Source organism: Phyllobates terribilis, unplaced genomic scaffold (genome assembly GCF_046119375.1).
Source record: "Phyllobates terribilis strain yellow unplaced genomic scaffold, ASM4611937v1 Scaffold_8__6_contigs__length_399053987, whole genome shotgun sequence".
Classification (NCBI taxonomy): Eukaryota; Metazoa; Chordata; class Amphibia; order Anura; family Dendrobatidae; genus Phyllobates; species Phyllobates terribilis.
In genome coordinates this window covers 262,958,917-263,031,005 of record NW_027362768.1, presented here as the reverse complement: position 1 = coordinate 263,031,005, position 72,089 = coordinate 262,958,917, and positions in this window count along the sequence as shown.

Here is a 72,089-nt window from a genome sequence, read left to right as displayed (position 1 = left end):
AGATGCAGAAAAAAATTATATTGTATTTGCAACCTGGTGGAGGTTAGTATAGATGGTCTAATAGAACAAGTCCCACACACTGCTACAAGCCAAAATATTTTTTCAGAGCTAAATGCAGAAAAAAATTATATTGAATTTGCAACCTGGTGGAGGTTAGTATAGATGGACTAATAGAACAAGTCCCACACACTGCATCAAGCCAAAATATTTTTTCAGAGCTAGATGCAGAAAAAAAATTATAATGAATTTGCAACCTGGTGGAGGTAAGTATAGATGGACTAATAGAACAAGTCCCACACACTGCTACAAGCCGAAGCCGAAATATTTTTTCAGAGCTAGATGCAGAAATTTTTTTATTGAATTTGCAACCTGGTGGAGGTTAGTATAGATGGACTAATAGAACAAGTCCCACACACTGCTACAAGCCAAAATATTTTTTCAGAGCTAGATGCAGAAAAAAATTATATTGAATTTGCAACGTGGTGGAGGTTAGTATAGATGGACTAATAGAACAAGTCCCACACACTGCTACAAGCCGAAAGATTTTTTCAGAGCTAGATGCAGAAAAAAATTATATTGTATTTGCAACCTGGTGGAGGTTAGTATAGATGGACTAATAGAACAAGTCCCACACACTGCAACTAGCTGAAATATTTTTTCAGAGTTGGATTTAGAAAAAAATTATATTGAATTTGCAACCTGGCGGAAGTTAGTATAGATGGACTAATAGAACAAGTCCCACACACTGCTACAAGCCGAAGCCAAATTATTTTTCAGAGCTAGATGCAGATAAAAATTATATTGAATTTGCAACCTGGTGGAGGTTAGTATAGATGGACTAATAGAATAAGTCCCACACACTGCAACTAGCTGAAATATTTTTTCAGAGTTGGATGCAGAAAAAAATTATATTGAATTTGCAACCTGGTGGAAGTTAGTATAGATGGACTAATAGAACAGGTCCCACACACTGCTACAAGCCGAAGCCCAAATATTTTTTCAGAGCTAGATGCAAATAAAAATTATATTGAATTTGCAACCTGGTGGAGGTTAGTATAGATTGACTAATAGAACAAGTCCCACACACTGCTACAAGCCGAAATATTTTGTCAGAGCTAGATGCAGAAAAAAATTATATTGAATTTGCAACCTGGTGGAGGTTAGTATAGATGGACAAATAGAACAAGTCCCACACACTGCTACAAGCCGAAATATTTTTTCAGAGCTAGATGCAGAATAAAATTATATTGAATTTGCAACCTGGTGGAGGTTAGTATAGATGGACTAATAGAACAAGTCCCACACACTGCTACAAGCCGAAGCCCAAATATTTTTTCAGAGCTAAATGCAGAAAAAAATTATATTGAATTTGCAACCTGGTGGAGGTTAGTATAGATGGACTAATAGAACAAGTCCCACACACTGCATCAAGCCAAAATATTTTTTCAGAGCTAGATGCAGAAAAAAATTATATTGAATTTGCAACCTGGTGGAGGTTAGTATAGATGGACTAATAGAACAAGTCCCACACACTGCTACAAGCCGAAGCCCAAATATTTTTTCAGAGCTAGATGCAGAAAAAAATTATATTGAATTTGCAACCTGGTGGAGGTTAGTATAGATGGACTAATAGAACAAGTCCCACACACTGCTACAAGCCGAAATATTTTTTCAGAGCTAGATGCAGAAAAAAATTATATTGAATTTGCAACCTGGTGGAGGTTAGTATAGATGGACTAATAGAACAAGTCCCACACACTGCTACAAGCCGAAGCCCAAATATTTTTTCAGAGCTAGATGCAGAAAAAAATTATATTGAATTTGCAACCTGGTGGAGGTTATTATAGATGGACAAATAGAACAAGTCCCACACACTGCTACAAGCCGAAATAGTTTTTCAGAGCTAGATGCAGAAAAAAATTATATTGAATTTGCAACCTGGTGGAGGTTAGTATAGATGGACTAATAGAACAATTCCCACACACTGCTTCAAGCCGAAGCCAAAATATTTTTTCAGAGCTAGATGCAGAAAAAAATTATATTGAATTTGCAACCTGGTGGAGGTTAGTATAGATGGACTAATAGAACAAGTCCCACACACTGCTACATGCCGAAATATTTTTTCAGAGCTAGATGCAGGAAAAAATTATATTGTATTTGCAACCTGGTGGAGGTTAGTATAGATGGACTAATAGAACAAGTCCCACACACTGCTACAAGCCGAAATATTTTTTCAGAGCTAAATGCAGAAAAAAATTATATTGAATTTGCAACCTGGTGGAGGTTAGTATAGATGGACTAATAGAACAAGTCCCACACACTGCATCAAGCCAAAATATTTTTTCAGAGCTAGATGCAGAAAAAAATTATATTGAATTTGCAACCTGGTGGAGGTAAGTATAGATGGACTAATAGAACAAGTCCCACACACTGCTACAAGCCGAAGCCCAAATATTTTTTCAGAGCTAGATGCAAGTAAAAATTATATTGAATTTGCAACCTGGTGGAGGTTAGTATAGATTGACTAATAGAACAAGTCCCACACACTGCTACAAGCCGAAATATTTTGTCAGAGCTAGATGCAGAATAAAATTATATTGAATTTGCAACCTGGTGCAGGTTAGTATAGATGGACTAATAGAACAAGTCCCACACACTGCTACAAGCCGAAATATTTTTTCAGAGCTAGATGCAGAATAAAATTATATTGAATTTGCAACCTGGTGGAGGTTAATATAGATGGACTAATAGAACAAGTCCCACACACTGCTAAAGCCGAAGCCCAAATATTTTTTCAGAGCTAAATGCAGAAAAAAATTATATTGAATTTGCAACCTGGTGGAGGTTAGTATAGATGGACTAATAGAACAAGTCCCACACACTGCTACAAGCCGAAATATTTTTTCAGAACTAGATGCAGAATAAAATTATATTGAATTTGCAACCTGGTGGAGGTTAGTATAGATGGACTAATAGAACAAGTCCCACACACTGCTACAAGCCGAAGCCCAAATATTTTTTCAGAGCTAAATGCAGAAAAAAATTATATTGAATTTGCAACCTGGTGGAGGTTAGTATAGATGGACTAATAGATCAAGTCCCACACACTGCTACAAAGCGAAATATTTTTTCAGAGCTAGATGCAGAAAAAAATTATATTGAATTTGCAACCTGGTGGAGATTAGTATAGATGGACTAATAGAACAAGTCCCACACACTGCATCAAGCCAAAATATTTTTTCAGAGCTAGATGCAGAAAAAAATTATATTGAATTTGCAACCTGGTGGAGGTTAGTATAGATGGACTAATAGATCAAGTCCCACACACTGCTACAAAGCGAAATATTTTTTCAGAGCTAGATGCAGAAAAAAATTATATTGAATTTGCAACCTGGTGGAGGTTAGTATAGATGGACTAATAGAACAAGTCCCACACACTGCTACAAGCCGAAGCCCAAATATTTTTTCAGAGCTAGATGCCGAAAAAAATTATATTGAATTTGCAACCTGGTGAAGGTTAGTATAGATGGACTAATAGAACAAGTCCCACACACTGCTACATGCCAAAATATTTTTTCAGAGCTAGATGCAGAAAAAAATTATATTGAATTTGCAACCTGGTGGAGGTTAGTATAGATTGACTAATAGAACAAGTCCCACACACTGCTACAAGCCGAAATATTTTTTCAGAGCTAGATGCAGAAAAAAATTATATTGAATTTGCAGCCTGGTGGAGGTTAGTATAGATGGACTAATAGAAAAAGTCCCACACACTGCTACAAGCCGAAGCCCAAATATTTTTTCAGAGCTAGATGCAGAAAAAAATTATATTGAATTTGCAACCTGGTGGAGGTTAGTATAGATTGACTAATAGAACAAGTCCCACACACTGCTACAAGCCGAAATATTTTGTCAGAGCTAGATGCAGAATAAAATTATATTGAATTTGAAACCTGGTGCAGGTTAGTATAGATGGACTAATAGAACAAGTCCCACACACTGCTACAAGCCGAAATATTTTTTCAGAGCTAGATGCAGAATAAAATTATATTGAATTTGCAACCTGGTGGAGGTTAGTATAGATGGACTAATAGAACAAGTCCCACACACTGCTAAAGCCGAAGCCCAAATATTTTTTCAGAGCTAAATGCAGAAAAAAATTATATTGAATTTGCAACCTGGTGGAGGTTAGTATAGATGGACTAATAGAACAAGTCCCACACACTGCTACAAGCCGAAATATTTTTTCAGAACTAGATGCAGAATAAAATTATATTGAATTTGCAACCTGGTGGAGGTTAGTATAGATGGACTAATAGAACAAGTCCCACACACTGCTACAAGCCGAAGCCCAAATATTTTTTCAGAGCTAAATGCAGAAAAAAATTATATTGAATTTGCAACCTGGTGGAGGTTAGTATAGATGGACTAATAGAACAAGTCCCACACACTGCTACAAAGCGAAATATTTTTTCAGAGCTAGATGCAGAAAAAAATTATATTGAATTTGCAACCTGGTGGAGGTTAGTATAGATGGACTAATAGAACAAGTCCCACACACTGCATCAAGCCAAAATATTTTTTCAGAGCTAGATGCAGAAAAAAATTATATTGAATTTGCAACCTGGTGGAGGTTAGTATAGATGGACTAATAGAACAAGTCCCACACACTGCTACAAGCCGAAGCCCAAATATTTTTTCAGAGCTAGATGCCGAAAAAAATTATATTGAATTTGCAACCTGGTGAAGGTTAGTATAGATGGACTAATAGAACAAGTCCCACACACTGCTACATGCCAAAATATTTTTTCAGAGCTAGATGCAGAAAAAAATTATATTGAATTTGCAACCTGGTGGAGGTTAGTATAGATGGACTAATAGAACAAGTCCCACACACTGCTACAAGCCGAAATATTTTTTCAGAGCTAGATGCAGAAAAAAATTATATTGAATTTGCAGCCTGGTGGAGGTTAGTATAGATGGACTAATAGAACAAGTCCCACACACTGCTACAAGCCGAAGAACAAATATTTTTTCAGAGCTAGATGCAGAAAAAAATTATATTGAATTTGCAACCTGGTGGAGGTTAATATAGATGGACTAATAGAACAAGTCCCACACACTGCTACAAGCCGAAATAGTTTTTCAGAGCTAGATGCAGAAAAAAATTATATTGAATTTGCAACCTGGTGGAGGTTAGTATAGATGGACTAATAGAACAATTCCCACACACTGCTACAAGCCGAAGCCCAAATATTTTTTCAGAGCTAGATGCAGAAAAAAATTATATTGAATTTGCAACCTGGTGGAGGTTATGATAGATGGACAAATAGTACAAGTCCCACACACTGCTACAAGCCGAAATAGTTTTTCAGAGCTAGATGCAGAAAAAAATTATATTGAATTTGCAACCTGGTGGAGGTTAGTATAGATGGACTAATAGAACAATTCCCACACACTGCTACAAGCCGAAGCCAAAATATTTTTTCAGAGCTAGATGCAGAAAAAAATTATATTGAATTTGCAACCTGGTGGAGGTTAGTATAGATGGACTAATAGAACAAGTCCCACACACTGCTACATGCCGAAATATTTTTTCAGAGCTAGATGCAGGAAAAAATTATATTGTATTTGCAACCTGGTGGAGGTTAGTATAGATGGACTAATAGAACAAGTCCCACACACTGCTACAAGCCGAAATATTTTTTCAGAGCTAAATGCAGAAAAAAATTATATTGAATTTGCAACCTGGTGGAGGTTAGTATAGATGGACTAATAGAACAAGTCCCACACACTGCATCAAGCCAAAATATTTTTTCAGAGCTAGATGCAGAAAAAAATTATATTGAATTTGCAACCTGGTGGAGGTAAGTATAGATGGACTAATAGAACAAGTCCTACACACTGCTACAAGCCGAAGCCCAAATATTTTTTCAGAGCTAGATGCAAATAAATATTATATTGAATTTGCAACCTGGTGGAGGTTAGTATAGATTGACTAATAAAACAAGTCCCACACACTGCTACAAGCCGAAATATTTTGTCAGAGCTAGATGCAGAATAAAATTATATTGAATTTGCAACCTGGTGGAGGTTAGTATAGATGGACTAATAGAACAAGTCCCACACACTGCTACAAGCCGAAATATTTTTTCAGAGCTAGATGCAGAATAAAATTATATTGAATTTGCAACCTGGTGGAGGTTAGTATAGATGGACTAATAGAACAAGTCCCACACACTGCTAAAGCCGAAGCCCAAATATTTTTTCAGAGCTAAATGCAGAAAAAAATTATATTGAATTTGCAACCTGGTGGAGGTTAGTATAGATGGACTAATAGAACAAGTCCCACACACTGCTACAAGCCGAAATATTTTTTCAGAGCTAGATGCGGAAAAAAATTATATTGAATTTGCAACCTGGTGGAGGTTAGTATAGATGGACTAATAGAACAAGTCCCACACACTGCATCAAGCCAAAATATTTTTTCAGAGCTAGATGCAGAAAAAAATTATATTGAATTTGCAACCTGGTGGAGGTTAGTATAGATGGACTAATAGAACAAGTCCCACACACTGCTACAAGCCGAAATATTTTTTCAGAACTAGATGCAGAATAAAATTATATTGAATTTGCAACCTGGTGGAGGTTAGTATAGATGGACTAATAGAACAAGTCCCACACACTGCTACAAGCCGAAGCCCAAATATTTTTTCAGAGCTAAATGCAGAAAAAAATTATATTGAATTTGCAACCTGGTGGAGGTTAGTATAGATGGACTAATAGAACAAGTCCCACACACTGCTACAAAGCGAAATATTTTTTCAGAGCTAGATGCAGAAAAAAATTATATTGAATTTGCAACCTGGTGGAGGTTAGTATAGATGGACTAATAGAACAAGTCCCACACACTGCATCAAGCCAAAATATTTTTTCAGAGCTAGATGCAGAAAAAAATTATATTGAATTTGCAACCTGGTGGAGGTTAGTATAGATGGACTAATAGAACAAGTCCCACACACTGCTACAAGCCGAAGCCCAAATATTTTTTCAGAGCTAGATGCCGAAAAAAATTATATTGAATTTGCAACCTAGTGAAGGTTAGTATAGATGGACTAATAGAACAAGTCCCACACACTGCTACATGCCAAAATATTTTTTCAGAGCTAGATGCAGAAAAAAATTATATTGAATTTGCAACCTGGTGGAGGTTAGTATAGATGGACTAATAGAACAAGTCCCACACACTGCTACAAGCCGAAATATTTTTTCAGAGCTAGATGCAGAAAAAATTATATTGAATTTGCAGCCTGGTGGAGGTTAGTATAGATGGACTAATAGAACAAGTCCCACACACTGCTACAAGCCGAAGCCCAAATATTTTTTCAGAGCTAGATGCAGAAAAAAATTATATTGAATTTGCAACCTGGTGGAGGTTAATATAGATGGACTAATAGAACAAGTCCCACACACTGCTACAAGCCGAAATATTTTTTCAGAGCTAGATGCAGAAAAAAATTATATTGAATTTGCAACCTGGAGGAGGTTAGTATAGATGGACTAATAGAACAAGTCCCACACACTGCTACAAGCCGAAGCCCAAATATTTTTTCAGAGCTAGATGCAGAAAAAAATTATATTGAATTTGCAACCTGGTGGAGGTTATGATAGATGGACAAATAGTACAAGTCCCACACACTGCTACAAGCCGAAATAGTTTTTCAGAGCTAGATGCAGAAAAAAATTATATTGAATTTGCAACCTGGTGGAGGTTAGTATAGATGGACTAATAGAACAATTCCCACACACTGCTACAAGCCGAAGCCAAAATATTTTTTCAGAGCTAGATGCAGAAAAAAATTATATTGAATTTGCAACCTGGTGGAGGTTAGTATAGATGGACTAATAGAACAAGTCCCACACACTGCTACATGCCGAAATATTTTTTCAGAGCTAGATGCAGGAAAAAATTATATTGTATTTGCAACCTGGTGGAGGTTAGTATAGATGGACTAATAGAACAAGTCCCACACACTGCTACAAGCCGAAGCCCAAATATTTTTTCAGAGCTAGATGCAAATAAAAATTATATTGAATTTGCAACCTGGTGGAGGTTAGTATAGATTGACTAATAAAACAAGTCCCACACACTGCTACAAGCCGAAATATTTTGTCAGAGCTAGATGCAGAATAAAATTATATTGAATTTGCAACCTGGTGGAGGTTAGTATAGATGGACTAATAGAACAAGTCCCACACACTGCTACAAGCCGAAATATTTTTTCAGAGCTAGATGCAGAATAAAATTATATTGAATTTGCAACCTGGTGGAGGTTAGTATAGATGGACTAATAGAACAAGTCCCACACACTGCTAAAGCCGAAGCCCAAATATTTTTTCAGAGCTAAATGCAGAAAAAAATTATATTGAATTTGCAACCTGGAGGAGGTTAGTATTGATGGACTAATAGAACAAGTCCCACACACTGCTACAAGCCGAAATATTTTTTCAGAGCTAGATGCGGAAAAAAATTATATTGAATTTGCAACCTGGTGGAGGTTAGTATAGATGGACTAATAGAACAAGTCCCACACACTGCATCAAGCCAAAATATTTTTTCAGAGCTAGATGCAGAAAAAAATTATATTGAATTTGCAACCTGGTGGAGGTTAGTATAGATGGACTAATAGAACAAGTCCCACACACTGCTACAAGCCGAAATATTTTTTCAGAACTAGATGCAGAATAAAATTATATTGAATTTGCAACCTGGTGGAGGTTAGTATAGATGGACTAATAGAACAAGTCCCACACACTGCTACAAGCCGAAGCCCAAATATTTTTTCAGAGCTAAATGCAGAAAAAAATTATATTGAATTTGCAACCTGGTGGAGGTTAGTATAGATGGACTAATAGAACAAGTCCCACACACTGCTACAAAGCGAAATATTTTTTCAGAGCTAGATGCAGAAAAAAATTATATTGAATTTGCAACCTGGTGGAGGTTAGTATAGATGGACTAATAGAACAAGTCCCACACACTGCATCAAGCCAAAATATTTTTTCAGAGCTAGATGCAGAAAAAAATTATATTGAATTTGCAACCTGGTGGAGGTTAGTATAGATGGACTAATAGAACAAGTCCCACACACTGCTACAAGCCGAAGCCCAAATATTTTTTCAGAGCTAGATGCCGAAAAAAATTATATTGAATTTGCAACCTGGTGAAGGTTAGTATAGATGGACTAATAGAACAAGTCCCACACACTGCTACATGCCAAAATATTTTTTCAGAGCTAGATGCAGAAAAAAATTATATTGAATTTGCAACCTGGTGGAGGTTAGTATAGATGGACTAATAGAACAAGTCCCACACACTGCTACAAGCCGAAATAGTTTTTCAGAGCTAGATGCAGAAAAAAATTATATTGAATTTGCAGCCTGGTGGAGGTTAGTATAGATGGACTAATAGAACAAGTCCCACACACTGCTACAAGCCGAAGCCCAAATATTTTTTCAGAGCTAGATGCAGAAAAAAATTATATTGAATTTGCAACCTGGTGGAGGTTAATATAGATGGACTAATAGAACAAGTCCCACACACTGCTACAAGCCAAAATATTTTTTCAGAGCTAGATGCAGAAAAAAATTATATTGAATTTGCAACCTGGTGGAGGTTAGTATAGATGGACTAATAGAACAAGTCCCACACACTGCTACAAGCCGAAGCCCAAATATTTTTTCAGAGCTAGATGCAGAAAAAAATTATATTGAATTTGCAACCTGGTGGAGGTTATGATAGATGGACAAATAGTACAAGTCCCACACACTGCTACAAGCCGAAATAGTTTTTCAGAGCTAGATGCAGAAAAAAATTATATTGAATTTGCAACCTGGTGGAGGTTAGTATAGATGGACTAATAGAACAATTCCCACACACTGCTACAAGCCGAAGCCAAAATATTTTTTCAGAGCTAGATGCAGAAAAAAATTATATTGAATTTGCAACCTGGTGGAGGTTAGTATAGATGGACTAATAGAACAAGTCCCACACACTGCTACATGCCGAAATATTTTTTCAGAGCTAGATGCAGGAAAAAATTATATTGTATTTGCAACCTGGTGGAGGTTAGTATAGATGGACTAATAGAACAAGTCCCACACACTGCTACAAGCCGAAATATTTTTTCAGAGCTAAATGCAGAAAAAAATTATATTGAATTTGCAACCTGGTGGAGGTTAGTATAGATGGACTAATAGAACAAGTCCCACACACTGCATCAAGCCAAAATATTTTTTCAGAGCTAGATGCAGAAAAAAATTATATTGAATTTGCAACCTGGTGGAGGTAAGTATAGATGGACTAATAGAACAAGTCCTACACACTGCTACAAGCCGAAGCCCAAATATTTTTTCAGAGCTAGATGCAAATAAAAATTATATTGAATTTGCAACCTGGTGGAGGTTAGTATAGATTGACTAATAAAACAAGTCCCACACACTGCTACAAGCCGAAATATTTTGTCAGAGCTAGATGCAGAATAAAATTATATTGAATTTGCAACCTGGTGGAGGTTAGTATAGATGGACTAATAGAACAAGTCCCACACACTGCTACAAGCCGAAATATTTTTTCAGAGCTAGATGCAGAATAAAATTATATTGAATTTGCAACCTGGTGGAGGTTAGTATAGATGGACTAATAGAACAAGTCCCACACACTGCTAAAGCCGAAGCCCAAATATTTTTTCAGAGCTAGATGCAGAAAAAAATTATATTGAATTTGCAACCTGGTGGAGGTTATGATAGATGGACAAATAGTACAAGTCCCACACACTGCTACAAGCCGAAATAGTTTTTCAGAGCTAGATGCAGAAAAAAATTATATTGAATTTGCAACCTGGTGGAGGTTAGTATAGATGGACTAATAGAACAATTCCCACACACTGCTACAAGCCGAAGCCAAAATATTTTTTCAGAGCTAGATGCAGAAAAAAATTATATTGAATTTGCAACCTGGTGGAGGTTAGTATAGATGGACTAATAGAACAAGTCCCACACACTGCTACATGCCGAAATATTTTTTCAGAGCTAGATGCAGGAAAAAATTATATTGTATTTGCAACCTGGTGGAGGTTAGTATAGATGGACTAATAGAACAAGTCCCACACACTGCTACAAGCCGAAGCCCAAATATTTTTTCAGAGCTAGATGCAAATAAAAATTATATTGAATTTGCAACCTGGTGGAGGTTAGTATAGATGGACTAATAGAACAAGTCCCACACACTGCATCAAGCCAAAATATTTTTTCAGAGCTAGATGCAGAAAAAAATTATATTGAATTTGCAACCTGGTGGAGGTTAGTATAGATGGACTAATAGAACAAGTCCCACACACTGCTACAAGCCGAAGCCCAAATATTTTTTCAGAGCTAGATGCAGAAAAAAATTATATTGAATTTGCAACCTGGTGAAGGTTAGTATAGATGGACTAATAGAACAAGTCCCACAAACTGCTACATGCCGAAATGTTTTTCAGAGCTAGATGCAGAAAAAAATTATATTGAATTTGCAACCTGGTGGAGGTTAGTATAGATGGACTAATAGAACAAGTCCCACACACTGCTACAAGCCGAAATATTTTTTCAGAGCTAGATGCAGAAAAAAATTATATTGAATTTGCAACCTGGTGGAGGTTAGTATAGATGGACTAATAGAACAAGTCCCACACACTGCTACAAGCCGAAGCCCAAATATTATTTCAGAGCTAGATGCAGAAAAAAATTATATTGAATTTGCAACCTGGTGGAGGTTAGTATAGATGGACTAATAGAACAAGTCCCACACACTGCTACAAGCCGAAATATTTTTTCAGAGCTAGATGCAGAAAAAAATTATATTGAATTTGCAACCTGGTGGAGGTTAGTATAGATGGACTAATAGAACAAGTCCCACACACTGCTACAAGCCGAAGCCCAAATATTTTTTCAGAGCTAGATGCAGAAAAAAATTATATTGAATTTGCAGCCTGGTGGAGGTTAGTATAGATGGACTAATAGAACAAGTCCCACACACTGCTACAAGCCGAAATATTTTTTCAGAGCTAGATGCAGAAAAAAATTATATTGAATTTGCAACCTGGTGGAGGTTAGTATAGATGGACTAATAGAACAAGTCCCACACACTGCTACAAGCCGAAGCCCAAATATTTTTTCAGAGCTAGATGCAGAAAAAAATTATATTGAATTTGCAACCTGGTGGAGGTTATTATAGATGGACAAATAGAACAAGTCCCACACACTGCTACAAGCCGAAATAGTTTTTCAGAGCTAGATGCAGAAAAAAATTATATTGAATTTGCAACCTGGTGGAGGTTAGTATAGATGGACTAATAGAACAATTCCCACACACTGCTACAAGCCGAAGCCAAAATATTTTTTCAGAGCTAGATGCAGAAAAAAATTATATTGAATTTGCAACCTGGTGGAGGTTAGTATAGATGGACTAATAGAACAAGTCCCACACACTGCTACATGCCGAAATATTTTTTCAGAGCTAGATGCAGAAAAAAATTATATTGAATTTGCAACCTGGTGGAGGTTAGTATAGATGGACTAATAGAACAAGTCCCACACACTGCTACAAGCCGAAATATTTTTTCAGAGCTAGATGCAGAAAAAAATTATATTGAATTTGCAACCTGGTGGAGGTTTGTATAGATGGACTAATAGAACAAGTCCCACACACTGCTACAAGCCGAAGCCCAAATATTTTTTCAGAGCTAGATGCAGAAAAAAATTATATTGAATTTGCAACCTGGTGGAGGTTAGTATAGATGGACTAATAGAACAAGTCCCACACACTGCTACAAGCCGAAATATTTTTTCAGAGCTAGATGCAGAAAAAAATTATATTGAATTTGCAACCTGTTGGAAGTTAGTATAGATGGACTAATAGAACAAGTCCTACACACTGCTACAAGCCGAAGCCCAAATATTTTTTCAGAGCTAGATGCAGAAAAAAATTATATTGAATTTGCAACCTGGTGGAGGTTATTATAGATGGACAAATAGAACAAGTCCCACACACTGCTACAAGCCGAAATAGTTTTTCAGAGCTAGATGCAGAAAAAAATTATATTGAATTTGCAACCTGGTGGAGGTTAGTATAGATGGACTAATAGAACAATTCCCACACACTGCTACAAGCCGAAGCCAAAATATTTTTTCAGAGCTAGATGCAGAAAAAAATTATATTGAATTTGCAACCTGGTGGAGGTTAGTATAGATGGACTAATAGAACAAGTCCCACACACTGCTACATGCCGAAATATTTTTTCAGAGCTAGATGCAGAAAAAAATTATATTGAATTTGCAACCTGGTGGAGGTTAGTATAGATGGACTAATAGAACAAGTCCCACACACTGCTACAACCCGAAATATTTTTTCAGAGCTAGATGCAGAAAAAAATTATATTGAATTTGCAACCTGGTGGAGGTTAGTATAGATGGACTAATAGAACAAGTCCCACCCACTGCTACAAGCCGAAGCCCAAATATTTTTTCAGAGCTAGATGCAGAAAAAAATTATATTGAATTTGCAACCTGGTGGAGGTTATTATAGATGGACAAATAGAACAAGTCCCACACACTGCTACAAGCCGAAATAGTTTTTCAGAGCTAGATGCAGAAAAAAATTATATTGAATTTGCAACCTGGTGGAGGTTAGTATAGATGGACTAATAGAACAATTCCCACACACTGCTACAAGCTGAAGCCAAAATATTTTTTCAGAGCTAGATGCAGAAAAAAATTATATTGAATTTGCAACCTGGTGGAGGTTAGTATAGATGGACTAATAGAACAAGTCCCACACACTGCTACATGCCGAAATATTTTTTCAGAGCTAGATGCAGAAAAAAATTATATTGAATTTGCAACCTGGTGGAGGTTAGTATAGATGGACTAATAGAACAAGTCCCACACACTGCTACTAGCCGAAATATTTTTTCAGAGCTAGATGCAGAAAAAAATTATATTGAATTTGCAACCTGGTGGAGGTTAGTATAGATGGACTAATAGAACAAGTCCCACACACTGCTACAAGCCGAAGCCCAAATATTTTTTCAGAGCTAGATGCAGAAAAAAATTATATTGAATTTGCAACCTGGTGGAGGTTAGTATAGATGGACTAATAGAACAAGTCCCACACACTGCTACAAGCCGAAATATTTTTTCAGAGCTAGATGCAGAAAAAAATTATATTGAATTTGCAACCTGTTGGAGGTTAGTATAGATGGACTAATAGAACAAGTCCTACACACTGCTACAAGCCGAAGCCCAAATATTTTTTCAGAGCTAGATGCAGAAAAAAATTATATTGAATTTGCAACCTGGTGGAGGTTAGTATAGATGGACTAATAGAACAAGTCCCACACACTGCTACAAGCCGAAATATTTTTTCAGAGCTAAATGCAGAAAAAAATTATATTGAATTTGCAACCTGGTGGAGGTTAGTATAGATGGACTAATAGAACAAGTCCCACACACTGCATCAAGCCAAAATATTTTTTCAGCGCTAGATGCAGAAAAAAATTATATTGAATTTGCAACCTGGTGGAGGTAAGTATAGATGGACTAATAGAACAAGTCCCACACACTGCTACAAGCCGAAGCCCAGATATTTTTTCCGAGCTAGATGCAGAAAAAATTTTTATTGAATTTGCATCCTGGTGGAGGTTAGTATAGATGGACTAATAGAACAAGTCCCACACACTGCTACAAGCCAAAATATTTTTTCAGAGCTAGATGCAGAAAAAAATTATATTGAATTTGCAACGTGGTGGAGGTTAGCATAGATGAACTAATAGAACAAGTCCCACACACTGCTACAAGCCGAAAGATTTTTTCAGAGCTAGATGCAGAAAAAAATTATATTGTATTTGCAACCTGGTGGAGGTTAGTATAGATGGACTAATAGAACAAGTCCCACACACTGCAACTAGCTGAAATATTTTTTCAGAGTTGGATGCAGAAAAAAATTATATTGAATTTGCAACCTGGTGGAAGTTAGTATAGATGGACTAATAGAACAAGTCCCACACACTGCTACAAGCCGAAGCCCAATTATTTTTCAGAGCTAGATGCAGATAAAAATTATATTGAATTTGCAACCTGGTGGAGGTTAGTATAGATGGACTAATAGAACAAGTCCCACACACTGCAACTAGCTGAAATATTTTTTCAGCGTTGGATGCAGAAAAAAATTATATTGAATTTGCAACCTGGTGGAAGTTAGTATAGATGGACTAATAGAACAAGTCCCACACACTGCTACAAGCCGAAGCCCAAATATTTTTTCAGAGCTAGATGCAAATAAAAATTATATTGAATTTGCAACCTGGTGGAGGTTAGTATAGATTGACTAATAGAACAAGTCCCACACACTGCTACAAGCCGAAATATTTTGTCAGAGCTAGATGCAGAAAAAAATTATATTGAATTTGCAACCTGGTGGAGGTTAGTATAGATGGACTAATAGAACAAGTCCCACACACTGCTACAAGCCGAAGCCCAAATATTTTTTCAGAGCTAGATGCAGAAAAAAATTATATTGAATTTGCAACCTGGTGGAGGTTAGTATAGATGGACTAATAGAACAAGTCCCACACACTGCTACAAGCCGAAATATTTTTTCAGAGCTAGATGCAGAAAAAAATTATATTGAATTTGCAACCTGGTGGAGGTTAGTATAGATGGACTAATAGAACAAGTCCCACACACTGCTACAAGCCGAAATATTTTTTCAGAGCTAGATGCAGAATAAAATTATATTGAATTTGCAACCTGGTGGAGGTTAGTATAGATGGACTAATAGAACAAGTCCCACACACTGCTACAAGCCGAAGCCCAAATATTTTTTCAGAGCTAAATGCAGAAAAAAATTAAATTGAATTTGCAACCTTGTGGAGGTTAGTAGAGATGGACTAATAGAACAAGTCCCACACACTGCTACAAGCCAAAATATTTTTTCAGAGCTAGATGCAGAAAAAAATTAAATTGAACTTGCAACCTGGTGGAGGTTAGTATAGATGGACTAATAGAACAAGTCCCACACACTGCTACAAGCCAAAATATTTTTTCAGAGCTAGATGCAGAAAAAAATTATATTGAATTTGCAACCTGGTGGAGGTTAGTATAGATGGACTAATAGAACAAGTCCCTCACACTGCTACAAGCCGAAGCCCTAATATTTTTTCAGAGCTAGATGCAGAAAAAAATTATATTGAATTTGCAACCTGGTGAAGGTTAGTATAGATGGACTAATAGAACAAGTCCCACACACTGCTACATGCCGAAATATTTTTTCAGAGCTGGATGCAGAAAAAAATTATATTGAATTTGCAACCTGGTGGAGGTTAGTATAGATGGACTAATAGAACAAGTCCCACACACTACTACAAGCCGAAATATTTTTTCAGAGCTAGATGCAGAAAAAAATTATATTGAATTTGCAACCTGGTGGAGGTTAGTATAGATGGACTAATAGAACAAGTCCCACACACTGCTACAAGCCGAAGCCCAAATATTTTTTCAGAGCTAGATTCAGAAAAAAATTATATTGAATTTGCAACCTGGTGGAGGTTAGTATAGATGGACTAATAGAACAAGTCCCACACACTGCTGCAAGCCGAAATATTTTTTCAGAGCTAGATGCAGAAAAAAATTATATTGAATTTGCAACCTGGTGGAGGTTAGTATAGATGGACTAATAGAACAATTCCCACACACTGCTACAAGCCGAAGCCCAAATATTTTTTCAGAGCTAGATGCAGAAAAAAATTATATTGAATTTGCAACCTGGTGGAGGTTAGTATAGATGGACTAATAGAACAAGTCCCACACACTGCTACATGCCGAAATATTTTTTCAGAGCTAGATGCAGAAAAAAATTATATTGAATTTGCAACCTGGTGGAGGTTAGTATAGGTGGACTAATAGAACAAGTCCCACACACTGCTACAAGCCGAAATATTTTTTCAGAGCTAAATGCAGAAAAAAATTATATTGAATTTGCAACCTGGTGGAGGTTAGTATAGATAGACTAATAGAACAAGTCCCACACACTGCATCAAGTCAAAATATTTTTTCAGAGCTAAATGCAGAAAAAAATTATATTGAATTTGCAACCTGGTGGAGGTAAGCATATATGGAATAATAGAACAAGTCCCACACACTGCTACAAGCCGAAGCCCAAATATTTTTTCAGAGCTAGATGCAGAAAATTTTTTTATTGAATTTGCAACCTGGTGGAGGTTAGCATAGATGGACTAATAGAACAAGTCCCACACACTGCTACAAGCCAAAATATTTTTTCAGAGCTAGATGCAGAAAAAAATTATATTGAATTTGCAACGTGGTGGAGGTTAGTATAGATGGACTAATAGAACAAGTCCCACACACTGCTACAAGCCGAAAGATTTTTTCAGAGCTAGATGCAGAAAAAAATTATATTGTATTTGCAACCTGGTGGAGGTTAGTATAGATGGACTAATAGAACAAGTCCCACACACTGCAACTAGCTGAAATATTTTTTCAGAGTTGGATGCAGAAAAAAATTAAATTGAATTTGCAACCTGGTGGAAGTTAGTATAGATGGACTAATAGATCAAGTCCCACACACTGCTACAAGCCGAAGCCCAACTATTTTTCAGAGCTAGATGCAGATAAAAATTATATTGAATTTGCAACCTGGTGGAGGTTAGTATAGATGGACTAATAGAACAAGTCCCACTCACTGCAACTAGCTGAAATATGTTTTCAGAGTTGGATGCAGAAAAAAATTATATTGAATTTGCAACCTGGTGGAAGTTAGCATAGATGGACTAATAGAACAAGTCCCACACACTGCTACAAGCCGAAGCCCAAATATTTTTTCAGAGCTAGATGCAAATAAAAATTATATTGAATTTTCAACCTGGTGGAGGTTAGTATAGATTGACTAATAGAACAAGTCCCACACACTGCTACAAGCCGAAATATTTTGTCAGAGCTAGATGCAGAAAAAAATTATATTGAATTTGCAACCTGGTGAAGGTTAGTATAGATGGACAAATAGAACAAGTCTCACACACTGCTACAAGCCGAAGCCCAAATATTTTTTCAGAGCTAGATGCAGATAAAAATTATATTGAATTTGCAACCTGATGGAGGTTAGTATAGATGGACTAATAGAACAAGTCCCACACACTGCTACAAGCCGAAATATTTTTTCAGAGGTAGATGCAGAAAAAAATTATATTGAATTTGCAACCTGGTGGAGGTTAGTATAGATGGACTAATAGAACAAGTCCCACACACTGCTACAAGCCGAAGCCCAAATATTTTTTCAGAGCTAGATGCAGATAAAAATTATATTGAATTTGCAACCTGGTGGAAGTTAGTATAGATGGACTAATAGAACAAGTCCCACACACTGCTACAAGCCGAAATATTTTTTCAGAGCTAAATGCAGAAAAAAATGATATTGAATTTGCAATCTGGTGGAGGTTAGTATAGATGGACTAATAGAACAAGTCCCACAAACTGCTACAAGCCGAAGCCCAAATATTTTTTCAGAGCTAGATGCAGATAAAAATTATATTGAATTTGCAACCTGGTGGAGGTTAGTATAGATGGACTAATAGAACAATTCCCACACACTGCTGCAAGCCAAAATATTTTTTCAGAGCCAGATGCAGAAAAAAGTTATATTGAATTTGCAACCTGGTGGATGTTAGTATAGATGGACTAATAGAGCAAGTCCCACACACTGATACAAGCCGAAATATTTTGTCAGAGGTAGATGCAGAAAAAAATTATATTGAATTTGCAACCTGGTTGAGGTTAGTATAGATGGACTAATAGAACAAGTCCCACACACTGCTACAAGCCGAAGCCCAAATATTTTTTCAGAGCTAGATGCAGATAAAAATTATATTGAATTTTCAACCTGGTGGAGGTTAGTATAGATGGACTAATAGAACAAGTCCCACACACTGCTACAAGCCGAATCCTAAATATTTTTTCAGATCTAGATGCAAATAAAAATTATATTGAATTTGCAACCTGGTGGAGGTTAGTATAGATTGACTAATAGAACAAGTCCCACACACTGCTACAAGCCGAAAAATTTTTTCAGACCTAGATGCAGAAAAAAATTATATTTAATTTGCAACCTGGTGAAGGTTAGTATAGATGGACAAATAGAACAAGTCCCACACACTGCTACAAGCCGAAGCCCAAATATTTTTTCAGAGCTAGATGCAGATAAAAATTATATTGAATTTGCAACCTGGTGGAGGTTAGTATAGATGGACTAATAGAACCAGTCCCACACACTGCTACAAGCCGAAAGATTTTTTCAGAGGTAGATGCAGAAAAAAATTATATTGAATTTGCAACCTGGTGTAGGTTAGTATAGATGGACTAATAGAACAAGTCCATCACACTGCTACAAGCCGAAGCCCAAATATTTTTCAAGAGCTAGATGCAGATAAAAATTATATTGAATTTGCAACCTGGTGGAGGTTAGTATAGATGGACTAATAGAACAATTCCCACACACTGCTACAAGCCGAAATATTTTTTCAGAGCTAGATGCAGAAAAAAATTCTATTGAATTTGCAACCTGGTGGAGGTTAGTATAGATGGACTAATAGAACAATTCCCACACACTGCTACAAGCCGAAGCCCAAATATTTTTTCAGAGCTAGATGCAGAATAAAATTATATTGAATTTGCAACCTGGTGGAGGTTAGTATAGATGGACTAGTAGAACAAGTCCCACACACTGCTACATGCCGAAATATTTTTTCAGAGCTAGATGCAGAAAAAAATTATATTGTATTTGCAACCTGGTGGAGGTTAGTATAGATGGACTAATAGAACAAGTCCCACACACTGCTACAAGCCAAAATATTTTTTCAGAGCTAAATGCAGAAAAAAATTATATTGAATTTGCAACCTGGTGGAGGTTAGTATAGATGGACTAATAGAACAAGTCCCACACACTGCATCAAGTCAAAATATTTTTTCAGAGCTAAATGCAGAAAAAAATTATATTGAATTTGCAACCTGGTGGAGGTAAGCATAGATGGAATAATAGAACAAGTCCCACACACTGCTACAAGCCGAAGCCCAAATATTTTTTCAGAGCTAGATGCAGATAAAAATTATATTGAATTTGCAACCTGATGGAGGTTAGTATAGATGGACTAACAGATCAAGTCCCACGCACTGCTACAAGCCGAAATATTTTTTCAGAGGTAGATGCAGAAAAAAATTATATTGAATTTGCAACCTGGTGGAGGTTAGTATAGATGGACTAATAGAACAAGTCCCACACACTGCTACAAGCCGAAGCCCAAATATTTTTTCAGAGCTAGATGCAGATAAAAATTATATTGAATTTGCAACCTGGTGGAAGTTAGTATAGATGGACTAATAGAACAAGTCCCACACACTGCTACAAGCCGAAATATTTTTTCAGAGCTAAATGCAGAAAAAAATGATATTGAATTTGCAATCTGGTGGAGGTTAGTATAGATGGACTAATAGGACAAGTCCCACACACTGCTACAAGCCGAAGCCCAAATATTTTTTCAGAGCTAGATGCAGATAAAAATTATATTGAATTTGCAACATGGTGGAGGTTAGTATAGATGGACTAATAGAACAAGTCCCACACACTGCTGCAAGCCAAAATATTTTTTCAGAGCTAGATGCAGAAAAAAGTTATATTGAATTTGCAACCTGGTGGATGTTAGTATAGATGGACTAATAGAACAAGTCCCACACACTGATGCAAGCCGAAATATTTTGTCAGAGGTAGATGCAGAAAAAAATTATATTGAATTTGCAACCTGGTGGAGGTTAGTATAGATGGACTAATAGAACAAGTCCCACACACTGCTACAAGCCGAAATATTTTTTCAGAGCTAGATGAAAAAAAATTATATTGAATTTGCAACCTGGTGGAGGTTAGTATAGATGGACTAATAGAACAAATCCCACACACTGCTACAAGCCGAAGCCCAAATATTTTTTCAGAGCTAGATGCAGAAAAAAATTATATTGAATTTGCAACCTGGTGGAGGTTAGTATAGATGGACTAATAGAACAAATCCCACACACTGCTACAAGCCGATGCCCAAATATTTTTTCAGAGCTAGATGCAGAAAAAAATTATATTGAATTTGCAACCTGGTGGAGGTTAGTATAGATGGACTAATAGAACAAGTCCCACACACTGCTACATGCCGAAATATTTTTTCAGAGCTAGATGCAGAAAAAAATTACATTGAATTTGCAACCTGGCGGAGGTTAGTCTAGATGAACTAATAGAACAAGTCCCACACACTGCTATAAGCCGAAATATTTTTTCAGAGCTAGATGCAGAAAAAAATTATATTGAATTTGCAACCTGGTGGAGGTTAGTATAGATGGACTAATAGAACAAGTCCCACACACTGCTACAAGACGAAGCCCAAATATTTTTTCAGAGCTAGATGCAGATAAAAATTATATTGAATTTGCAACCTGTGGAGGTTAGTATAGATGGACTAATAGAACAAGTCCCACACACTGCTACAAGCCAAAATATTTTTTCAGAGCTAGATGCAGAAAAAAATTATATTGTATGTGCAACCTGGTGGAGGTTAGTATAGATGGACTAATAGAACTAGTCCCACACACTGCAACTAGCTGAAATATTTTTTCAGAGTTGGATGCAGAAAAAAATTATTTTGAATTTCAACCTGGTGGAAGTTAGTATAGATGGACTAATAGAACAAGTCCCACACACTGCTACAAGACGAAGCCCAAATATTTTTCAGAGCTAGATGCAGATAAAAATTATATTGAATTTGCAACCTGGTGGAGGTTATTATAGATGGACTAATAGAACAAGTCCCACACACTGCAACTAGCTGAAATATTTTTTCAGAGTTGGATGCAGAAAAAATTATATTGAATTTGCAACCTGGTGGAAGCTAGTATAGATGGACTAATAGAACAAGTCCCACACACTGCTACAAGTCGAAGCCCAAATATTTTTTCAGAGCTAGATGCAGAAAAAAATTATATTGAATTTGCAACCTGGTGGAGGTTAGTATAGATGGACTAATAGAACAAGTCCCACACACTGCTACAAGCCGAAGCCCAAATATTTTTTCAGAGCTAGATGCAGAAAAAAATTATATTGAATTTGCAACCTGGTGGAGGTTAGTATAGATGGACTAATAGAACTAGTCCCACACACTGCTAGATGCCGAAATATTTTTTCAGAGCTAGATGCAGAAAAAAATTATATTGAATTTGCAACCTGGCGGAGGTTAGTCTAGATGGACTAATAGAACAAGTCCCACACACTGCTACAAGCCGAAATATTTTTTCAGAGCTAGATGCAGAAAAAAATTATATTGAATTTGCAACCTGGTGGAGGTTAGTATAGATGGACTAATAGAACAAGTCCCACACACTGCTAAAAGCCGAATCCCAAATATTTTTTCAGAGCTAGATGCAAATAAAAATTATATTGAATTTGCAACCTGGTGGAGGTTAGTATAGATTGACTAATAGAACCAGTCCCACACACTGCTACAAGCCGAAATATTTTTTCAGAGGTAGATGCAGAAAAAAATTATATTGAATTTGCAACCTGGTGGATATTAGTATAGATAGAGTAATAGAACAAGTCCCACACACTGCTACAAGCCGAAGCCCAAATATTTTTTCAGAGCTAGATGCAGATAAAAATTATATTGAATTTGCAACCTGGTGGAGTTTAGTATAGATGGACTAATAGAACAAGTCCCACACACTGCTACAAGCCGAAATATTTTTTCAGAGCTAGATGCAGAAAAAAATTATATTGAATTTGCAACATGGTGGAGGTTAGTATAGATGGACTAATAGAACAAGTCCCACACACTGCTACAAGCCGAAATATTTTTTCAGAGCTAGATGCAGAAAAAAATTATATTGAATTTGCAACATGTTGGAGGTTAGTATAGATGGACTAATAGAACAAGTCCCACACACTGCTACAAGCCGAAGCCCAAATATTTTTTCAGAGCTAGATGCAGATAAAAATTATATTGAATTTGCAACCTGGTGGAGGTTAGTATAGATGGACGTATAGAACAAGTCCCACACACTGCTGCAAGCCGAAATATTTTTTCAGAGGTAGATGCAGAAAAAAATTATATTGAATTTGCAACCTGGTGGAGGTTAGTATAGATGGACTAATAGAACAAGTCCCGCACACTTCTACAAGCCGAAGCCCAAATATTTTTTCAGAGCTAGATGCAGATAAAAATTATATTGAATTTGCAACCTGGTGGAGGTTAGTATAGATGGACTAATAGAACAAGTCCCACACACTGCTACAAGCCAAAATATTTTTTCAGAGCTAGATGCAGAAAATAATTATATTGAATTTGCAATCTGGTGGAGGTTAGTATAGATGGACTAATAGAACAAGTCCCACACACTGCTACAAGCCGAAATATTTTTTCAGAGCTAGATGCAGAAAAAAATTATATTGAATTTGCAACCTGGTGGAGGTTAGTATAGATGGACTAATAGAACAAGTCCCACACACTGCTACAAGCCGAAATATTTTTTCAGAGCTAGATGCAGAAAAAAATTATATTGAATTTGCAACCTGGTGGAGGTTATTATAGATGGACTAATAGAACAAGTCCCACACACTGCTACAAGCCGAAGCCCAAATATTTTTTCAGAGCTAGATGCAGAAAAAAATTATATTGAATTTGCAACCTGGTGGAGGTTAGTATAGATGGACTAATAGAACAAATCCCACACACTGCTACAAGCCGATGCCCAAATATTTTTTCAGAGCTAGATGCAGAAAAAAATTATATTGAATTTGCAACCTGGTGGAGGTTAGTATAGATGGACTAATAGAACAAGTCCCACACACTGCTACATGCCAAAATATTTTTTCAGAGCTAGATGCAGAAAAAAATTATATTGAATTTGCAACCTGGCAGAGGTTAGTCTAGATGGACTAATAGAACAAGTCCCACACACTGCTACAAGCCGAAATATTTTTTCAGAGCTAGATGCAGAAAAAAATTATATTGAATTTGCAACCTGGTGGAGGTTAGTATAGATGGACTAATAGAACAAGTCCCACACACTGCATCAAGCCAAAATATTTTTTCAGAGCTAGATGCAGAAAAAAATTATATTGTATTTGCAACCTGGTGGAGGTTAGTATAGATGGACTAATAGAACAAGTCCCACACACTGCTACAAGACGAAGCCCAAATATTTTTTCAGAGCTAGATGCAGATAAAAATTATATTGAATTTGCAACCTGTGGAGGTTAGTATAGATGGACTAATAGAACAAGTCCCACACACTGCTACAAGCCGAAATATTTTTTCAGAGCTAGATGCAGAAAAAAATTATATTGTATGTGCAACCTGGTGGAGTTTAGTATAGATGGACTAATAGAACAAGTCCCACACACTGCAACTAGCTGAAATATTTTTTCAGAGTTGGATGCAGAAAAAAATTATATTGAATTTCAACCTGGTGGAAATTAGTATAGATGGACTAATAGAACAAGTCCCACACACTGCTACAAGACGAAGCCCAAATATTTTTCAGAGCTAGATGCAGATTAAAATTATATTGAGTTTGCAACCTGGTGGAGGTTAGTATAGATTCACTAATAGAACAAGTCCCACACACTGCTACAAGCCGAAGCCCAAATATTTTTTCAGAGCTAGATGCAGATAAAAATTATATTGAATTTGCAACCTGGTGGAGGTTTGTATAGATGGACTAATAGAACAAGTCCCACACACTGCTACAAGCCAAAATATTTTTTCAGAGCTAGATGCAGAAAAAAATTATATTGAATTTGCAACCTGGTGGAGGTTAGTATAGATGGACTAATAGAACAAGTACCACACACTGCTACAAGCCGATGCCCAAATATTTTTTCAGAGCTAGATGCAGAAAAAAATTATATTGAATTTGCAACCTGGTGGAGGTTAGTATAGATGGACTAATAGAACAAGTCCCACACACTGCTACATGCCGAAATATTTTTTCAGAGCTAGATGCAGAAAAAAATTATATTGAATTTGCAACCTGGCGGAGGTTAGTCTAGATGGACTAATAGAACAAGTCCCACACACTGCTACAAGCCGAAATATTTTTTCAGAGCTAGATGCAGAAAAAAATTATATTGAATTTGCAACCTGGTGGAGGTTAGTATAGATGGACTAATAGAACAAGTCCCACACACTGCATCAAGCCAAAATATTTTTTCAGAGCTAGATGCAGAAAAAAATTATATTGAATTTGCAACCTGGTGGAGGTTAGTATAGATGGACTAATGGAACAAGTCCCACACACTGCTACAAGCCGAAGCCCAAATATTTTTTCAGAGCTAGATGCAGATAAAAATTATATTGAATTTGCAACCTGTGGAGGTTAGTATAGATGGACTAATAGAACAAGTCCCACACACTGCTACAAGCCGAAAGATTTTGTCAGAGCTAGATGCAGAAAAAAATTATATTGTATGTGCAACCTGGTGGAGGTTAGTATAGATGGACTAATAGAACAAGTCCCACACACTGCAACTAGCTGAAATATTTTTTCAGAGTTGGATGCAGAAAAAAATTATATTGAATTTCAACCTTGTGGAAGTTAGTATAGATGGACTAATAGAACAAGTCCCACACACTGCTACAAGACGAAGCCCAAATATTTTTCAGAGCTAGATGCAGATAAAAATTATATTGAATTTGCAACCTGGTGGAGGTTATTATAGATGGACTAATAGAACAAGTCCCACACACTGCAACTAGCTGAAATATTTTTTCAGAGTTAGATGCAGAAAAAATTATATTGAATTTGCAACCTGGTGGAAGTTAGTATAGATGGACTAATAGAACAAGTCCCACACACTGCTACAAGCCGAAGCCCAAATATTTTTTCAGAGCTAGATGCAGAAAAAAATTATATTGAATTTGCAACCTGGTGGAGGTTAGTATAGATGGACTAATAGAACAAGTCCCACACACTGGTACAAGCCAAAGCCCAAATATTTTTTCAGAGCTAGATGCAGATAAAAATTATATTGAATTTGCAACCTGGTGGAGGTTTGTATAGATGGACTAATAGAACAAGTCCCACACACTGCTACAAGCCGAATCCCAAATATTTTTTCAGAGCTAGATGCAAATAAAAATTATATTGAACTTGCAACCTGGTGGAGGTTAGTATAGATTGACTAATAGAACAAGTCCCACACACTGCTACAAGCCGAAATATTTTTTCACAGCTAGATGCAGAAAAAAATTATATTGAATTTGCAACCTGGTGGAGGTTAGTATAGATGGACTAATAGAACAAGCCCCACACACTGCTACAAGCCGAAGCCCAAATATTTTTTCAGAGCTAGATGCAGATAAAATTTATATTGAATTTACAACCTGGTGGAGGTTAGTATAGATGGACTAAAAGAACAAGTCCCACACACTGCTGCAAGCCGAAATATTTTTTCAGAGCTAGATGCAGAAAAAAATTATATTGAATTTGCAACCTGGTGGATGTTAGTATAGATGGAATAATAGAACAAGTCCCACACACTGCTGCAAGCCGAAGCCCAAATATGTTTTCAGAGCTAGATGCAGATAAAAATTATATTGAATTTGCAACCTGGTGGAGGTTAGTATAGATAGACTTATAGAACAAGTCCCACACACTGCTACAAGCTGAAATATTTTTTCAGAGGTAGACGCAGAAAAAAATTATATTGAATTTGCAACCTGGTGGAGGTTAGTATAGATGGACTAATAGAACAAGTCCCACACACTGCTACAAGCCGAAATATTTTTTCAGAGCTAGTTGCAGAAAAAAATTATATTGAATTTGCAACCTGGTGGAGGTTAGTATAGATGGAATAATAGAACAAGTCCCACACACTGCTACAAGCCGAAATATTTTTTCAGAGCTGTATGCAGAAAAAAATTATATTGAATTTGCAACCTGGTGGAGGTTAGTATAGATGGACTAATAGAACAAGTCCCACACACTGCATCAAGCCGAAGCCCAAATATTTTTTCAGTGCTAGATGCAGATAAAAATTATATTGAGTTTGCAACCTGTGGAGGTTAGTATAGATGGACTAATAGAACAAGTCCCACACACTGCTACAAGCCGAAATATTTTTTCAGAGCTAGATGCAGAAAAAAATTATATTGAATTTGCAACATGGTGGAGGTTAGTATAGATGGACTAATAGAACAAGTCCCACACACTGCTACAAGCCGAAATATTTTTTCAGAGCTAGATGCAGAAAAAAATTATATTGAATTTGCAACATGGTGGAGGTTAGTATAGATGGACTAATAGAACAAGTCCCACACACTGCTACAAGCCGAAGCCCAAATATTTTTTCAGAGCTAGATGCAGATAAAAATTATATTGAATTTGCAACCTGGTGGAGGTTTGTATAGATGGACTAATAGAACAAGTCCCACACACTGCTGCAAGCCGAAATATTTTTTCAGAGCTAGATGCAGAAAAATTTTTTATTGAATTTGCAACCTGGTGGATATTAGTATAGATGGACTAATAGAACAAGTCCCACACACTGCTACAAGCCGAAGCCCAAATATTTTTTCAGAGCTAGATGCAGATAAAAATTATATTGAATTTGCAACCTGGTGGAGGTTAGTATAGATGGACTTATAGAACAAGTCCCACACACTGCTGCAAGCCGAAATATTTTTTCAGAGGTAGATGCAGAAAAAAATTATATTGAATTTGCAACCTGGTGGAGGTTAGTATAGATGGACTAATAGAACAGGTCCCGCACACTGCTACAAGCCGAAGCCCAAATGTTTTTTCAGAGCTAGATGCAGATAAAAATTATATTGAATTTGCAACCTGGTGGAGGTTAGTATAGATGGACTAATAGAACAAGTCCCACACACTGCTACAAGCCAAAATATTTTTTCAGAGCTAGATGCAGAAAATAATTATATTGAATTTGCAATCTGGTGGAGGTTAGTATAGATGGACTAATAGAACAAGTCCCACACACTGCTACAAGCCGAAATATTTTTTAAGAGCTAGATGCAGAAAAAAATTATATTGAATTTGCAACCTGGTGGAGGTTAGTATAGATGGACTAATAGAACAAGTCCCACACACTGCTACAAGCCGAAATATTTTTTCAGAGCTAGATGCAGAAAAAAATTATATTGAATTTGCAACCTGGTGGAGGTTAGTATAGATGGACTAATAGAACAAATCCCACACACTGCTACAAGCCGATGCCCAAATATTTTTTCAGAGCTAGATGCAGAAAAAAATTATATTGAATTTGCAACCTGGTGGAGGTTAGTATAGATGGACTAATAGAACAAGTCCCACACACTGCTACATGCCAAAATATTTTTTCAGAGCTAGATGCAGAAAAAAATTATATTGAATTTGCAACCTGGCAGAGGTTAGTCTAGATGGACTAATAGAACAAGTCCCACACACTGCTACAAGCCAAAATATTTTTTCAGAGCTAGATGCAGAAAAAAATTATATTGAATTTGCAACCTGGTGGAGGTTAGTATAGATGGACTAATAGAACAAGTCCCACACACTGCATCAAGCCAAAATATTTTTTCAGAGCTAGATGCAGAAAAAAATTATATTGAATTTGCAACCTGGTGGAGGTTAGTATAGATGGACTAATAGAACAAGTCCCACACACTGCTACAAGTCGAAGCCCAAATATTTTTTCAGAGCTAGATGCAGATAAAAATTATATTGAATTTGCAACCTGGTGGAGGTTTGTATAGATGGACTAATAGAACAAGTCCCACACACTGCTACAAGCCAAAATATTTTTTCAGAGCTAGATGCAGAAAAAAATTATATTGAATTTGCAACCTGGTGGAGGTTAGTATAGATGGACTAATAGAACAAGTCCCACACACTGCTGCAAGCCGATGCCCAAATATTTTTTCAGAGCTAGATGCAGAAAAAAATTATATTGAATTTGCAACCTGGTGGAGGTTAGTATAGATGGACTAATAGAACAAGTCCCACACACTGCTACATGCCGAAATATTTTTTCAGAGCTAGATGCAGAAAAAAATTATATTGAATTTGCAACCTGGCGGAGGTTAGTCTAGATGGACTAATAGAACAAGTCCGACACACTGCTACAAGCCGAAATATTTTTTCAGAGCTAGATGCAGAAAAAAATTATATTGAATTTGCAACCTGGTGGAGGTTATTATAGATGGACTAATAGAACAAGTCCCACACACTGCATCAAGCCAAAATATTTTTTCAGAGCTAGATGCAGAAAAAAATTATATTGAATTTGCAACCTGGTGGAGGTTAGTATAGATGGACTAATAGAACAAGTCCCACACACTGCTACAAGCCGAAGCCCAAATATTTTTTCAGAGCTAGATGCAGATAAAAATTATATTGAATTTGCAACCTGTGGAGGTTAGTATAGATGGACTAATAGAACAAGTCCCACACACTGCTACAAGCCAAAAGATTTTGTCAGAGCTAGATGCAGAAAAAAATTATATTGTATGTGCAACCTGGTGGAGGTTAGTATAGATGGACTAATAGAACAAGTCCCACACACTGCAACTAGCTGAAATATTTTTTCAGAGTTGGATGCAGAAAAAAATTATATTGAATTTCAACCTTGTGGAAGTTAGTATAGATGGACTAATAGAACAAGTCCCACACACTGCAACTAGCTGAAATATTTTTTCAGAGTTGGATGCAGAAAAAAATTATATTGAATTTGCAACCTGGTGGAAGTTAGTATAGATGGACTAATAGAACAAGTCCCACACACTGCTACAAGCCGAAGCCCAAATATTTTTTCAGAGCTAGATACAGAAAAAAATTATATTGAATTTGCAACCTGGTGGAGGTTAGTATAGATGGACTAATAGAACAAGTCCCACACACTGGTACAAGCCGAAGCCCAAATATTTTTTCAGAGCTAGATGCAGATAAAAATTATATTGAATTTGCAACCTGGTGGAGGTTTGTATAGATGGACTAATAGAACAAGTCCCACACACTGCTACAAGCCGAATCCCAAATATTTTTTCAGAGCTAGATGCAAATAAAAATTATATTGAATTTGCAACCTGGTGGAGGTTAGTATAGATTGACTAATAGATCAAGTCCCACACACTGCTACAAGCCGAAATATTTTTTCACAGCTAGATGCAGAAAAAAATTATATTGAATTTGCAACCTGGTGGAGGTTAGTATAGATGGACTAATAGAAAAAGTCCCACACACTGCTACAAGCCGAAATATTTTTTCAGAGCTAGATGCAGAAAAAAATTATATTGAATTTGCAACCTGGTGGAGGTTAGTATAGATGGAATAATAGAACAAGTCCCACACACTGCTACAAGCTGAAATATTTTTTCAGAGCTATATGCAGAAAAAAATTATATTGAATTTGCAACCTGGTGGAGGTTAGTATAGATGGACTAATAGAACAAGTCCCACACACTGCATCAAGCCAAAATATTTTTTCAGAGCTAGATGCAGAAAAAAATTATATTGAATTTGCAACCTGGTGGAGGTTAGTATAGATGGACTAATAGAACAAGTCCCACACACTGCTACAAGCCGAAGCCCAAATATTTTTTCAGTGCTAGATGCAGATAAAAATTATATTGAGTTTGCAACCTGTGGAGGTTAGTATAGATGGACTAATAGAACAAGTCCCACACACTGCTACAAGCCGAAATATTTTTTCAGAGCTAGATGCAGAAAAAAATTATATTGAATTTGCAACATGGTGGAGGTTAGTATAGATGGACTAATAGAACAAGTCCCACACACTGCTACAAGCCGAAATATTTTTTCAGAGCTAGATGCAGAAAAAAATTATATTGAATTTGCAAGATGGTGGAGGTTAGTATAGATGGACTAATAGAAAAAGTCCCACACAGTGCTACAAGCCGAAATATTTTTTCAGAGCTAGATGCAGAAAAAAATTATATTGTATTTGCAACCTGGTGGAGGTTAGTATAGATGGACTAATAGAACAAGTCCTACACACTGCAACTAGTTGAAATATTTTTTCAGAGTTGGATGCAGAAAAAAATTATATTGAATTTGCAACTTGGTGGAAGTTAGTATAGATGGACTAATAGAACAAGTCCCACACACTGCTACAAGCCGAAGCCCAAATATTTTTCAGAGCTAGATGCAGATAAAAATTATATTGAATTTTCAACCTGGTGGAGGTTAGTATAAATGGACTAATAGAACAAGTCCCACACACTGCTACAAGCTGAATCCCAAATATTTTTTCAGAGCTAGATGCAGATAAAAATTATATTGAATTTGCAACCTGGTGGAGGTTAGTATAGATGGACTAATAGAACAAGTCCCACACACTGCTGCAAGCCGAAATATTTTTTCAGAGCTAGATGCAAATAAAAATTATATTGAATTTGCAACCTGGTGGAGGTTAGTATAGATTGACTAATAGAACAAGTCCCACACACTGCTACAAGCCGAAATATTTTTTTCAGAGCTAGATGCAGAAAAAAATTATATTGAATTTGCAACCTGTTGGAGGTTAGTATAGATGGACTAATAGAACAAGTCCCACACACTGCTACAAGCCGAAGCCCAAATATTTTTTCAGAGCTAGATGCAGATAAAAATTATATTGAATTTGCAACCTGGTGGAGGTTAGTATAGATGGACTAATAGAACAAGTCCCACACACTGCTGCAAGCCGAAATATTTTTTCAGAGCTAGATGCAGAAAAAAATTATATTGAATTTGCAACCTGGTGGATGTTAGTATAGATGGAATAATAGAACAAGTCCCACACACTGCTGCAAGCCGAAGCCCAAATATTTTTTCAGAGCTAGATGCAGTTAAAAATTATATTGAATTTGCAACCTGGTGGAGGTTAGTATAGATAGACTTATAGAACAAGTCCCACACACTGCTACAAGCTGAAATATTTTTTCAGAGGTAGACGCAGAAAAAAATTATATTGAATTTGCAACCTGGTGGAGGTTAGTATAGATGGACTAATAGAACAAGTCCCACACACTGCTACAAGCCCAAATATTTTTTCAGAGCTAGATGCAGATAAAAATTATATTGAATTTGCAACCTGTGGAGGTTAGTATAGATGGACTAATAGAACAAGTCCCACACACTGCTACAAGCCGAAAGATTTTGTCAGAGCTAGATGCAGAAAAAAATTATATTGTATGTGCAACCTGGTGGAGGTTAGTATAGATGGACTAATAGAACAAGTCCCACACACTGCAACTAGCTGAAATAATTTTTCAGAGTTGGATGCAGAAAAAAATTATATTGAATTTCAACCTTGTGGAAGTTAGTATAGATGGACTAATAGAACAAGTCCCACACACTGCTACAAGACGAAGCCCAAATATTTTTCAGAGCTAGATGCAGATAAAAATTATATTGAATTTGCAACCTGGTGGAGGTTAGTATAGATGGACTAATAGAACAAGTCCCACACACTGCAACTAGCTGAAATATTTTTTCAGAGTTGGATGCAGAAAAAAATTATATTGAATTTGCAACCTGGTGGAAGTTAGTATAGATGGACTAATAGAACAAGTCCCACACACTGCTACAAGCCAAAGCCCAAATATTTTTTCAGAGCTAGATGCAGAAAAAAATTATATTGAATTTGCAACCTGGTGGAGGTTAGTATAGATGGACTAATAGAACAAGTCCCACACACTGCTACAAGCCGAAGCCCAAATATTTTTTCAGAGCTAGATGCAGATAAAAATTATATTGAATTTGCAACCTGGTGGAGGTTTGTATAGATGGACTAATAGAACAAGTCCCACACACTGCTACAAGCCGAATCCCAAATATTTTTTCAGAGCTAGATGCAAATAAAAATTATATTGAATTTGCAACCTGGTGGAGGTTAGTATAGATTGACTAATAGAACAAGTCCCACACACTGCTACAAGCCGAAATATTTTTTCACAGCTAGATGCAGAAAAAAATTATATTGAATTTGCAACCTGGTGGAGGTTAGTATAGATGGACTAATAGAACAAGTCCCACACACTGCTACAAGCCGAAGCCCAAATATTTTTTCAGAGCTAGATGCAGATAAAAATTATATTGAATTTGCAACCTGGTGGAGGTTAGTATAGATGGACTAATGGAACAAGTCCCACACACTGCTGCAAGCCGAAATATTTTTTCAGAGCTAGATGCAGAAAAAAATTATATTGAATTTGCAACCTGGTGGATGTTAGTATAGATGGAATAATAGAACAAGTCCCACACACTGCTGCAAGCCGAAGCCCAAATATTTTTTCAGAGCTAGATGCAGATAAAAATTATATTTAATTTGCAACTTGGTGGAGGTTAGTATAAATAGACTTATAGAACAAGTCCCACACACTGCTACAAGCTGAAATATTTTTTCAGAGGTAGACGCAGAAAAAAATTATATTGAATTTGCAACCTGGTGGAGGTTAGTATAGATGGACTAATAGAACAAGTCCCACACACTGCTACAAGCCGAAATATTTTTTCAGAGCTAGATGCAGAAAAAAATTATATTGAATTTGCAACCTGGTGGAGGTTAGTATAGATGGAATAATAGAACAAGTCCCACACACTGCTACAAGCCGAAATATTTTTTCAGAGCTATATGCAGAAAAAAATTATATTGAATTTGCAACCTGGTGGAGGTTAGTATAGATGGACTAATAGAACAAGTCCCACACACTGCATCAAGCCAAAATATTTTTTCAGAGCTAGATGCAGAAAAAAATTATATTGAATTTGCAACCTGGTGGAGGTTAGTATAGATGGACTAATAGAACAAGTCCCACACACTGCTACAAGCCGAAGCCCAAATATTTTTTCAGTGCTAGATGCAGATAAAAATTATATTGAGTTTGCAACCTGTGGAGGTTAGTATAGATGGACTAATAGAACAAGTCCCACACACTGCTACAAGCCGAAATATTTTTTCAGAGCTAGATGCAGAAAAAAATTATATTGAATTTGCAACATGGTGGAGGTTAGTATAGATGGACTAATAGAACAAGTCCCACACACTGCTACAAGCCGAAATATTTTTTCAGAGCTAGATGCAGAAAAAAATTATATTGAATTTGCAACATGGTGGAGGTTAGTATAGATGGACTAATAGAACAAGTCCCACACACTGCTACAAGCCGAAATATTTTTTCAGAGCTAGATGCAGAAAAAAATTATATTGTATTTGCAACCTGGTGGAGGTTAGTATAGATGGACTAATAGAACAAGTCCCACACACTGCAACTAGCTGAAATATTTTTTCAGAGTTGGATGCAGAAAAAAATTATATTGAATTTGCAACCTGGTGGAAGTTAGTATAGATGGACTAATAGAACAAGTCCCACACACTGCTACAAGCCGAAGCCCAAATATTTTTCAGAGCTAGATGCAGATAAAATTTATATTGAATTTTCAACCTGGTGGAGGTTAGTATAGATGGACTAATAGAACAAGTCCCACACACTGCTACAAGCCGAAGCCCAAATATTTTTTCAGAGCTAGATGCAGATAAAAATTATATTGAATTTGCAACCTGGTGGAGGTTAGTATAAATGGACTAATAGAACAAGTCCCACACACTGCTACAAGCCGAATCCCAAATATTTTTTCAGAGCTAGATGCAAATAAAAATTATATTGAATTTGCAACCTGGTGGAGGTTAGTATAGATTGACTAATAGAACAAGTCCCACACACTGCTACAAGCCGAAATATTTTTTTCAGAGCTAGATGCAGAAAAAAATTATATTGAATTTGCAACCTGGTGGAGGTTAGTATAGATGGACTAATAGAACAAGTCCCACACACTTCTACAAGCCGAAGCCCAAATATTTTTTCAGAGCTAGATGCAGATAAAAATTATATTGAATTTGCAACCTGGTGGAGGTTAGTATAGATGGACTAATAGAACAAGTCCCACACACTGCTGCAAGCCGAAATATTTTTTCAGAGCTAGATGCAGAAAAAAATTATATTGAATTTGCAACCTGGTGGATGTTAGTATAGATGGAATAATAGAACAAGTCCCACACACTTCTGCAAGCCGAAGCCCAAATATTTTTTCAGAGCTAGATGCAGATAAAAATTATATTGAATTTGCAACCTGGTGGAGGTTAGTATAGATATACTTATAGAACAAGTCCCACACACTGCTACAAGCTGAAATATTTTTTCAGAGGTTGACGCAGAAAAAAATTATATTGAATTTGCAACCTGGTGGAGGTTAGTATAGATGGACTAATAGAACAAGTCCCACACACTGCTACAAGCCGAAATATTTTTTCAGAGCTAGATGCAGAAAAAAATTATATTGAATTTGCAACCTGGTGGAGGTTAGTATAGATGGAATAATAGAACAAGTCCCACACACTGCTACAAGCCGAAATATTTTTTCAGAGCTATATGCAGAAAAAAATTATATTGAATTTGCAACCTGGTGGAGGTTAGTATAGATGGACTAATAGAACAAGTCCCACACACTGCATCAAGCCAAAATATTTTTTCAGAGCTAGATGCAGAAAAAAATTATATTGAATTTGCAACCTGGTGGAGGTTAGTATAGATGGACTAATAGAACAAGTCCCACACACTGCTACAAGCCGAAGCCCAAATATTTTTTCAGTGCTAGATGCAGATAAAAATTATATTGAGTTTGCAACCTGTGGAGGTTAGTATAGATGGACTAATAGAACAAGTCCCACACACTGCTACAAGCCGAAATATTTTTTTCAGAGCTAGATGCAGAAAAAAATTATATTGAATTTGCAACCTGGTGGAGGTTAGTATAGATGGACTAATAGAACAAGTCCCACACACTTCTACAAGCCGAAGCCCAAATATTTTTTCAGAGCTAGATGCAGATAAAAATTATATTGAATTTGCAACCTGGTGGAGGTTAGTATAGATGGACTAATAGAACAAGTCCCACACACTGCTGCAAGCCGAAATATTTTTTCAGAGCTAGATGCAGAAAAAAATTATATTGAATTTGCAACCTGGTGGATGTTAGTATAGATGGAATAATAGAACAAGTCCCACACACTTCTGCAAGCCGAAGCCCAAATATTTTTTCAGAGCTAGATGCAGATAAAAATTATATTGAATTTGCAACCTGGTGGAGGTTAGTATAGATATACTTATAGAACAAGTCCCACACACTGCTACAAGCTGAAATATTTTTTCAGAGGTAGACGCAGAAAAAAATTATATTGAATTTGCAACCTGGTGGAGGTTAGTATAGATGGACTAATAGAACAAGTCCCACACACTGCTACAAGCCGAAATATTTTTTCAGAGCTAGATGCAGAAAAAAATTATATTGAATTTGCAACCTGGTGGAGGTTAGTATAGATGGAATAATAGAACAAGTCCCACACACTGCTACAAGCCGAAATATTTTTTCAGAGCTATATGCAGAAAAAAATTATATTGAATTTGCAACCTGGTGGAGGTTAGTATAGATGGACTAATAGAACAAGTCCCACACACTGCATCAAGCCAAAATATTTTTTCAGAGCTAGATGCAGAAAAAAATTATATTGAATTTGCAACCTGGTGGAGGTTAGTATAGATGGACTAATAGAACAAGTCCCACTCACTGCTACAAGCCGAAGCCCAAATATTTTTTCAGTGCTAGATGCAGATAAAAATTATATTGAGTTTGCAACCTGTGGAGGTTAGTATAGATGGACTAATAGAACAAGTCCCACACACTGCTACAAGCCGAAATATTTTTTCAGAGCTAGATGCAGAAAAAAATTATATTGAATTTGCAACATGGTGGAGGTTAGTATAGATGGACTAATAGAACAAGTCCCACACACTGCTACAAGTCGAAATATTTTTTCAGAGCTAGATGCAGAAAAAAATTATATTGAATTTGCAACATGGTGGAGGTTAGTATAGATGGACTAATAGAACAAGTCCCACACACTGCTACAAGCCGAAATATTTTTTCAGAGCTAGATGCAGAAAAAAAATATATTGTATTTGCAACCTGGTGGAGGTTAGTATAGATGGACTAATAGAACAAGTCCCACACACTGCAACTAGCTGAAATATTTTTTCAGAGTTGGATGCAGAAAAAAATTATATTGAATTTGCAACCTGGTGGAAGTTAGTATAGATGGACTAATAGAACAAGTCCCACACACTGCTACAAGCCGAAGCCCAAATATTTTTCAGAGCTAGATGCAGATAAAAATTATATTGAATTTGCAACCTGGTGGAGGTTAGTATAGATGGACTAATAGAACAAGTCCCACACACTGCTACAAGCCGAAATATTTTTTCAGAGCTAAATGCAGAAAAAAATTATATTGAATTTGCAATCTGGTGGAGGTTAGTATAGATGGACTAATAGAACAAGTCCCACACACTGCTACAAGCCGAAGCCCAAATATTTTTTCAGAGCTACATGCAGATAAAAATTATATTGAATTTGCAACCTGGTGGAGGTTAGTATACATGGACTAATAGAACAAGTCCCACACACTGCTGCAAGCCGAAATATTTTTTCAGAGCTAGATGCAGAAAAAAATTATATTGAATTTGCAACCTGGTGGATGTTAGTATAGATGGACTAATAGAACAAGTCCCACACACTGCTACAAGCAGAAGCCCAAATATTTTTTCAGAGCTAGATGCAGATAAAAATTATATTGAATTTGCAACCTGGTGTAGGTTTGTATAGATGGACTAATAGAACAAGTCCCACACACTGCTACAAGCCGAATCCCAAATATTTTTTCAGAGCTAGATGCAAATAAAAATTATATTGAATTTGCAACCTGGTGGAGGTTAGTATAGATTGACTAATAGAACAAGTCCCACACACTGCTACAAGCCGAAATATTTTTTCACAGCTAGATGCAGAAAAAAATTATATTGAATTTGCAACCTGGTGGAGGTTAGTATAGATGGACTAATAGAACAAGTCCCACACACTGCTACAAGCCGAAGCACAAATATTTTTTCAGAGCTAGATGCAGATAAAAATTATATTGAATTTGCAACCTGGTGGAGGTTAGTATAGATGGACTAATAGAACAAGTCCCACACACTGCTGCAAGCCGAAATATTTTTTCAGAGCTAGATGCAGAAAAAAATTATATTGAATTTGCAACCTGGTGGATGTTAGTATAGATGGAATAATAGAACAAGTCCCACACACTGCTGCAAGCCGAAGCCCAAATATTTTTTCAGAGCTAGATGCAGATAAAAATTATATTTAATTTGCAACTTGGTGGAGGTTAGTATAAATAGACTTATAGAACAAGTCCCACACACTGCTACAAGCTGAAATATTTTTTCAGAGGTAGACGCAGAAAAAAATTATATTGAATTTGCAACCTGGTGGAGGTTAGTATAGATGGACTAATAGAACAAGTCCCACACACTGCTACAAGCCGAAATATTTTTTCAGAGCTAGATGCAGAAAAAAATTATATTGAATTTGCAACCTGGTGGAGGTTAGTATAGATGGAATAATAGAACAAGTCCCACACACTGCTACAAGCCGAAATATTTTTTCAGAGCTATATGCAGAAAAAAATTATATTGAATTTGCAACCTGGTGGAGGTTAGTATAGATGGACTAATAGAACAAGTCCCACATACTGCATCAAGCCAAAATATTTTTTCAGAGCTAGATGCAGAAAAAAATTATATTGAATTTGCAACCTGGTGGAGGTTAGTATAGATGGACTAATAGAACAAGTCCCACACACTGCTACAAGCCGAAGCCCAAATATTTTTTCAGTGCTAGATGCAGATAAAAATTATAATGAGTTTGCAACCTGTGGAGGTTAGTATAGATGGACTAATAGAACAAGTCCCACACACTGCTACAAGCCGAAATATTTTTTCAGAGCTAGATGCAGAAAAAAATTATATTGAATTTGCAACATGGTGGAGGTTAGTATAGATGGACTAATAGAACAAGTCCCACACACTGCTACAAGCCGAAATATTTTTTCAGAGCTAGATGCAGAAAAAAATTATATTGAATTTGCAACATGGTGGAGGTTAGTATAGATGGACTAATAGAACAAGTCCCACACACTGCTACAAGCCGAAATATTTTTTCAGAGCTAGATGCAGAAAAAAATTATATTGTATTTGCAACCTGGTGGAGGTTAGTATAGATGGACTAATAGAACAAGTCCCACACACTGCAACTAGCTGAAATATTTTTTCAGAGTTGGATGCAGAAAAAAATTATATTGAATTTGCAACCTGGTGGAAGTTAGTATAGATGGACTAATAGAACAAGTCCCACACACTGCTACAAGCCGAAGCCCAAATATTTTTCAGAGCTAGATGCAGAAAAAAATTATATTGAATTTTCAACCTGGTGGAGGTTAGTATAGATGGACTAATAGAACAAGTACCACACACTGCTACAAGCCGAAGCCCAAATATTTTTTCAGAGGTAGATGCAGATAAAAATTATATTGAATTTGCAACCTGGTGGAGGTTAGTATAAATGGACTAATAGAACAAGTCCAACACACTGCTACAAGCCGAATCCCAAATATTTTTTCAGAGCTAGATGCAAATAAAAATTATATTGAATTTGCAACCTGGTGGAGGTTAGTATAGATTGACTAATAGAACAAGTCCCACACACTGCTACAAGCCGAAATATTTTTTTCAGAGCTAGATGCAGAAAAAAATTATATTGAATTTGCAACCTGGTGGAGGTTAGTATAGATGGACTAATAGAACAAGTCCCACACACTTCTACAAGCCGAAGCCCAAATATTTTTTCAGAGCTAGATGCAGATAAAAATTATATTGAATTTGCAACCTGGTGGAGGTTAGTATAGATGGACTAATAGAACAAGTCCCACACACTGCTGCAAGCCGAAATATTTTTTCAGAGCTAGATGCAGAAAAAAATTATATTGAATTTGCAACCTGGTGGATGTTAGTATAGATGGAATAATAGAACAAGTCCCACACACTTCTGCAAGCCGAAGCCCAAATATTTTTTCAGAGCTAGATGCAGATAAAAATTATATTGAATTTGCAACCTGGTGGAGGTTAGTATAGATATACTTATAGAACAAGTCCCACACACTGCTACAAGCTGAAATATTTTTTCAGAGGTAGACGCAGAAAAAAATTATATTGAATTTGCAACCTGGTGGAGGTTAGTATAGATGGACTAATAGAACAAGTCCCACACACTGCTACAAGCCGAAATATTTTTTCAGAGCTAGATGCAGAAAAAAATTATATTGAATTTGCAACCTGGTGGAGGTTAGTATAGATGGAATAATAGAACAAGTCCCACACACTGCTACAAGCCGAAATATTTTTTCAGAGCTATATGCAGAAAAAAATTATATTGAATTTGCAACCTGGTGGAGGTTAGTATAGATGGACTAATAGAACAAGTCCCACACACTGCATCAAGCCAAAATATTTTTTCAGAGCTAGATGCAGAAAAAAATTATATTGAATTTGCAACCTGGTGGAGGTTAGTATAGATGGACTAATAGAACAAGTCCCACACACTGCTACAAGCCGAAGCCCAAATATTTTTTCAGTGCTAGATGCAGATAAAAATTATATTGAGTTTGCAACCTGTGGAGGTTAGTATAGATGGACTAATAGAACAAGTCCCACACACTGCTACAAGCCGAAATATTTTTTCAGAGCTAGATGCAGAAAAAAATTATATTGAATTTGCAACATGGTGGAGGTTAGTATAGATGGACTAATAGAACAAGTCCCACACACTGCTACAAGCCGAAATATTTTTTCAGAGCTAGATGCAGAAAAAAATTATATTGAATTTGCAACATGGTGGAGGTTAGTATAGATGGACTAATAGAACAAGTCCCACACACTGCTACAAGCCGAAATATTTTTTCAGAGCTAGATGCAGAAAAAAAATATATTGTATTTGCAACCTGGTGGAGGTTAGTATAGATGGACTAATAGAACAAGTCCCACACACTGCAACTAGCTGAAATATTTTTTCAGAGTTGGATGCAGAAAAAAATTATATTGAATTTGCAACCTGGTGGAAGTTAGTATAGATGGACTAATAGAACAAGTCCCACACACTGCTACAAGCCGAAGCCCAAATATTTTTCAGAGCTAGATGCAGATAAAAATTATATTGAATTTGCAACCTGGTGGAGGTTAGTATAGATGGATTAATAGAACAAGTCCCACACACTGCTACAAGCCGAAATATTTTTTCAGAGCTAAATGCAGAAAAAAATTATATTGAATTTGCAATCTGGTGGAGGTTAGTATAGATGGACTAATAGAACAAGTCCCACACACTGCTACAAGCCGAAGCCCAAATATTTTTTCAGAGCTACATGCAGATAAAAATTATATTGAATTTGCAACCTGGTGGAGGTTAGTATACATGGACTAATAGAACAAGTCCCACACACTGCTGCAAGCCGAAATATTTTTTCAGAGCTAGATGCAGAAAAAAATTATATTGAATTTGCAACCTGGTGGATGTTAGTATAGATGGACTAATAGAACAAGTCCCACACACTGCTACAAGCCGAAGCCCAAATATTTTTTCAGATCTAGATGCAGATAAAAATTATATTGAATTTGCAACCTGGTGGAGGTTAGTATAGATGGACTTATAGAACAAGTCCCACACACTGCTACAAGCCGAAATATTTTTTCAGAGGTAGATGCAGAAAAAAATGATATTGAATTTGCAACCTGGTGGAGGTTAGTATAGATGGACTAATAGAACAAGTCCCACACAATGCTACAAGCTGAAGCCGAAATATTTTTTCAGAGCTAGATGCAGATAAAAATTATATTGAATTTGCAACCTGGTGGAGGTTAGTATAGATGGACTAATAGAACAAGTCCCACACACTGCTACAAGCTGAAGCCCAAATATTTTTTCAGAGCTAGATGCAGATAAAAATTATATTGAATTTGCAACCTGGTGGAGGTTTGTATAGATGGACTAATAGAACAAGTCCCACACACTGCTACAAACCGAATCGAAAATATTTTTTCAGAGCTAGATGCAAATAAAAATTATATTGAATTTGCAACCTGGTGGAGGTTAGTATAGATTGACTAATAGAACAAGTCCCACACACTGCTACAAGCCGAAATATTTTTTCAGAGCTAGATGCAGAAAAAAATTATATTGAATTTGCAACCTGGTGGAGGTTCGTATAGATGGACTAATAGAACAAGTCCCACACACTGCAACAAGCCGAAGCCCAAATATTTTTTCAGAGCTAGATGCAGATAAAAATGATATTGAATTTGCAACCTGGTGGAGGTTAGTATAGATGGACTAATAGAACAAGTCCCACACACTGCTGTAAGCCGAAATATTTTTTCAGAGCTAGATGTAGAAAAAAATTATATTGAATTTGCAACCTGGTGGATGTTAGTATAGATGGAATAATAGAACAAGACCCACACACTGCTGCAAGCCGAAGCCCAAATATTTTTTCAGAGCTAGATGCAGATAAAAATTATATTGAATTTGCAACCTGGTGGAGGTTAGTATAGATGGACTAATAGAACAAGTCCCACACACTGCTACAAGCCGAAGCCCAAATATTTTTTCAGAGCTAGATGCAGATAAAAATTATATTGAATTTGCAACCTGGTGGAGGTTAGTATAGATGGACTAATAGAACAAGTCCCACACACTGCTACAAGCCGAAATATTGTTTCAGAGCTAAATGCAGAAAAAAATTATATTGAATTTGCAATCTGGTGGAGGTTAGTATAGATGGACTAATAGAACAAGTCCCACACACTGCTACAAGCCGAAGCCCAAATATTTTTTCAGAGCTAGATGCAGATAAAAATTATATTGAATTTGCAACCTGGTGGAGGTTAGTATAAATGGACTAATAGAACAAGTCCCACACACTGCTACAAGCTGAAATATTTTTTCAGAGCTAGATGCAGAAAAAAATTATATTGAATTTGCAATCTGGTGGAGGTTAGTATAGATGGACTAATAGAACAAGTCCCACACACTGCTACAAGCCAAAATATTTTTTCAGAGCTAGATGCAGAAAAAAATTATATTGAATTTGCAACCTGGTGAAGGTTAGTATAGATGGACTAATAGAACAAGTCCCACACACTGCTACAAGCCGAAATATTTTTTCAGAGCTAGATGCAGAAAAAAATTATATTGAATTCGCAACCTGATGGAGGTTATTATAGATGGACTAATAGAACAAGTCCCACACACTGCTACAAGCCGAAGCCCAAATATTTTTTCAGAGCTACATGCAGAAAAAAATTATATTGAATTTGCAACCTGGTGGAGGTTAGTATAGATGGACTAATAGAACAAGTCCCACACACTGCTACAAGCCAAAATATTTTTTCAGAGCTAGATGCAGAAAAAAATGTTATTGAATTTGCAACCTGGTGGAGGTTAGTATAGATGGACTAATAGAACAAGTCCCACACACTGCTACAAGACGAAGCCCAAATATTTTTTCAGAGCTAGATGCAGAAAAAAATTATATTGAATTTGCAACCTGGTGGAGGTTAGTATAGATGGACTAATATAACAAGTCACACACACTGCTACATGCCGAAATATTTTTTCAGAGCTGGATGCACAAAAAAATTATATTGAATTTGCAACCTGCTGGAGGTTAGTATAGATGGACTAATAGAACAAGTCCCACACACTGCTACAAGCCGAAATATTTTTTCAGAGCTAGATGCAGAAAAAAATTATATTGAATTTGCAACCTGGTGGAGGTTAGTATAGATGGACTAATAGAACAAGTCCCACACACTGCTACAAGCCAAAATATTTTTTCAGAGCTAGATGCAGATAAAAATTATATTGAATTTGCAACCTGGTGGAGGTTAGTATAGATGGACTAATAGAACAAGTCCCACACACTGCTACAAGCCGAAATATTTTTTCAGAGCTAGATGCAGATAAAAATTATATTGTATTTGCAACCTGGTGGAGGTTAGTATAGATGGACTAATAGAACAAGTCCCACACACTGCAACTAGCTCAAATATTTTTTCAGAGTTGGATGCAGAAAAAAATTATATTGAATTTGCAACCTGGTGGAAGTTAGCATAGATGGACTAATAGAACAAGTCCCACACACTGCTGCAAGCCGAAATATTTTTTCAGAGCTAGATGCAGAAAAAAATTATATTGAATTTGCAACCTGGTGGTTGTTAGTATAGATGGACTAATAGAACAAGTCCCAAACACTGCTACAAGCCGAAGCCCAAATATTTTTTCAGAGCTAGATGCAGATAAAAATTATATTGAATTTGCAACCTGGTGGAGGTTAGTATAGATGGACTTATAGAACAAGTCCCACACACTGCTACAAGCCGAAATATTTTTTCAGAGGTAGATGCAGAAAAAAATTATATTGAATTTGCAATCTGGTGGAGGTTAGTATAGATGGACTAATAGAACAAGTCCCACACACTGCTACAAGCCGAAATATTTTTTCAGAGCTAGATGCAGAAAAAAATTATATTGAATTCGCAACCTGGTGGAGGTTATTATAGATGGACTAATAGAACAAGTCCCACACACTGCTACAAGCCGAAGCCCAAATATTTTTTCAGAGCTAGATGCAGAAAAAAATTATATTGAATTTGCAACCTGGTGGAGGTTAGTATAGATGGACTAATAGAACAAGTCCCACACACTGCTACAAGCCAAAATATTTTTTCAGAGCTAGATGCAGAAAAAAATGATATTTAATTTGCAACCTGGTGGAGGTTAGTATAGATGGACTAATAGAACAAGTCCCACACACTGCTACAAGACGAAGCCCAAATATTTTTTCAGAGCTAGATGCAGAAAAAAATTATATTGAATTTGCAACCTGGTGGAGGTTAGTATAGATGGACTAATATAACAAGTCACACACACTGCTACATGCCGAAATATTTTTTCAGAGCTGGATGCACAAAAAAATTATATTGAATTTGCAACCTGGTGGAGGTTAGTATAGATGGACTGATAGAACAAGTCCCACACACTGCTACAAGCCGAAATATTTTTTCAGAGCTAGATGCAGAAAAAAATTATATTGAATTTGCAACCTGGTGGAGGTTAGTATAGATGGACTAATAGAACAAGTCCCACACACTGCTACAAGCCAAAATATTTTTTCAGAGCTAGATGCATAAAAAAATTGTATTGAATTTGCAACCTGGTGGAGGTTAGTATAGATGGACTAATATAACAAGTCCCACACACTGCTACATGCCGAAATATTTTTTCAGAGCTGGATGCAGAAAAAAATTATATTGAATTTGCAACGTGGTGGAGGTTAGTATAGATGGACTAATAGAACAAGTCCCACACACTGCTACTAGCCGAAATATTTTTTCAGAGCTAGATGCAGAAAAAAATTATATTGTATTTGCAACCTGGTGGAGGTTAGTATAGATGGACTAATAGAACAAGTCCCACACACTGCAACTAGCTGAAATATTTTTTCAGAGTTGGATGCAGAAAAAAATTATATTGAATTTGCAACCTGGTGGATGTTAGTATAGATGGACTAATAGAACAAGTCCCACACACTGCTACAAGCCGAAGCCCAAATATTTTTTCAGAGCTAGATGCAGATAAAAATTATATTGAATTTGCAACCTGGTGGAGGTTAGTATAGATGGACTTATAGAACAAGTCCCACACACTGCTACAAGCCGAAATATTTTTTCAGAGGTAGATGCAGAAAAAAATTATATTGAATTTGCAATCTGGTGGAGGTTAGTATAGATGGACTAATAGAACAAGTCCCACACACTGCTACAAGCCGAAATATTTTTTCAGAGCTAGATGCAGAAAAAAATTATATTGAATTCGCAACCTGGTGGAGGTTATTATAGATGGACTAATAGAACAAGTCCCACACACTGCTACAAGCCGAAGCCCAAATATTTTTTCAGAGCTAGATGCAGAAAAAAATTATATTGAATTTGCAACCTGGTGGAGGTTAGTATAGATGGACTAATAGAACAAGTCCCACACACTGCTACAAGCCAAAATATTTTTTCAGAGCTAGATGCAGAAAAAAATGATATTTAATTTGCAACCTGGTGGAGGTTAGTATAGATGGACTAATAGAACAAGTCCCACACACTGCTACAAGACGAAGCCCAAATATTTTTTCAGAGCTAGATGCAGAAAAAAATTATATTGAATTTGCAACCTGGTGGAGGTTAGTATAGATGGACTAATATAACAAGTCACACACACTGCTACATGCCGAAATATTTTTTCAGAGCTGGATGCACAAAAAAATTATATTGAATTTGCAACCTGGTGGAGGTTAGTATAGATGGACTGATAGAACAAGTCCCACACACTGCTACAAGCCGAAATATTTTTTCAGAGCTAGATGCAGAAAAAAATTATATTGAATTTGCAACCTGGTGGAGGTTAGTATAGATGGACTAATAGAACAAGTCCCACACACTGCTACAAGCCAAAATATTTTTTCAGAGCTAGATGCATAAAAAAATTGTATTGAATTTGCAACCTGGTGGAGGTTAGTATAGATGGACTAATATAACAAGTCCCACACACTGCTACATGCCGAAATATTTTTTCAGAGCTGGATGCAGAAAAAAATTATATTGAATTTGCAACGTGGTGGAGGTTAGTATAGATGGACTAATAGAACAAGTCCCACACACTGCTACTAGCCGAAATATTTTTTCAGAGCTAGATGCAGAAAAAAATTATATTGTATTTGCAACCTGGTGGAGGTTAGTATAGATGGACTAATAGAACAAGTCCCACACACTGCAACTAGCTGAAATATTTTTTCAGAGTTGGATGCAGAAAAAAATTATATTGAATTTGCAACCTGGTGGATGTTAGTATAGATGGACTAATAGAACAAGTCCCACACACTGCTACAAGCCGAAGCCCAAATATTTTTTCAGAGCTAGATGCAGATAAAAATTATATTGAATTTGCAACCTGGTGGAGGTTAGTATAGATGGACTTATAGAACAAGTCCCACACACTGCTGCAAGCCGAAATATTTTTTCAGAGCTAGATGCAGAAAAAAATTATATTGAATTTGCAACCTGGTGGTTGTTAGTATAGATGGACTAATAGAACAAGTCCCAAACACTGCTACAAGCCGAAGCCCAAATATTTTTTCAGAGCTAGATGCAGATAAAAATTATATTGAATTTGCAACCTGGTGGAGGTTAGTATAGATGGACTTATAGAACAAGTCCCACACACTGCTACAAGCCGAAATATTTTTTCAGAGGTAGATGCAGAAAAAAATTATATTGAATTTGCAATCTGGTGGAGGTTAGTATAGATGGACTAATAGAACAAGTCCCACACACTGCTACAAGCCGAAATATTTTTTCAGAGCTAGATGCAGAAAAAAATTATATTGAATTCGCAACCTGGTGGAGGTTATTATAGATGGACTAATAGAACAAGTCCCACACACTGCTACAAGCCGAAGCCCAAATATTTTTTCAGAGCTAGATGCAGAAAAAAATTATATTGAATTTGCAACCTGGTGGAGGTTAGTATAGATGGACTAATAGAACAAGTCCCACACACTGCTACAAGCCAAAATATTTTTTCAGAGCTAGATGCAGAAAAAAATGATATTTAATTTGCAACCTGGTGGAGGTTAGTATAGATGGACTAATAGAACAAGTCCCACACACTGCTACAAGACGAAGCCCAAATATTTTTTCAGAGCTAGATGCAGAAAAAAATTATATTGAATTTGCAACCTGGTGGAGGTTAGTATAGATGGACTAATATAACAAGTCACACACACTGCTACATGCCGAAATATTTTTTCAGAGCTGGATGCACAAAAAAATTATATTGAATTTGCAACCTGGTGGAGGTTAGTATAGATGGACTGATAGAACAAGTCCCACACACTGCTACAAGCCGAAATATTTTTTCAGAGCTAGATGCAGAAAAAAATTATATTGAATTTGCAACCTGGTGGAGGTTAGTATAGATGGACTAATAGAACAAGTCCCACACACTGCTACAAGCCAAAATATTTTTTCAGAGCTAGATGCATAAAAAAATTGTATTGAATTTGCAACCTGGTGGAGGTTAGTATAGATGGACTAATATAACAAGTCCCACACACTGCTACATGCCGAAATATTTTTTCAGAGCTGGATGCAGAAAAAAATTATATTGAATTTGCAACGTGGTGGAGGTTAGTATAGATGGACTAATAGAACAAGTCCCACACACTGCTACTAGCCGAAATATTTTTTCAGAGCTAGATGCAGAAAAAAATTATATTGTATTTGCAACCTGGTGGAGGTTAGTATAGATGGACTAATAGAACAAGTCCCACACACTGCAACTAGCTGAAATATTTTTTCAGAGTTGGATGCAGAAAAAAATTATATTGAATTTGCAACCTGGTGGATGTTAGTATAGATGGACTAATAGAACAAGTCCCACACACTGCTACAAGCCGAAGCCCAAATATTTTTTCAGAGCTAGATGCAGATAAAAATTATATTGAATTTGCAACCTGGTGGAGGTTAGTATAGATGGACTTATAGAACAAGTCCCACACACTGCTACAAGCCGAAATATTTTTTCAGAGCTAGATGCAGAAAAAAATTATATTGAATTCGCAACCAGATGGAGGTTATTATAGATGGACTAATAGAATAAGTCCCACACACTGCTACAAGCCGAAGCCCAAATATTTTTTCAGCGCTACATGCAGAAAAAAATTATATTGAATATGCAACCTGTTGGAGGTTTGTATAGATGGACTAATAGAACAAGTCCCACATACTGCTACAAGCCAAAATATTTTTTCAGAGCTAGATGCAGAAAAAAATGTTATTGAATTTGCAACCTGGTGGAGGTTAGTATAGATGGACTAATAGAACAAGTCCCACACACTGCTACAAGACGAAGCCCAAATATTTTTTCAGAGCTAGATGCAGAAAAAAATTATATTGAATTTGCAACCTGGTGGAGGTTAGTATAGATGGACTAATAGAACAAGTCCCACACACTGCTACAAGCCAAAATATTTTTTCATAGCTAGATGCAGATAAAAATTATATTGAATTTGCAACCTGGTGGAGGTTAGTATAGATGGACTAATAGAACAAGTCCCACACACTGCTACAAGCCGAAATATTTTTTCAGAGCTAGATGCAGATAAAAATTATATTGTATTTGCAACCTGGTGGAGGTTAGTATAGATGGACTAATAGAACAAGTCCCACACACTGCAACTAGCTCAAATATTTTTTCAGAGTTGGATGCAGAAAAAAATTATATTGAATTTGCAACCTGGTGGAAGTTAGCATAGATGGACAAATAGAACAAGTCCCACACACTGCTGCAAGCCGAAATATTTTTTCAGAGCTAGATGCAGAAAAAAATTATATTGAATTCGCAACCTGGTGGAGGTTATTATAGATGGACTAATAGAACAAGTCCCACACACTGCTACAAGCCGAAGCCCAAATATTTTTTCAGAGCTAGATGCAGAAAAAATTATATTGAATTTGCAACCTGGTGGAGGTTAGTATAGATGGACTAATAGAACAAGTCCCACACACTGCTACAAGCCAAAATATTTTTTCAGAGCTAGATGCAGAAAAAAATGATATTGAATTTGCAACCTGGTGGAGGTTAGTATAGATGGACTAATAGAACAAGTCCCACACACTGCTACAAGACGAAGCCCAAATATTTTTTCAGAGCTAGATGCAGAAAAAAATTATATTGAATTTGCAACCTGGTGGAGGTTAGTATAGATGGACTAATATAACAAGTCACACCCACTGCTACATGCCGAAATATTTTTTCAGAGCTGGATGCACAAAAAATTTATATTGAATTTGCAACCTGGTGGAGGTTAGTATAGATGGACTGATAGAACAAGTCCCACACACTGCTACAAGCCGAAATATTTTTTCAGAGCTAGATGCAGAAAAAAATTATATTGAATTTGCAACCTGGTGGAGGTTAGTATAGATGGACTAATAGAACAAGTCCCACACACTGCTACAAGCCAAAATATTTTTTCAGAGCTAGATGCATAAAAAAATTGTATTGAATTTGCAACCTGGTGGAGGTTAGTATAGATGGACTAATATAACAAGTCCCACACACTGCTACATGCCGAAATATTTTTTCAGAGCTGGATGCAGAAAAAAATTATATTGAATTTGCAACCTGGTTGAGGTTAGTATAGATGGGCTAATAGAACCAGTCCCACACACTGCTACAAGCCAAAATATTTTTTCAGAGCTAGATGCAGATAAAAATTATATTGAATTTGCATCCTGTGGAGGTTAGTATAGATGGACTAATAGAACAAGTCCCACACAATGCTACAAGCCAAAATAATTTTTCAGAGCTAGATGCAGAAAAAAATTATATTGAATTTGCAACGTGGTGGAGGTTAGTATAGATGGACTAATAGAACAAGTCCCACACACTGCTACTAGCCGAAATATTTTTTCAGAGCTAGATGCAGAAAAAAATTATATTGTATTTGCAACCTGGTGGAGGTTAGTATAGATGGACTAATAGAACAAGTCCCACACACTGCAACTAGCTGAAATATTTTTTCAGAGTTGGATGCAGAAAAAAATTATATTGAATTTGCAACCTGGTGGAAGTTAGTATAGATGGACTAATAGAACAAGTCCCACACACTGCTACAAGCCGAAGCCAAAATATTTTTCAGAGCAAGATGCAGTTAAAAATTATATTGAATTTGCAACCTGGTGGAGGTTAGTATAGATGGACTAATAGAACAAGTCCCACACACTGCAACTAGCTGAAATATTTTTTCAGAGTTGGATGCAGAAAAAAATTATATTGAATTTGCAACCTGGTGGAAGTTAGTATAGATGGACTAATAGAACAAGTCCCAAACACTGCTGCAAGCCGAAGCCCCAATATTTTTTCAGAGCTAGATGCAGAAAAAAATTATATTGAATTTGCAACCTGGTGAAGGTTAGTATAGATGGACTAATAGAACAAGTCCCACACACTGCATCAAGCCAAAATATTTTTTCAGAGCTAGATGCAGAAAAAAATTATATTGAGTTTGCAACCTGGTGGAGGTTAGTATAGATGGACTAATAGAACAAGTCCCACACACTGCTACAAGCCGAAGCCCAAACATTTTTTCAGAGCTAGATGCAGATAAAAATTATATTGAATTTGCAACCTGTGGAGGTTAGTATAGATGGATTAATAGAACAAGTCCCACACACTGCTACAAGCCGAAATATTTTTTCAGAGCTAGATGCAGAAAAAAATTATATTCAATTTGCAACCTGGTGAAGGTTAGTATAGATGGACTAATAGAACAAGTCCCACACACTGCATCAAGCCAAAATATTTTTTCAGAGCTAGATGCAGAAAAAAATTATATTGAATTTGCAATCTGGTGGAGGTTAGTATAGATGGACTGATAGAACAAGTCCCACACACTGCTACAAGCCGAAGCCCAAATATTTTTTCAGAGCTAGATGCAGATAAAAATTATATTGAATTTGCAACCTGTGGAGGTTAGTATAGATGGACTAATAGAACAAGTCCCACACACTGCTACAAGCCGAAATAATTTTTCAGAGCTAGATGCAGAAAAAAATTATATTGAATTTTCAACGTGGTGGAGGTTAGTATAGATGGACTAATAGAACAAGTCCCACACACTGCTATAAGCCGAAAGATTTTTTCAGAGCTAGATGCAGAAAAAAATTATATTGTATTTGCAACCTGGTGGAGGTTAGTACAGATGGACTAATAGAACAAGTCCCACACACTGCAACTAGCTGAAATATTTTTTCAGAGTTGGATGCAGAAAAAAATTATATTGAATTTTCAACCTGGTGGAAGTTAGTATAGATGGACTAATAGAACAAGTCCCACACACTGCTATAAGCCGAAGCCAAAATATTTTTCAGAGCTAGATGCAGTTAAAAATTATATTGAATTTGCAACCTGGTGGAGGTTAGTATAGATGGACTAATAGAACAAATCCCACACACGGCAACTAGCTGAAATATTTTTTCAGAGTTGGATGCAGAAAAAAATTATATTGAATTTGCAACCTGGTGGAAGTTAGTATAGATGGACTAATAGAACAAGTCCCACACACTGCTGCAAGCCGAAGCCCCAATATGTTTTCAGAGCTAGATGCAGAAAAAAATTATATTGAATTTGCAACCTGGTGGAGGTTAGTATAGATGGACTAATAGAACAAGTCCCACACACTGCTACAAGCCGAAATATTTTTTCAGAGCTAGATGCAGAAAAAAATTATATTGAATTTGCAACCTGGTGGAGGTTAGTATAGATGGACTAATAGAACAAGTCCCACACACTGCATCAAGCCAAAATATTTTTTCAGAGCTAGATGCAGAAAAAAATTATATTGAATTTGCAACCTGGTGGAGGTTAGTATAGATGGACTAATAGAACAAGTCCCACACACTGCTACAAGCCGAAGCCCAAATATTTTTTCAGAGCTAGATGCAGATAAAAATTATATTGAATTTGCAACCTGTGGAGGTTAGTATAGATGGACTAATAGAACAAGTCCCACACACTGCTACAAGCCGAAATATTTTTTCAGAGCTAGATGCAGAAAAAAATTATATTCAATTTGCAACCTGGTGAAGGTTAGTATAGATGGACTAATAGAACAAGTCCCACACACTGCATCAAGCCAAAATATTTTTTCAGAGCTAGATGCAGAAAAAAATTATATTGAATTTGCAATCTGGTGGAGGTTAGTATAGATGGACTGATAGAACAAGTCCCACACACTGCTACAAGCCGAAGCCCAAATATTTTTTCAGAGCTAGATGCAGATAAAAATTATATTGAATTTGCAACCTGTGGAGGTTAGTATAGATGGACTAATAGAACAAGTCCCACACACTGCTACAAGCCGAAATAATTTTTCAGAGCTAGATGCAGAAAAAAATTATATTGAATTTTCAACGTGGTGGAGGTTAGTATAGATGGACTAATAGAACAAGTCCCACACACTGCTATAAGCCGAAAGATTTTTTCAGAGCTAGATGCAGAAAAAAATTATATTGTATTTGCAACCTGGTGGAGGTTAGTACAGATGGACTAATAGAACAAGTCCCACACACTGCAACGAGCTGAAATATTTTTTCAGAGTTGGATGCAGAAAAAAATTATATTGAATTTGCAACCTGGTGGAAGTTAGTATAGATGGACTAATAGAACAAGTCCCACACACTGCTACAAGCCGAAGCCAAAATATTTTTCAGAGCTAGATGCAGTTAAAAATTATATTGAATTTGCAACCTGGTGGAGGTTAGTATAGATGGACTAATAGAACAAATCCCACACACGGCAACTAGCTGAAATATTTTTTCAGAGTTGGATGCAGAAAAAAATTATATTGAATTTGCAACCTGGTGGAAGTTAGTATAGATGGACTAATAGAACAAGTCCCACACACTGCTGCAAGCCGAAGCCCCAATATTTTTTCAGAGCTAGATGCAGAAAAAAATTACATTGAATTTGCAACCTGGTGGAGGTTAGTATAGATGGACTAATAGAACAAGTCCCACACACTGCTACAAGCCGAAATATTTTTTCAGAGCTAGATGCAGAAAAAAATTATATTGAATTTGCAACCTGGTGGAGGTTAGTATAGATGGACTAATAGAACAAGTCCCACACACTGCATCAAGCCAAAATATTTTTTCAGAGCTAGATGCAGAAAAAAATTATATTGAATTTGCAACCTGGTGGAGGTTAGTATAGATGGACTAATAGAACAAGTCCCACATACTGCTACAAGCCGAAGCCTAAATATTTTTTCAGAGCTAGATGCAGATAAAAATTATATTGAATTTGCAACCTGTGGAGGTTAGTATAGATGGACTAATAGAACAAGTCCCACACACTGCTACAAGCCGAAATAATTTTTCAGAGCTAGATGCAGAAAAAATTATATTGAATTTGCAACGTGGTGGAGGTTAGTATAGATGGACTAATAGAACAAGTCCCACACACTGCTACAAGCCGAAATATTTTTTCAGAGCTACATGCAGAAAAAAATTATATTGTATTTGCAACCTGGTGGAGGTTAGTATAGATGGACTAATAGAACAAGTCCCACACACTGCAACTAGCTGAAATATTTTTTCAGAGTTGGATGCAGAAAAAAAGTATATTGAATTTGCAAACTGGTGGAAGTTAGTATAGATGGACTAATAGAACAAGTCCCACACACCGCTACAAGCCGAAGCCCAAATATTTTTTCAGAGCTAGATGCAGATAAAAATTATATTGAATTTGCAACCTGGTGGAGGTTTGTATAGATGGACTAATAGAACAAGTCCCACACACTGCTACAAGCCGAAATATTTTTTCAGAGCTAGATGCAGAAAAAAATTATATTGAATTTGCAACCTGGTGGAGGTTAGTATAGATGGACTAATAGAACACGTCCCACACACTGCTACAAGCCGAAATACTTTTTCAGAGCTACATGCAGAAAAAAATTATATTGAATTTGCAACCTGGTGGAGGTTGTTATAGATGAACTAATAGAACAAGTCACACACACTGCTACAAGCCGAAGTCCAAATATTTTTTCAGAGCTAGATGCAGATAAAAATTATATTGAATTTGCAACCTGGTGGAGGTTAGTATAGATGGACTAATAGAACAAGTCCCACACGCTGCCACAAGCCGAAATATTATTTCAGAGGTAGATGCAGAAAAAAATTATATTGAATTTGCAACCTGGAGGAGGTTAGTATAGATGGACTAATAGAACAAGTCCCACACACTGCTACAAACCGAAGTCCAAATATTTTTTCAGAGCTAGATGCAGATAAAAATTATATTGAATTTGCAACCTGGTGGAGGTTAGTATAGATGGACTAATAGAACAAGTCCCACACAGTGCTACAAGCCGAAATATTTTTTCAGAGCTAGATGCAGAAAAAAATTATATTGAATTTGCAATCTAGTGGAGGTTAGTATAGATGGACTAATAGAACAAGTCCCACACACTGCTACAAGCCGAAATATTTTTTCAGAGCTAGATGCAGAAAAAAATTATATAGAAATTGCAACCTGGTGGAGGTTAGTATAGATGGACTAATAGAACAAGTGCTACACATTGCTACAAGCCGAAGGCCAAATATTTTTTCAGAGCTAGATGCAGATAAAAATTATATTGAATTTGCAACCTGGTGGAGGTTAGTATAGATGGACTAATAGAACAAGTCCCACTCACTGCTACAAGCCGAAATATTTTTTCAGAGCTAGATGCAGAAAAAAATTATATTGAATTTGCAACCTGGTGGAGGTTAGTATAGATGGACTAATAGAACAAGTCCCACACACTGCATCAAGCCAAAATATTTTTTCAGAGCTAGATGAAGAAAAAAATTATATTGAATTTGCAACCTGGTGGAGGTTAGTATAGATGGACTAATAGAACAAGTCCCACACACTGCTACAAGCCGAAGCCCAAATATTTTTTCAGAGCTAGATGCAGATAAAAATTATATTGCATTTGCAACCTGGTGGAGGTTAGTATAGATGGACTAATAGAACAAGTCCCACACACTGCAACTAGCTGAAATATTTTTTCAGAGCTAGATGCAGAAAAAAATTATATTGAGTTCGCAACCTGGTGGAGGTTATTATAGATGGACTAATAGAACAAGTCCCACACACTGCTACAAGCCGAAGCCCAAATATTTTTTCAGAGCTAGATGCAGAAAAAAATTATATTGAATTTGCAACCTGGTGGAGGTTAGTATAGATGGACTAATAGAACAATCCCACACACTGCTACAAGCCGAAATATTTTTTCAGAGCTAGATGCAGAAAAAAATTATATTGAATTTGCAACCTGGTGGAGGTTAGTATAGATGGACTAATAGAACAAGTCCCACACACTGCTACAAGCCGAAGCCCAAATATTTTTTTGAGCTAGATGCAGATAAAAATTATATTGAATTTGCAACCTGGTGGAGGTTAGTATAGATGGACTAATAGAACAAGTCCCACACACTGCTGCAAGCCGAAGCCCCAATATTTTTTCAGAGCTAGATGCAGAAAAAAATTATATTGAATTTGCAACCTGGTGGAGGTTAGTATAGATGGACTAATAGAACAAGTCCCACACACTGCTTCAAGCCGAAATCTTTTTTCAGAGCTAGATGCAGAAAAAAATTATATTGAATTTGCAACCTGGTGGATGTTAGTATAGATGGACTAATAGAACAAGTCCCACACACTGCTACAAGCCAAAGCCCAAATATTTTTTCAGAGCTAGATGCAGATAAAAATTATATTGAATTTGCAACCTGGTGGAGGTTAGTATAGATGGACTTATAGAACAAGTCCCACACACTGCTACAAGCCGAAATATTTTTTCAGAGGTAGATGCAGAAAAAAATTATATTGAATTTGCAACCTGGTGGAGGTTAGTATAGATGGACTAATAGAACAAGTCCCACACACTGCTACAAGCCGAAGCCCAAATATTTTTTCAGAGCTAGATGCAGATAAAAATTATATTGAATTTGCAACTTGGTGGAGGTTTGTATAGATGGACTAATAGAACAAGTCCCACACACTGCTACAAGCCGAAATATTTTTTCAGAGCTAGATGCAGAAAAAAATTATATTGAATTTGCAACCTGGTGGAGGTTAGTATAGATGGACTAATAGAACAAGTCCCACACACTGCTACAAGACGAAATACTTTTTCAGAGCTACATGCAGTAAAAAATTATATTGAATTTGCAACCTGGTGGAGGTTATTATAGATGAACTAATAGAACAAGTCACACACTGCTACAAACCGAAAGCCAAATATTTTTTCAGAGCTAGATGCAGATAAAAATTATATTGAATTTGCAACCTGGTGGAGGTTAGTACAGATGGACTAATAGAACAAGTCCCACACACTGCTACAAGCCGAAATATTTTTTCAGAGCTAGATGCAGAAAAAAATTATATAGAAATTGCAACCTGGTGGAGTTTAGTATAGACGGACTAATAGAACAAGTCCCACACACTGCTACAAGCCGAAATATTTTTTCAGAGCTAGATGTGGAAAAAAATTATATTGAATTTGCAACCTGGTGGAGGTTAGTATAGATGGACTAACAGAACAAGTGCTACACATTGCTACAAGCCGAAGGCCAAATATTTTTTCAGAGCTAGATGCAGATAAAAATTATATTGAATTTGCAACCTGGTGGAGGTTAGTATAGATGGACTAATAGAACAAGTCCCACTCACTGCTACAAGCCGAAATATTTTTTCAGAGCTAGATGCAGAAAAAAATTATATTGAATTTGCAAACTGGTGGAGGTTAGTATAGATGGACTAATAGAACAAGTCCCACACACTGCATCAAGCCAAAATATTTTTTCAGAGCTAGATGAAGAAAAAAATTATATTGAATTTGCAACCTGGTGGAGGTTAGTATAGATGGACTAATAGAACAAGTCCCACACACTGCTACAAGCCGAAGCCCAAATATTTTTTCAGAGCTAGATGCAGATAAAAATTATATTGCATTTGCAACCTGGTGGAGGTTAGTATAGATGGACTAATAGAACAAGTCCCACACACTGCAACTAGCTGAAATATTTTTTCAGAGCTAGATGCAGAAAAAAATTATATTGAGTTCGCAACCTGGTGGAGGTTATTATAGATGGACTAATAGAACAAGTCCCACACACTGCTACAAGCCGAAGCCCAAATATTTTTTCAGAGCTAGATGCAGAAAAAAATTATATTGAATTTGCAACCTGGTGGAGGTTAGTATAGATGGACTAATAGAACAATCCCACACACTGCTTCAAGCCGAAATATTTTTTCAGAGCTAGATGCAGAAAAAAATTATATTGAATTTGCAACCTGGTGGAGGTTAGTATAGATGGACTAATAGAACAAGTCCCACACACTGCTACAAGCCGAAGCCCAAATATTTTTTTGAGCTAGATGCAGATAAAAATTATATTGAATTTGCAACCTGGTGGAGGTTAGTATAGATGGACTAATAGAACAAGTCCCACACACTGCTGCAAGCCGAAGCCCCAATATTTTTTCAGAGCTAGATGCAGAAAAAAATTATATTGAATTTGCAACCTGGTGGAGGTTAGTATAGATGGACTAATAGAACAAGTCCCACACACTGCTTCAAGCCGAAATCTTTTTTCAGAGCTAGATGCAGAAAAAAATTATATTGAATTTGCAACCTGGTGGATGTTAGTATAGATGGACTAATAGAACAAGTCCCACACACTGCTACAAGCCAAAGCCCAAATATTTTTTCAGAGCTAGATGCAGATAAAAATTATATTGAATTTGCAACCTGGTGGGAGTTAGTATAGATGGACTTATAGAACAAGTCCCACACACTGCTACAAGCCGAAATATTTTTTCAGAGCTAGATGCAGAAAAAAATTATATTGAATTTGCAACCTGGTGGAGGTTAGTATAGATGGACTAATAGAACAAGTCCCACACACTGCTACAAGACGAAATACTTTTTCAGAGCTACATGCAGTAAAAAATTATATTGAATTTGCAACCTGGTGGAGGTTATTATAGATGAACTAATAGAACAAGTCACACACTGCTACAAACCGAAAGCCAAATATTTTTTCAGAGCTAGATGCAGATAAAAATTATATTGAATTTGCAACCTGGTGGAGGTTAGTATAGATGGACTAATAGAACAAGTCCCACACACTGCTACAAGCCGAAATATTTTTTCAGAGCTAGATGCAGAAAAAAATTATATAGAAATTGCAACCTGGTGGAGGTTAGTATAGACGGACTAATAGAACAAGTCCCACACACTGCTAGAAGCCGAAATATTTTTTCAGAGCTAGATGCGGAAAAAAATTATATTGAATTTGCAACCTGGTGGAGGTTAGTATAGATGGACTAATAGAACAAGTGCTACACATTGCTACAAGCCGAAGGCCAAATATTTTTTCAGAGCTAGATGCAGATAAAAATTATATTGAATTTGCAACCTGGTGGAGGTTAGTATAGATGGACTAATAGAACAAGTCCCACTCACTGCTACAAGCCGAAATATTTTTTCAGAGCTAGATGCAGAAAAAAATTATATTGAATTTGCAACCTGGTGGAGGTTAGTATAGATGGACTAATAGAACAAGTCCCACACACTGCATCAAGCCAAAATATTTTTTCAGAGCTAGATGCAGAAAAAAATTATATTGAATTTGCAATCTGGTGGAGGTTAGTATAGATGGACTGATAGAACAAGTCCCACACACTGCTACAAGCCGAAGCCCAAATATTTTTTCAGAGCTAGATGCAGATAAAAATTATATTGAATTTGCAACCTGTGGAGGTTAGTATAGATGGACTAATAGAACAAGTCCCACACACTGCTACAAGCCGAAATAATTTTTCAGAGCTAGATGCAGAAAAAAATTATATTGAATTTTCAACGTGGTGGAGGTTAGTATAGATGGACTAATAGAACAAGTCCCACACACTGCTATAAGCCGAAAGATTTTTTCAGAGCTAGATGCAGAAAAAAATTATATTGTATTTGCAACCTGGTGGAGGTTAGTACAGATGGACTAATAGAACAAGTCCCACACACTGCAACGAGCTGAAATATTTTTTCAGAGTTGGATGCAGAAAAAAATTATATTGAATTTGCAACCTGGTGGAAGTTAGTATAGATGGACTAATAGAACAAGTCCCACACACTGCTACAAGCCGAAGCCAAAATATTTTTCAGAGCTAGATGCAGTTAAAAATTATATTGAATTTGCAACCTGGTGGAGGTTAGTATAGATGGACTAATAGAACAAATCCCACACACGGCAACTAGCTGAAATATTTTTTCAGAGTTGGATGCAGAAAAAAATTATATTGAATTTGCAACCTGGTGGAAGTTAGTATAGATGGACTAATAGAACAAGTCCCACACACTGCTGCAAGCCGAAGCCCCAATATTTTTTCAGAGCTAGATGCAGAAAAAAATTACATTGAATTTGCAACCTGGTGGAGGTTAGTATAGATGGACTAATAGAACAAGTCCCACACACTGCTACAAGCCGAAATATTTTTTCAGAGCTAGATGCAGAAAAAAATTATATTGAATTTGCAACCTGGTGGAGGTTAGTATAGATGGACTAATAGAACAAGTCCCACACACTGCATCAAGCCAAAATATTTTTTCAGAGCTAGATGCAGAAAAAAATTATATTGAATTTGCAACCTGGTGGAGGTTAGTATAGATGGACTAATAGAACAAGTCCCACATACTGCTACAAGCCGAAGCCTAAATATTTTTTCAGAGCTAGATGCAGATAAAAATTATATTGAATTTGCAACCTGTGGAGGTTAGTATAGATGGACTAATAGAACAAGTCCCACACACTGCTACAAGCCGAAATAATTTTTCAGAGCTAGATGCAGAAAAAATTATATTGAATTTGCAACGTGGTGGAGGTTAGTATAGATGGACTAATAGAACAAGTCCCACACACTGCTACAAGCCGAAATATTTTTTCAGAGCTACATGCAGAAAAAAATTATATTGTATTTGCAACCTGGTGGAGGTTAGTATAGATGGACTAATAGAACAAGTCCCACACACTGCAACTAGCTGAAATATTTTTTCAGAGTTGGATGCAGAAAAAAAGTATATTGAATTTGCAAACTGGTGGAAGTTAGTATAGATGGACTAATAGAACAAGTCCCACACACCGCTACAAGCCAAAGCCCAAATATTTTTTCAGAGCTAGATGCAGATAAAAATTATATTGAATTTGCAACCTGGTGGAGGTTTGTATAGATGGACTAATAGAACAAGTCCCACACACTGCTACAAGCCGAAATATTTTTTCAGAGCTAGATGCAGAAAAAAATTATATTGAATTTGCAACCTGGTGGAGGTTAGTATAGATGGACTAATAGAACACGTCCCACACACTGCTACAAGCCGAAATACTTTTTCAGAGCTACATGCAGAAAAAAATTATATTGAATTTGCAACCTGGTGGAGGTTGTTATAGATGAACTAATAGAACAAGTCACACACACTGCTACAAGCCGAAGTCCAAATATTTTTTCAGAGCTAGATGCAGATAAAAATTATATTGAATTTGCAACCTGGTGGAGGTTAGTATAGATGGACTAATAGAACAAGTCCCACACGCTGCCACAAGCCGAAATATTATTTCAGAGGTAGATGCAGAAAAAAATTATATTGAATTTGCAACCTGGAGGAGGTTAGTATAGATGGACTAATAGAACAAGTCCCACACACTGCTACAAACCGAAGTCCAAATATTTTTTCAGAGCTAGATGCAGATAAAAATTATATTGAATTTGCAACCTGGTGGAGGTTAGTATAGATGGACTAATAGAACAAGTCCCACACAGTGCTACAAGCCGAAATATTTTTTCAGAGCTAGATGCAGAAAAAAATTATATTGAATTTGCAATCTAGTGGAGGTTAGTATAGATGGACTAATAGAACAAGTCCCACACACTGCTACAAGCCGAAATATTTTTTCAGAGCTAGATGCAGAAAAAAATTATATAGAAATTGCAACCTGGTGGAGGTTAGTATAGATGGACTAATAGAACAAGTGCTACACATTGCTACAAGCCGAAGGCCAAATATTTTTTCAGAGCTAGATGCAGATAAAAATTATATTGAATTTGCAACCTGGTGGAGGTTAGTATAGATGGACTAATAGAACAAGTCCCACTCACTGCTACAAGCCGAAATATTTTTTCAGAGCTAGATGCAGAAAAAAATTATATTGAATTTGCAACCTGGTGGAGGTTAGTATAGATGGACTAATAGAACAAGTCCCACACACTGCATCAAGCCAAAATATTTTTTCAGAGCTAGATGAAGAAAAAAATTATATTGAATTTGCAACCTGGTGGAGGTTAGTATAGATGGACTAATAGAACAAGTCCCACACACTGCTACAAGCCGAAGCCCAAATATTTTTTCAGAGCTAGATGCAGATAAAAATTATATTGCATTTGCAACCTGGTGGAGGTTAGTATAGATGGACTAATAGAACAAGTCCCACACACTGCAACTAGCTGAAATATTTTTTCAGAGCTAGATGCAGAAAAAAATTATATTGAGTTCGCAACCTGGTGGAGGTTATTATAGATGGACTAATAGAACAAGTCCCACACACTGCTACAAGCCGAAGCCCAAATATTTTTTCAGAGCTAGATGCAGAAAAAAATTATATTGAATTTGCAACCTGGTGGAGGTTAGTATAGATGGACTAATAGAACAATCCCACACACTGCTACAAGCCGAAATATTTTTTCAGAGCTAGATGCAGAAAAAAATTATATTGAATTTGCAACCTGGTGGAGGTTAGTATAGATGGACTAATAGAACAAGTCCCACACACTGCTACAAGCCGAAGCCCAAATATTTTTTTGAGCTAGATGCAGATAAAAATTATATTGAATTTGCAACCTGGTGGAGGTTAGTATAGATGGACTAATAGAACAAGTCCCACACACTGCTGCAAGCCGAAGCCCCAATATTTTTTCAGAGCTAGATGCAGAAAAAAATTATATTGAATTTGCAACCTGGTGGAGGTTAGTATAGATGGACTAATAGAACAAGTCCCACACACTGCTTCAAGCCGAAATCTTTTTTCAGAGCTAGATGCAGAAAAAAATTATATTGAATTTGCAACCTGGTGGATGTTAGTATAGATGGACTAATAGAACAAGTCCCACACACTGCTACAAGCCAAAGCCCAAATATTTTTTCAGAGCTAGATGCAGATAAAAATTATATTGAATTTGCAACCTGGTGGAGGTTAGTATAGATGGACTTATAGAACAAGTCCCACACACTGCTACAAGCCGAAATATTTTTTCAGAGGTAGATGCAGAAAAAAATTATATTGAATTTGCAACCTGGTGGAGGTTAGTATAGATGGACTAATAGAACAAGTCCCACACACTGCTACAAGCCGAAGCCCAAATATTTTTTCAGAGCTAGATGCAGATAAAAATTATATTGAATTTGCAACTTGGTGGAGGTTTGTATAGATGGACTAATAGAACAAGTCCCACACACTGCTACAAGCCGAAATATTTTTTCAGAGCTAGATGCAGAAAAAAATTATATTGAATTTGCAACCTGGTGGAGGTTAGTATAGATGGACTAATAGAACAAGTCCCACACACTGCTACAAGACGAAATACTTTTTCAGAGCTACATGCAGTAAAAAATTATATTGAATTTGCAACCTGGTGGAGGTTATTATAGATGAACTAATAGAACAAGTCACACACTGCTACAAACCGAAAGCCAAATATTTTTTCAGAGCTAGATGCAGATAAAAATTATATTGAATTTGCAACCTGGTGGAGGTTAGTACAGATGGACTAATAGAACAAGTCCCACACACTGCTACAAGCCGAAATATTTTTTCAGAGCTAGATGCAGAAAAAAATTATATAGAAATTGCAACCTGGTGGAGTTTAGTATAGACGGACTAATAGAACAAGTCCCACACACTGCTACAAGCCGAAATATTTTTTCAGAGCTAGATGTGGAAAAAAATTATATTGAATTTGCAACCTGGTGGAGGTTAGTATAGATGGACTAACAGAACAAGTGCTACACATTGCTACAAGCCGAAGGCCAAATATTTTTTCAGAGCTAGATGCAGATAAAAATTATATTGAATTTGCAACCTGGTGGAGGTTAGTATAGATGGACTAATAGAACAAGTCCCACTCACTGCTACAAGCCGAAATATTTTTTCAGAGCTAGATGCAGAAAAAAATTATATTGAATTTGCAAACTGGTGGAGGTTAGTATAGATGGACTAATAGAACAAGTCCCACACACTGCATCAAGCCAAAATATTTTTTCAGAGCTAGATGAAGAAAAAAATTATATTGAATTTGCAACCTGGTGGAGGTTAGTATAGATGGACTAATAGAACAAGTCCCACACACTGCTACAAGCCGAAGCCCAAATATTTTTTCAGAGCTAGATGCAGATAAAAATTATATTGCATTTGCAACCTGGTGGAGGTTAGTATAGATGGACTAATAGAACAAGTCCCACACACTGCAACTAGCTGAAATATTTTTTCAGAGCTAGATGCAGAAAAAAATTATATTGAGTTCGCAACCTGGTGGAGGTTATTATAGATGGACTAATAGAACAAGTCCCACACACTGCTACAAGCCGAAGCCCAAATATTTTTTCAGAGCTAGATGCAGAAAAAAATTATATTGAATTTGCAACCTGGTGGAGGTTAGTATAGATGGACTAATAGAACAATCCCACACACTGCTTCAAGCCGAAATATTTTTTCAGAGCTAGATGCAGAAAAAAATTATATTGAATTTGCAACCTGGTGGAGGTTAGTATAGATGGACTAATAGAACAAGTCCCACACACTGCTACAAGCCGAAGCCCAAATATTTTTTTGAGCTAGATGCAGATAAAAATTATATTGAATTTGCAACCTGGTGGAGGTTAGTATAGATGGACTAATAGAACAAGTCCCACACACTGCTGCAAGCCGAAGCCCCAATATTTTTTCAGAGCTAGATGCAGAAAAAAATTATATTGAATTTGCAACCTGGTGGAGGTTAGTATAGATGGACTAATAGAACAAGTCCCACACACTGCTTCAAGCCGAAATCTTTTTTCAGAGCTAGATGCAGAAAAAAATTATATTGAATTTGCAACCTGGTGGATGTTAGTATAGATGGACTAATAGAACAAGTCCCACACACTGCTACAAGCCAAAGCCCAAATATTTTTTCAGAGCTAGATGCAGATAAAAATTATATTGAATTTGCAACCTGGTGGGAGTTAGTATAGATGGACTTATAGAACAAGTCCCACACACTGCTACAAGCCGAAATATTTTTTCAGAGCTAGATGCAGAAAAAAATTATATTGAATTTGCAACCTGGTGGAGGTTAGTATAGATGGACTAATAGAACAAGTCCCACACACTGCTACAAGACGAAATACTTTTTCAGAGCTACATGCAGTAAAAAATTATATTGAATTTGCAACCTGGTGGAGGTTATTATAGATGAACTAATAGAACAAGTCACACACTGCTACAAACCGAAAGCCAAATATTTTTTCAGAGCTAGATGCAGATAAAAATTATATTGAATTTGCAACCTGGTGGAGGTTAGTATAGATGGACTAATAGAACAAGTCCCACACACTGCTACAAGCCGAAATATTTTTTCAGAGCTAGATGCAGAAAAAAATTATATAGAAATTGCAACCTGGTGGAGGTTAGTATAGACGGACTAATAGAACAAGTCCCACACACTGCTAGAAGCCGAAATATTTTTTCAGAGCTAGATGCGGAAAAAAATTATATTGAATTTGCAACCTGGTGGAGGTTAGTATAGATGGACTAATAGAACAAGTGCTACACATTGCTACAAGCCGAAGGCCAAATATTTTTTCAGAGCTAGATGCAGATAAAAATTATATTGAATTTGCAACCTGGTGGAGGTTAGTATAGATGGACTAATAGAACAAGTCCCACTCACTGCTACAAGCCGAAATATTTTTTCAGAGCTAGATGCAGAAAAAAATTATATTGAATTTGCAACCTGGTGGAGGTTAGTATAGATGGACTAATAGAACAAGTCCCACACACTGCATCAAGCCAAAATATTTTTTCAGAGCTAGATGAAGAAAAAAATTATATTGAATTTGCAACCTGGTGGAGGTTAGTATAGATGGACTAATAGAACAAGTCCCACACACTGCTACAAGCCGAAGCCCAAATATTTTTTCAGAGCTAGATGCAGATAAAAATTATATTGCATTTGCAACCTGGTGGAGGTTAGTATAGATGGACTAATAGAACAAGTCCCACACACTGCAACTAGCTGAAATATTTTTTCAGAGCTAGATGCAGAAAAAAATTATATTGAGTTCGCAACCTGGTGGAGGTTATTATAGATGGACTAATAGAACAAGTCCCACACACTGCTACAAGCCGAAGCCCAAATATTTTTTCAGAGCTAGATGCAGAAAAAAATTATATTGAATTTGCAACCTGGTGGAGGTTAGTATAGATGGACTAATAGAACAATCCCACACACTGCTTCAAGCCGAAATATTTTTTCAGAGCTAGATGCAGAAAAAAATTATATTGAATTTGCAACCTGGTGGAGGTTAGTATAGATGGACTAATAGAACAAGTCCCACACACTGCTACAAGCCGAATCCCAAATATTTTTTTGAGCTAGATGCAGATAAAAATTATATTGAATTTGCAACCTGGTGGAGGTTAGTATAGATGGACTAATAGAACAAGTCCCACACACTGCTGCAAGCCGAAGCCCCAATATTTTTTCAGAGCTAGATGCAGAAAAAAATTATATTGAATTTGCAACCTGGTGGAGGTTAGTATAGATGGACTAATAGAACAAGTCCCACACACTGCTTCAAGCCGAAATCTTTTTTCAGAGCTAGATGCAGAAAAAAATTATATTGAATTTGCAACCTGGTGGATGTTAGTATAGATGGACTAATAGAACAAGTCCCACACACTGCTACAAGCCAAAGCCCAAATATTTTTTCAGAGCTAGATGCAGAAAAAAATTATATTGAATTTGCAACCTGGTGGGAGTTAGTATAGATGGACTTATAGAACAAGTCCCACACACTGCTACAAGCCGAAATATTTTTTCAGAGCTAGATGCAGAAAAAAATTATATTGAATTTGCAACCTGGTGGAGGTTAGTATAGATGGACTAATAGAACAAGTCCCACACACTGCTACAAGACGAAATACTTTTTCAGAGCTACATGCAGTAAAAAATTATATTGAATTTGCAACCTGGTGGAGGTTATTATAGATGAACTAATAGAACAAGTCACACACACTGCTACAAACCGAAAGCCAAATATTTTTTCAGAGCTAGATGCAGATAAAAATTATATTGAATTTGCAACCTGGTGGAGGTTAGTATAGATGGACTAATAGAACAAGTCCCACTCACTGCTACAAGCCGAAATATTTTTTCAGAGCTAGATGCAGAAAAAAATTATATTGAATTTGCAACCTGGTGGAGGTTAGTATAGATGGACTAATAGAACAAGTCCCACACACTGCATCAAGCCAAAATATTTTTTCAGAGCTAGATGAAGAAAAAAATTATATTGAATTTGCAACCTGGTGGAGGTTAGTATAGATGGACTAATAGAACAAGTCCCACACACTGCTACAAGCCGAAGCCCAAATATTTTTTCAGAGCTAGATGCAGATAAAAATTATATTGCATTTGCAACCTGGTGGAGGTTAGTATAGATGGACTAATAGAACAAGTCCCACACACTGCAACTAGCTGAAATATTTTTTCAGAGCTAGATGCAGAAAAAAATTATATTGAGTTCGCAACCTGGTGGAGGTTATTATAGATGGACTAATAGAACAAGTCCCACACACTGCTACAAGCCAAAATATTTTTTCAGAGCTAGATGCAGAAAAAAATTATATTGAAATTGCAACCTGGTGGAGGTTAGTATAGATGGACTAATAGAACAAGTCCGATCACACTGCTAAAAGCCGAAATATTTTTTCTGAGCTAGATGCAGAAAAAAATTATATTGAATTTGCAACCTGGTGGAGGTTAGTATAGATGGACTAACAGAACAAGTCCCACTCACTGCTACAAGCCGAAATATTTTTTCTGAGCTAGATGCAGAAAAAAATTATATTGAATTTGCAACCTGGTGGAGGTTAGTATAGATGGACTAATAGAACAAGTCCCACACACTGCATCAAGCCAAAATATTTTTTCAGAGCTAGATGCAGAAAAAAATTATATTGAATTTGCAACCTGGTGGAGGTTAGTATAGATGGACTAATAGAACAAGTCCCACACACTGCTACAAGCCGAAGCCCAAATATTTTTCCAGAGCTAGATGCAGATAAAAATTATACTGAATTTGCAACCTGGTGGAGGTTAGTATAGATGGACTAATAGAACAAGTCCCACACACTGCTACAAGCCGAAATATTTTTTCAGAGCTACATGCAGAAAAAAATTATATTGAATTTGCAACCTGGTGGAGGTTATTATAGATGAACTAATAGAACAAGTCCCACACACTGCTACAAGCCGAAGACCAAATATTTTTTCAGAGCTAGATGCAGATAAAAATTATATTGAATTTGCAACCTGGTGGAGGTTAGTATAGATGGACTAATAGAACAAGTCTAACACACTGCCACAAGCCGAAATATTTTTTCAGACGTAGATGCAGAAAAAAATTATATTGAATTTGCAACCTGGAGGAGGTTAGTATAGATGGACTAATAGAACAAGTCCCACACACTGCTACAAACCAAAGCCCAAATATTTTTTCAGAGCTAGATGCAGATAAAAATTATATTGAATTTGCAACCTGGTGGAGGTTAGTATAGATGGACTAATAGAACAAGTCCCACACACTGCTACAAACCAAAGCCCAAATATTTTTTCAGAGCTAGATGCAGATAAAAATTATATTGAATTTGCAACCTGGTGGAGGTTAGTATAGATGGACTAATAGAACAAGTCCCACACACTGCTACAAGCCGAAATATTTTTTCAGAGCTAGATGCAGAAAAAAATTATATTGAATTTGCAATCTGGTGGAGGTTAGTATAGATGGACTAATAGAACAAGTCCCACACATTGCTACAAGCCGAAATATTTTTTCAGAGCTAGATGCAGAAAAAAATTATATTGAATTTGCAACCTGGTGGAGGTTTGTATAGATGGACTAATAGAACAAGTCCCACACACTGCTACAAGCCGAAATATTTTTTCAGAGCTAGATGCAGAAAAAAATTATATTGAATTTGCAACCTGGTGGAGGTTAGTATAGATGGACTAATAGAACAAGTGCTACACACTGCTACAAGCCGAAGCCCAAATATTTTTTCAGAGCTAGAAATTATATTGAATTTGCAACCTGGTGGAGGTTAGTATAGATGGACTAATAGAACAAGTCCCACTCACTGCTACAAGCCGAAATATTTTTTCAGAGCTAGATGAAGAAAAAAATTATATTGAATTTGCAACCTGGTGGAGGTTAGTATAGATGAACTAATAGAACAAGTGCTACACACTGCTACAAGCCGAAGCCCAAATATTTTTTCAGAGCTAGATGCAGATAAAAATTATATTGAATTTGCAACCTGTGGAGGTTAGTTTAGATGGACTAATAGAACAAGTCCCACACACTGCTACAAGTCGAAATAATTTTTCAGAGCTAGATGCAGAAAAAAATTATATTGAATTTGCAACGTGGTGGAGGTTAGTATAGATGGACTAATAGAACAAGTCCCAAACACTGCTACAAGCCGAAATATTTTTTCAGAGCTACATGCAGAAAAAAATTATATTGAATTTGCAACCTGGTGGAGGTTAGTATAGATGGACTAATAGAACAAGTCCCACACACTGCTACAAGCCGAAGCCCAAATATTTTTTCAGAGCTAGATGCAGATAAAAATTATATTGAAATTGCAACCTGGTGGAGGTTAGTATAGATGGACTAATAGAACAAGTCCCACACACTGCTACAAGCCGAAATATTTTTTCAGAGCTAGATGCAGAAAAAAATTATATTGAATTTGCAACCTGGTGGAGGTTAGTATAGATGGACTAATAGAACAAGTGCTACACACTGCTACAAGCCGAAGCCCAAATATTTTTTCAGAGCTAGATGCAGATAAAAATTATATTGAATTTGCAACCTGGTGGAGGTTAGTATAGATTCACTAATAGAACAAGTCCCACTCACTGCTACAAGCCGAAATATTTTTTCAGAGCTAGATGCAGAAAAAAATTATATTGAATTTGCAACCTGGTGGAGGTTAGTATAGATGGACTAATAGAACAAGTCCCACACACTGCATCAAGCCAAAATATTTTTTCAGAGCTAGATGAAGAAAAAAATTATATTGAATTTGCAACCTGGTGGAGGTTAGTATAGATGGACTAATAGAACAAGTCCCACACACTGCTACAAGCCGAAGCCCAAATATTTTTTCAGAGCTAGATGCAGATAAAAATTATATTGAATTTACAACCTGGTGGAGGTTAGTATAGATGGACTAATAGAACAAGTCCCACACACTGCAACTAGCTGAAATATTTTTTCAGAGCTAGATGCAGAAAAAAATTATATTGAGTTCGCAACCTGGTGGAGGTTATTATAGATGGACTAATAGAACAAGTCCCACACACTGCTACAAGCCGAAGCCCAAATATTTTTTCAGAGCTAGATGCAGAAAAAAATTATATTGAATTTGCAACCTGGTGGAGGTTAGTATAGATGGACTAATAGAACAATCCCACACACTGCTTCAAGCCGAAATATTTTTTCAGAGCTAGATGCAGAAAAAAATTATATTGAATTTGCAACCTGGTGGAGGTTAGTATAGATGGACTAATAGAACAAGTCCCACACACTGCTACAAGCCGAAGCCCGAATATTTTTTCAGAGCTAGATGCAGATAAAAATTATATTGAATTTGCAACCTGGTGGAGGTTAGTATAGATGGACTAATAGAACAAGTCCCACACACTGCTGCAAGCCGAAGCCCCAATATTTTTTCAGAGCTAGATGCAGAAAAAAATTATATTGAATTTGCAACCTGGTGGAGGTTAGTATAGATGGACTAATAGAACAAGTCCCACACACTGCTACAAGCCAAAATATTTTTTCAGAGCTAGATGCAGAAAAAAATTATATTGTATTTGCAACCTGGTGGAGGTTAGTATAGATGGACTAATAGAACAAGTCCCACACACTGCTACTAGCCGAAGCCCAAATATTTTCTCAGAGCTAGATGCAGATAAAAATTATATTGGATTTTCAACCTGGTGGAGGTTAGTATAGATGGACTAATAGAACAAGTCCCACACACTGCTACAAGCCGAATCCCAAATATTTTTTCAGAGCTAGATGCAAATAAAAATTATATTGAATTTGCAACCTGGTGGAGGTTAGTATAGATTGACTAATAGAACAAGTCCCACACACTGTTACAATCCGAAATATTTTTTCAGAGCTAGATGCAGAAAAAAATTATATTGAATTTGCAACCTGGTGGAGGTTAGTATAGATGGACTAAAAGAACAAGTCCCACACACTGCTGCAAGCCAAAATATTTTTTCAGAGCTAGATGCAGAAAAAAATTATATTGAATTTGCAACCTGGTGGATGTTAGTATAGATGGACTAATAGAACAAGTCCCACACACTGCTACAAGCCGAAGCCCAAATATTTTTTCAGAGCTAGATGCAGATAAAAATTATATTGAATTTGCAACCTGGTGGAGGTTAGTATAGATGGACTTATAGAACAAGTCCCACACACTGCTACAAGCCGAAATATTTTTTCAGAGGTAGATGCAGAAAAAAATTATATTGAATTTGCAACCTGGTGGAGGTTAGTATAGATGGACTAATAGAACAAGTCCCACACACTGCTACAAGCCGAAGCCCAAATATTTTTTCAGAGCTAGATGCAGATAAAAATTATATTGAATTTGCAACTTGGTGGAGGTTTGTATAGATGGACTAATAGAACAAGTCCCACACACTGCTACAAGCCGAAATATTTTTTCAGAGCTAGATGCTGAAAAAAATTATATTGATTTTGCAACCTGGTGGAGGTTAGTATAGATGGACTAATAGAACAAGTCCCACACACTGCTACAAGCCGAAATACTTTTTCAGAGCTACATGCAGAAAAAAATTATATTGAATTTGCAACCTGGTGGAGGTTATTATAGATGGACTAATAGAACAAGTGCTACACACTGCTACAAGCCGAAGCCCAAATA